The sequence below is a fragment of the Hydractinia symbiolongicarpus genome, chromosome 14 (assembly GCF_029227915.1).
Source record: "Hydractinia symbiolongicarpus strain clone_291-10 chromosome 14, HSymV2.1, whole genome shotgun sequence".
In the NCBI taxonomy this organism is placed as follows: Eukaryota; Metazoa; Cnidaria; class Hydrozoa; order Anthoathecata; family Hydractiniidae; genus Hydractinia; species Hydractinia symbiolongicarpus.
The window spans coordinates 2452084-2522520 of NC_079888.1; the positions used below are offsets into that span (position 1 = coordinate 2452084).

At 35.8% G+C, this 70437-nt stretch overlaps 3 protein-coding genes and 1 long non-coding RNA gene across 4 annotated transcripts; 2 read left to right on the forward strand and 2 right to left on the reverse strand.

Moving 5' to 3' along the window:
* The first annotated feature begins 25491 nt into the window (after positions 1-25491).
* On the forward strand, positions 25492-26919 carry LOC130625187 (ATP-dependent DNA helicase RecQ-like). The gene has a single exon (XM_057440252.1). It carries the CDS (start codon positions 25505-25507, stop codon positions 26021-26023), a length of 519 nt encoding a protein of 172 aa, XP_057296235.1. The 5' UTR covers positions 25492-25504; the 3' UTR covers positions 26024-26919.
* On the forward strand, positions 26125-27505 carry LOC130625055 (uncharacterized). The gene is made up of 3 exons (XM_057440138.1): positions 26125-26162; positions 26461-26728; positions 26885-27505. The coding sequence occupies exons 1-3, from the start codon at positions 26125-26127 to the stop codon at positions 27503-27505; spliced, it is 927 nt and encodes a 308-aa protein (XP_057296121.1).
* Positions 27506-34186: 6681 nt separating this feature from the next.
* LOC130625188 (uncharacterized) lies at positions 34187-39433 on the reverse strand. Its single transcript, XR_008981692.1, has 3 exons — positions 36135-39433; positions 35788-35976; positions 34187-35002 (listed from the first exon to the last, which is right to left on the reverse strand). It is a non-coding gene; the product is annotated as an uncharacterized LOC130625188 (long non-coding RNA).
* A 1031-nt stretch (positions 39434-40464) lies between these two features.
* On the reverse strand, positions 40465-41199 carry LOC130625056 (uncharacterized). The gene has a single exon (XM_057440139.1). It carries the CDS (start codon positions 41197-41199, stop codon positions 40465-40467), a length of 735 nt encoding a protein of 244 aa, XP_057296122.1.
* Between the last annotated feature and the right edge of the window lie 29238 nt (positions 41200-70437).

A 70437-nucleotide genomic window follows, 5' to 3' on the forward strand; every position in this document is an offset into this window, starting at 1 on the left:
CTTACTCTCTAACAGTTTTTTTGATGGTGTCTCTGATATCTTCACCTTGATATGTTTGTAGAAATTTAATATTTAAATGCTGTGTACAACGCTTTCAATTCTCCTTACGAAAATGTGCACATCATTTTTAACTTTTACTAACCCTCCACATTTGACCTCCTCAACCCATTTTTGCGTAAAGTATTAAAATGATTTAGACTCTAAGCCTTATTCACCTTTTATCTGCAGGCTACATAAAAGTTCTAAAGATGCTGACGTAACTACACTACATCTACTTGCTCTATCTATTCTTTGGAATTCTCATCTGATGAATTTCGCTCCATATATTTTCCAGCTTGTTTTGGTTTATTAAATCAATATTAAAAATATTAAAAATATTGCATAGAATCTAAGTCCGATGTAATACTGGTGTAACGCCCTTTCAGGCTGAAAGTCATTACTCACGACCCCTTTCGCCAATTCACGCAAAACAAGATGGACGCTTCGTAACTTTGTTTTTTTCTATTCTGAGTTTAAATCCATGAATGTCTCTACATTCATTCCGTGTTTGGTAAGAGATACTATTTCAATACTGTGCTTAGTTATGTTAGATACATATATCATTACTATTTACGATTTTGATGATGTTTAAACGTTTGTGTCATAGATTTGATCACGGCAATAGATAGATAGATAGATAGATAGATAGATAGATAGATAGATAGATAGATGTGCATATTTTACATGGCTAGCCTCACAAATATCGAGGGATATACCCTGTCTATTATTTCCAGGAGGGGCCATGGCGTAGATGGAGAGTCCTAGAGTATTTAATGCTCATTTTGAGCTACGCAGACCCAATTAGAGCCCGCGCTCTACTAGACAACTCCCAGCAACATCCAACGGCCCACACAGTGTGCCATCTTCCCAATTTCCCTTACATGGCTTGGGTTAACCCGGGGCTATGGTAACATTCACTCGCCCATGTTGAATCGCCGTCAAGAGGAATCGAACCCCGGTCTCCCGCACAGAGTACGAGAGCTATAACCACTAATCTACGGCGCCACAAGTAATCTACGGCGCCACTAATAGTACCACTTTACCAGCTAAAGAGCTGAATCCCGAGACTATATTCGGTGATTTGCCAGATAAAGACGAACAGCCCCCTCCTAAGAGAGCACTGTTTGCACTCGACTCAGAGGAACAAGATTCCTCTTGGAAACTTCCTTGTAACTTTATTGACTACATTTATAATACATGAATTGCCATGTATCTGAGAAAGATATTAAAGACAAAGTGTTGTCTGGAAATCCAGTGCCTTCGAATAACAAGAGGGCTCCAGAACTGGACTCGTACATAAAATCTAGTTGCAAAATAATGCTAAATACGCAACTTCGAAAAGTGAGAAGGTTCTAAAAGATCTTCCCGATAAGGTCTATACCGTGTTTGGTCTATTAACAAGAATATGGACCATCATGGATGCCGTCAAAGACTCTAACCACAATGACGAGGCTTTATCGGAAATGGCATGTTTGTTTGAACAGACCATCCTCCTGCTTTTCCAGACATGCAACTCTCTCGCATATCACATAAGGGAGACCATCCTATCAACGGTAATGGACTGTATCGCAAAGGCGAAAGACATAAAAAATCAGTCCAAAGACCTTGACGAGATCACTAACAGCCAACTATTTGGTGAATCTTTTGAAGGAAAACTTATTACTGATTCAAAGGATTTGAAAAAGTCTGAAGCAGTGTTTACTAGTTTAAAAACAACACAGTCAGCCTCGTCGAGAGCATCATAAGTACAGCTTGCAACCGGCCCTATCAAAAAGGCCCTCTGTTTCAGGGACGAGGCAAAGGGTACAGTTTTTCAAAAAGCAACTTCCCGTTCAATAATCAAGAAAGAGGTAAGAATACTTCATGTGTTTTTAGTGCCAGCAGTTCTTTCAAAGGTCTTAGTGTGTCCACCCCTTTCAAATGTACATCCTTCGTTAAGAAAATTGTTTCCGCAAAGCTTGATATCAAATCTGCCACAAACAGGAGACTGAAGTTTTACCTTCAAAATTGGAAGGTAAAACTTAAACAACTTTACAGTTTGTACAGGGGTAAGATTCCATTCCTGTCATCCCCCTTATCAATCGCATATTCCCTGTCAGCCAAAGTTGACTGGGTATGATGTGCAAAGGAGCAATAGAAAGTGTAGATTTGCCACTTCAGGGTCAGTTTTTAAGTTTAATATTTCATGTGCCCAAGAAAGCCGGGGAGGGGGGAAACAGACTTAAAACAGTCATAAATCTGAAAAGTCTGAACAAACCTATCCCATACCAAATGAATGAATGAATGAAAGTTTCAAAGTCCACGCACTATGATAAACTCGATCGGTTAAGTTTTAAAATTTTATCTAGAGGTTTTGCTCCTCTAAAGAATATGCTCATAACAGTCTTCAGCAGGAACTAGACATTTCTTTCAGCCGTAACTTTTTATCTGTTCTACTCTGTACTATCATCTTGTGTGACTAGGGTAAAAGTGGAGTCGTCACTCTACAAAAATAAGACCAGTGCAGTCAAACCCCCTTGCTGACATAATTTCTATTTTGTTTTTGGTTTTGATTCGACTGGGGTAATAAGTGGAATTGTCAGTCATCAAAGATAAGACCTGGTACATTGAAACACCCTTGCTGGGGTACTTTTTATTTTGTTTTTATTTTGACTAGGGGAGTAAGTGGAGTCGTCACTCTCCAAAGACAAGACTCCAAAAAAAAAAATTAAATAAATAAATAAATAAAAAAAAGTAAGAATAGTCAAAGCCCCTTGCTGACATAAACCGGAAGTTGTGGTGTTGACTGCAATTTACCTAAGCTCTTCAAGGAAAAGGATGTGAGATTGTACACGATTTAGCAAGCCTTTTTGGCAAGGGACCACTGTTCCGTCGTTGCAATGAAATCACTTACCATGCTTGTTTATAGGCAACAGTAGTGTAATGGCCATTGTCCAAATTTCCAGAGTGGTTGATTACAGCCCTAAGTTATAGTGCTTGCGACAAGAGACTTCAGTTTCTACAGTGATAGGTATAGAAAGGGTGCCAGGGTAAGATGTGACAGGAGAACAAACCGTAGATACAAGACCTTTGTCATAGGCAAAGCGCTTTAATTGTAGAATCAAAAGTGAACTGCACTCTGCTACCTCTTTTTCAACTGTTGCAGTTTGGTAACTGTTGCAGTTTGGTAACTGTTGTAGTAGTGACAGAAGTACGAGTTAACGCCTGACAATTGTTCGCTCTCCAAAAAGTTACCTACTGACGATTGTAAAGTTCATGTCAAGGGCAGTTGACGAAATGGACTTACTTGCTCAGAGGTGCTAATATTATTGTAAGTGTTGCAGGTAGTACAGAGATTCACACAAGTGTTGAAAAATGTACCAAAGAAAGGAAAGGATAAAGACAACTCTGGTATGGGATACTCAAGAATCTCTAGGGCATCTTGCTGAGTGAACGGCTTAAAAGCAGTGTCCTTTTCATTAGAAACATAGCCTTTAATGCATTTAGAAATGGAGAAGGGTTCACTGGAACCTTGGAGGTGGATAATTTGCGTAGAATGCTTATAAGACTTCTACCTATCGCCATATTAGAATCATTTGCAGAGATGGTTGTGTCAAGTGCGGATAAAACATAAAAACATTGCAAGAGGGAATTGATGTAACATGTGTTGCCCAAATTTAGCTGTTCAGTGACTCGTGTGCAGGCAAGGTAGTGGAGCTCTTTGTTGCGCCCTGGGCGTGTCCTTAAAGCTAGTGGTCGAAGTTGCTTGACTTTGTGACTTGGATGATTTCTTTGAAGCAGTTGGTGTCAATTAAGTGGTATGCTGTGGGTCCCTACCAGGATGAATCCAAGACAAAGAATCTCGAGATAGCCAGAAGCAAAACGACGAACGCATAGATGACTCAGACGGAACAAAGTGACGAGTATTTATCAACCTTAACTCCATGCCAAGTCTCCAAGTTCTCTTCGCTTGAGCAAGTTAATTCAAGGATAATTACAGTTTTGGTCAAGGCAGAAGTTAAAAGTATGTCGGAACGAAGTTGAGTTACTGCGAGAAAGGTGGTACTATTAAAGTTGAATCTAAGTCTGACAATACTCTCCAATCAGAGGCCAGGGAGAGTTTGTCACTTCTGAAAGAATTGATGAGAAAGGGGGAATTTTGTGCAAAATAGATCTGAAGGACGCACACTTTTAGTACCTCTTCACCACAACTCACAGAAGTTTGTAATGGAGGGAGAAGGTCTATCAGTTTCTATGTCTCTTCTTTTTACGAAGCTCAAGAACGATCCAATTGCCTTGCTGAAACACCTAAACATACGTCTCAAAATTTATTTGGACGATTGTATAATCTTAGCAGCGACAGCTCAAGAAGCAAAGCTGACTCGGAATTCTCTGTTTTTCATACTTCAGCACTTAGGATTTTCTATAAACTTCCAAAAATCAATTTTGAATCCAACCCATGCAATTCAGTTTCTAAGAGTGGAGGTCGACCCAATGACTTTAAAACTGAGTCTACCACAGGAAAAGTACGGCAAAAGAATTTCCCAGTGCAAGAGTCTATTAACTGTGCCAAAAGTCTTAGTGAGGAAGTTAATGAAACTGATAGGTCATCTTTCGTCAACAGCAATTGCAGTACTTCAAGCATTCCTTCGATGCAGAGCTATGCAAAGACAGAAAATTCAGGAACTATCTTTCAGCAAAAATTACGACTCTCTAATAATCTTAGCAAAGGAAGTGAGAAACGAAAATAAAAAAAATAAAAAAATATGTGATGCCTCAACCTGCAGTTGTCAAAAGGTCGGCAACGATAAGCAAAGAGATCTGGATCAGATCACGATTACTGTAGAGTATTTACCAGGAGTTCTCAATGTGGAAGCAGATGCAATGCCACGAAATGCGAGGGACTCGAGTGAATGGATGTTAGATCCAATGGCATTTCAAGCCTTGTGCAAGGCAAGAGGGGCTCCGTGCACAGTCCTATTTGATTCCAAATTGACTGATCGGGTACCACTGTATTATGCTTAGAAAGTAGACCCTTACAGCAAAGAACAGGATGCTTTTTAAGCATGCTGGACACTTCTACGAGAGTATGCTTTTCCTCCATTTTGACTGATCGGGAACACTCTTTGGAAAGTCCATTCAGATTGCACAACAATTGTAATAGTCACTCCAGCTTGGCAAACTCAGATTGATGTTGAGGTGACAAAACAGCAAGCTGCAATGATAATACTTGCCTAAGGACCGTTGGTTATGGCAATGTAGAGGTTGTACCCTCTAAAGATTCCGAATCAATCCAAAATCTTCCTTGTTGTAAGGATTTGGCGAAATATACATTGACCACTTTGACTAACATAAAAGTAACACAATACACAAGAACAAAAAAGAGCAAACTTCGAATACAAATACTTGTCCACGAAAGACATTGAACAAAACAATGATCAGTCAGAAACAATAAAAACAAGCGATTCAAATTGATTTAAGGAGTATATAAATAAAACTTATTATAAAGTGAATATCCTTGAACGGATCAATGTTGATGGATTTCATAACGAATTCTTAGGATAAAAAAAAGCAGGTAACGATCGCACCAGAACTTGTGACTCTGGCAGTAGCTTTACACGTGTTAATGGTCCCAACACTCAGGCCTACACAGATCATTGATGCAATGGACTAATCTAACGACAGGACCAGCATGTCGTAATTGAGATTTTATGCTGTCAAGGTCGAAAAAAGAGCACAAATGGAAAAAACTTATAACCCCATTTGGCTCTTTTAAAAGTAACTCGGGTCAGCAGGATCGTCAATCCTATAGGCCAAGTGAGCAAACTTGGTCTCCCTACTGAAGACAATATGTCAAGGCCCCTTGCTATGCTTCTTATATGGTCTCAAGAAAGAGAAGGGAGTGAGCAAACTTCACTTTCACGATGAGTTGACCAATCAATCAATGGTCAGCCGGGGTAAATTGCAACCACTAGGAAAGCTTCCTCCCCCGATAGTCTAACATTTACTAAAGAACAGTGTGTAAGCTGAGCGATTGTTAAGTTGCAATGAATCTACCGAAGTAATGGCACGGTCGTCACACTTAAGCTAGGTGTTATGCTTGTCTTTGATAAAGCCCAGTAATGGCCTGCCCTTAGAGTGCTGGAGTGGTTGATGGTCGCAACTTAATTGAATGTGTTATTAAAACATACATCCTCAGAAGGATGGGATGGTACTTTCAAGAAGCGATTTTTCTTTGGAAGGCACGAAACCAACCTGTTGTCTTTAAACGATGACCCATTTAGAGATGCATACCAAAGCAATTGGACAACTAGAACACTTCCACAACTTGATATTTTCGTCTTAACTGTTGCTTCCTAATGAGACAATCACTGCGGACAATACCATTTGTTGTCGCCTGAAAGTTGCTGGGGTTGGAAAAGATAATTAAAGGAGTCTGATATTGACATAAACGTTGGCAAGATTAGAATGGGCTTCTTTTCGGCTCTGGAAAATGAATAAAAACCGAAATTACAGGACGTTGTTGTGGTTGCAGAGAGAATCTCGTCCACCAATGATGAAGATCCGATCAACTCATCAATAAGAACTTGTAAAATTTCAGGGAAATCTTGTTGGTTATTGTAGTAAAATTCTGTCCTACCTAGAGCGTGCATTTCATTTTGCAAGGACCGCAAATAATATGATAGGTCATTTGTCGAACGTGAGCGACTTAAAAGGGACATATTAATGACTAAAGATTTCTCTAGTGGCAACAACAAACAAGTCTGTGATGACAACTGAGCCCAGAGTTTTGGGAAGACAGTTCATGCTTGAGGAATAGAGTTTGTATAGCAAGAGTTGCCCAGGGTAAATGTTAGGAACGGCATTTTTAGTTGGTGTTTGGTTAGGAAGCGTGGTTGGAGGTTGAACATTTTCATGTAGTTTTAAAGTTGAAGAATTTGCAACAGGGGAGTGATTATTTTGTGTTTGGGATAAAGAGGACCATTGTGTCGACTTCTGGGACCATTGTGTCGACTCTCTGGCAATTCAGATACAAAAGAAACATTTCGTGCTCAAATCATCAAGTTTGTTTGTAATTGAAAATGCAGCACGGCTGCTAAGACCAAGAGATTTTAGAGAGCAAGTTACAGACTTTCAGAGAGTAACATCTAGCACCTACCTCAATGGCAAATATATGTGGCAACCACCCGTTACCGCGTATTACCTCAACTAGCAGAGAATATTTATATAGCTTTAGGGAGTGCCAAGATTCCATATTTTCCTCATAAGGACAAGTAAGCTCAATTAGGATGACGTGCTTAGAACAGTTAGAACATATCACAATATCAGGTCTTAAAGAGGTGATGGCTATATGGCCTGGAAAAACAAACTCGTTGCGTAAGTCTGCTAAACAGACCCAGTCGCCGGCAAGGTGCAGGACCTGTTGGTTTTGATCTATTGTCAGATGTGTAGGCACCTGCCTTGACAAAAGGTATTTTGCGAACACGCTGTTTAGTAGATGGTATTACTTGGGAATGGAACTTTTGGAGATGGAGAAGAAGCTCGCGACAGGGCAACCTTACAGGCTCCTAAGACATATGTTGTTGTGCACATCTCCTTTCTGCATAGAAGGCAAGAAGATTCTTACAAAATTTTCCAGCGCTTTAAATTACTGGGAGAAAGGACGTCGTACGCAGAGGCAAGACAGAAAGGCAACAGATTTGGAGACATGGCTAGAATGGATTTCCATAACAGGTCTTTTTTGACAGAATTCTTTTATCTAGTCCACTGTCCCTGCACTTGTAACTGCATAGGTCTACTCATTTCAACTTCTTTATTGATGTTCTTTGCTGTTTTAGAAATTAAATTTCGATAAGCATAGCACTGCTTTGTACTTGGAATATTTAACTCTTTGTTCATGCCTAGTCCGGCTCTGCCATATTGAAGAGTTTCCATGACAAATTTAACTGCAGCCTCAGCCTTGGCGGTTTTAACTGAATCCTTAACCTTCCACAAACCTGTTTTCAAAGCGGGGGCATTGCCAGACACTAATGGATCCTTCGAATCTCTTAATAATAAGTGGCCGTTGATCTTAGAACACTTAAGCAAGGTGGTTAGACTCTTAATAGGCAAAGGGCAGGGCGAACAGTTACTTCACTTGTCAGTTCAAAAACCAACACTGTTACCTCAGAGGGTAGACCTGTTCTCAAACCCCTGGGAGAGTATCATCAACTTCTTCTAAATCAAAGTCTTTAGTTAGTGGCCTTGACTGTTTTAGGGAAAGACTCAAAACAGATGGAATTTCGCAAAAAGCTGTCAATAGCATTACAGCAGCAAGAAGGCCCAGCAGGTTGATTTTTGATATTCTTTGAATTTTATCCTTGAGTTTGTGTCAGACTCGTTTTACCAGGGCTTAGATTACAACACTATTGCTGGGTTTAGGCCTTCCAATTCAGCTTTTTAGGAACCAGTATATGGAATTGCTGAAAGAAAGCACCCTTTAGTCATTGTTGACAGGGATTCACAATAAAAGGTTTCATCAACCGAAATAAATTTTATACGGGATGTCATCAGTGGATACTCAAAATATTTTTGATAAGATGTTAACCCTGAAACTAACTATGTTACTAGCTTTAACATCTGCAGAAAGGGCACAGGAGTTCGCCTACTTAGATATCAAGTTTTTGGTTAAACATCATTCAGGGTATTCCTTTCATTTCGGCAAGCCTACAAAAACCGATACGTGAAGTAAAGCTCGTCCACCTAATAAATTGTCACACTCCAATGAAAATACTAATTTATATGTTTGCCATGACATAGACATTTATTTGGAAAGAAGTTCTTCATGGAGATCTGAAAGTTTTCAACTAATGTTAAGCTTTGTTAAACCGCATAAACCAGTTAACTCTTGCACAATTTCTAGTTGAATAATAGAAGTTCTTTCGTTATCTGGCATAGATACTAAAGGGCGCTACACCAGTATTAGATCGGGCGTAGATTTTATGCAATGAAATTGTGCAAGGGCGCGAAGCGCCCGCAGTGCAATCCCAATTTTATAAATAAAATCGAAGCCAACGATCTAATACTGCCCACCCACCAAGTAGGGGTGTCTGCCATATTTACTCATTTTTTTTACAATTTTTCAGGTAGAGAGAGGTTCCTTTCGTGGTGCATTTTGTGTTAACCGTGGTTGTGGGCGTGGTAGTGCATAGTTTTCTGTAGTTTGTTGTTCTCAAAAAAATATTGCTTGTTTTGATATGAGTTGTTATTTGTTAAATAAATGTATGATTTTACATTAGCGTTCAAAACTTAAGAGAAAGCGAAATATAAAATCGGAGCTCTTGTTCATAATGACTTACTTCCTCAAATCGTGAAAGGGCGTTACACCAGTTTGCTTTCTTTATAAAATCGGAACCAACATGGATTCACTTACTTTCTTAAAAATAACTGTTTCCTTCATCGGTAAAATGTCAATGCTTATGTTTCTAACCATGTAACAAGGTTTTACAATACTTCCAACTTTTAAATTGTTAATTGGATCTTTACAAATAGCATCAAGCGTTTTAACAACCATATCCATTGCTTTTTCTGTTACGTCAAGGACAGACAATTGTAAGTATCTTAAAAGGAAAAAAGGAACCAAGCAAAATACATTTTCCGCACAATCTTACCTGGGTATATCTACCTTGCTTTTTTCCGAAATTAACTATTTAATTAACCTCAGCATCATTAGTTTACCAGAAACATCTCAAAAAGAACATAATACTATGTTTACACAACTTACCCTGACATGTTTTTCATGCTTTTCAAACATTTTTTACCTGCTGTACTTTTTACCACCTGTAACGCAAACTAGACCATAAACGTCTTCGTCATCGCCCACCACAATAGCTTCAATGTGTTGTTCGTCAACAAAAGTAACACATGGAATGGAAGTCAACATCTGCATGAACTTTCATAATTATTATAGCGTTCTAAAAATATTTCGTCCACGGAGAAGTCTTTAGATAAACCAATTTATAATCCTAAAAGTTGTATTCTCCCACTTCAGCCATCTTCTCTTTTTCAGATTCAAACAAGAAACATATTTTACGGCATCTAATGAACCTTTGCAAGAATCAGTTTGATTGACAGTGGGTCTGAATTGGATAATCACAATTTGCGTTTAAACAATCAAACTAACTTGCCGCGGGCAAATTTAAGCTAAGTTCGTTTTTTTGATTGTAGCACCTGTTTTTGCATTACAGATGATTTCAATAGTTCTAAAGACGTTGTATCGCTTGTTCTTTCATACCTCCATGATATATATGGATTTTTTTATTTCTAAATTATTTAAATGGAATTTATATTTAAATATTAAATGTTTATTCAAGGTGCCTAGATGGAGTGTGAGGGCTATGTTACGCCATTTAGACCCCATAGGGACTGCTCTACGTTATTTAAGAACTTTGTCAGAAGAAAGTATAGCATTGCATGTCCAAACGCATTGTGGCATATAGACGGCAATCACAAATGATAAAGTGGTGATTCGTTATTTAGGCTGCTATCGATGGTTACCCCCGATTAATCCCTATTTATACTGTGCTGATAACATAGAATTAATCCAGAAAGGTGGTCGCGCCGTTCTAGATCAATTCCAAGTTGCTACTCGGTCATATGGACTGCCATCAACAGTTAGGAGCGACCGTGGGTTAGAAAACATAAAGGTTGCTGAGTTCATGATAAAGTATCGAGGATTGAACAGAGGAAGTATAATAACAAGTAGTTCTGTGCACAAACAAAGAGTTGAACGCTTGCAGTGCGACGTTACTAGTGGAACATTGCGTAGTTTCATAAATCTTTTTCAAGATATCGAAAGAGTAGGAGTGTTACATCACACAAACGAAGTGCATTTATTCGAATTACACACAGCTTATATGGCGCAGATAAAACAATCTCTCTCGAAATTCGTTTCTCAGTGGAATCACCATTCTCTTAGTACAGAAAATAGTTCAAGCCTGTTGCAATTCCCTAACTAGTGTATCACCATTCGAAGTTGTTGATCCTGATTTTTTTATTTCAATTAATGGGGCAGAGAATCTGTAGGCTGGAAGAAGTCGAAGAGCCGGAAGTAGCAGTTCTAAAGATAAGATTCCTATTCACAGAAGAGCAAAATACTGCACTTGCAGACCACTTAAACAACATGGAAAAAATCGATAGTTTATCTAAGGACGTGGAAACTTTGAGCTTCACAGAACTGTTTAAAAAATGAGTATATTACTAAATTACAAACTATGCGATGTAGAAAATATATACAAAAGATATATAGCTTTTTTCAACCTCAACTATTTATACTATTCATTTCTGCTGATGTTGAAGCCCCACCTCGTTTCAGTGAGAATTCATTCAGCAAAGTTCCCCACACCCAAAAAAAGGTTTTTGTGTAGCACAGTAATAGGCCGAACGGTTAAAACTAAAAAAGATAAAAATTAAAAGGACACTTTTAGAAGAGTTACTCAAATGACCTTTTTACCTCGATACTCTAATAGCCTTTCCTAGGCTATTAAAGTATCGAGGTAAAAGGTATTTATGATTGTGAGATAACTAGACAGCAAGCTACACCCTCTAAAAATCAAAATGCAGTGCAACATCTCCTATTTTGCAAGGACAGTCTGTAGATTCAAGGAAATTGAACCAAACAACACTCTCTACACAATATAATACGTACAACTAACGATCTTTACAAATAAACAGACAATATCGAAACAGCAGACAGACATTACGACAACAGTACAACAAAATAGCACACCATCCATCTCAGAATTAAATGTTGTTGAGCTTGCAGGATCCTCGTTGCTGATTGATTGATTTATTTAGTTATACAATAGTTTCTTAAAAAATAAAATTTTTGCAATAAACTAATCAAAACCGACCAAATATTTTTATATTTTTACAATTTAGATGAAAACTTAGTAAATAAATAATGATTAAATAATAAATAAAAAGATAAACATCTCCCTCTCCCATTTTTGTATTGATTACGCAAGTTATGGAATCAATTGCCGACACTTTGTGCATGAACAGTGAGAGCCATTCCATTTTTTAATCATTTGCTTAAATTTAACTAGATCTTCACAACTTTTCGTATGAAAAGGAAGTTTATTCCAAACTTTTGGGGCTAAACATAGCAAACTGTTTAGAACAAAGGTGCTTGTTTTTACAAAGATGGTTCTTAGGTTGTTCATGCTTTGATTTCTTACTGGCCTATCAGTTTCCTCAAAAAGGAAAATATCTTTGATGAAAAAAGGACTGATGTTTCTCAGAATTTTAAATATTTCTATACATAAATGTCTATGCCTTAGTAATTCCATATAATGTTTATTTGGGAGGGAATTAACTGGTCTTGGGTCATCATGAATAAAAGCCCTTTTGTGGAGTTTTTCAATTCTTAAAAGAGATTTTGAAAAAGAGAAATGCCAAACTAAGGGACAATAATTAAAATTTGCATCCACGATGCTTTGTGCTATATTAGATCTTGTTTACAAAGACAGTACATTTTTAAATCTAAATAATGCATTCAGCTGGTCTAACGCTTTTCGACAAAGATTACTAATGTGCAAGTTGATATTGGATTTATCATCAATTGTTACTCCTAAACGTTTTACGGACCTTTCTGATTGTATGGTTCTATAGCCAATGTTTATTTCAAGCTTCGAGTTGGCAAATTTGGCTCTTGATAAAATGATCAAATAAGATGTGTTTGAATTTGCTATCATTTTTTTATTATTTCACCAAGAAAGAGCTACTTCGGATTCCCTTTCTAAAGTCTTAATGAGATATTTAATAGTGTTTGAAAAACTGATATCGCATTTTCGTCTGCGTAATTATGTAGGTCACTATTTACGATAAAATAAAATAAATCATTCATAAATATAATAAAAATAATTGGGCCCAACCCAAAACCCTGAGGCACACATGGCAAAATTAATTCAAATATACTATACTCCGCATTTACACGTGTTGGATTGTTCTCTTTTTCTAAGATACGATAGAATATACTCAAGTGATTTTACATTAAAACCCTAAGCATGAAGTTTGGGTATAAGTAGATCGTGGGGGACACAGTCAAAAGCTTTAGATAAGTCCATTAATATTGAACCAACCACATAATTCAGATCCAGTTTTTTTTCCAATCCTCTAATAGCATATTAATACGCTGCAGTTTTTCCTGTAAGCAGATAAGTACACAGAAAGATTTTTTTTCCATGAAAGACATTATTTGCTCTTTGATGATCATTTCAGAAAACTTAGAGAAAAAATTTAATACACTAATAGGTCTAAAATTATTGAGACTGTACTTTTCCTTGCTTCCCTTGTCAATTGGTGTAACGGCATGCTTAGCTTTAATTGGTAAAAAACTGGCACGGATGCTACTATTTAAGGCATTTTTGAGAGGCAATATTAAGTGTTCACTAGCTAGTTTTGCAAGTTTTGGCGGTATCTTGGCTTTGCCAGCAGACGCTTTAGTGTTTATTTCTTTAAATACTTTTTTGATTTCTTCATCACCTATTTCCTTAAATTGAAAATTTTCAGACACATTTTCAGTATTTTCTTTGATCTTTAACATACTTGGATAAATTTTTTAGGTTTTTAAATTTTCTCAATCAAATTTTTATTATCTGTAAATGATTTAAAATCATAGAGGTAGGTTTAATACCACTACTACTTTCAACAATATTCAATGTTTTTGCCACTTCATTTGCATCTGTAATCAAATTATCGTTTTGGATTATCCCAATATTTGCATTACTAAGGTTTCATAACTTTCCAAAAAATTTTATTTTTGACTGCTCCGGCCTGGTTTATTTTTTTAAGTATTTCTTATTATTCGTAATTTGTGCTGCTACTGAGCATGCTGGATTTCTGTACCCTGTAATATCGCTTGAGCTTGGTGAGCTATGGAACTCAAAGTGTTCCGCATGTTTACTGTTTCATCCGCCAATATTACTTGTAGCGCATTGCAGTCACGTTGTTGCTTTAAGGCAAGCACCGTGATTATAACAAGCAGATCTCATATGGAGTCTCGTCAGGGGGCTAGAAACCCTGGGGCAGAATAATATGTCGAATCTCTTCTACGTGGAGGATATTATGCGCACAATGCATCATACCATACGAAATTCCTTTTTTCACCATACCAAATTGTTTTTCACCATACCAAATTGGCACATTTTTTAACATATTTAAAAAAACGTCATGTTTTAGTACTTTGGTACATGAAATAGATATTTTCTTAAGGTTATGAACAAAAGTTTATCATATTTCAGAACTTCATCATTTAAAAAATTAGATAAGCAACCAATTAATTTTTAATCGATACTGTCCACTATGACGCCCCATAACGTTTAACGTGAAAAGTTGTACTTATTTCCTGAATACAAAGATAAAAATGACTCTAATGGAACAGAACAGTAGCTTCAAAAAAATTAAAGAGCGCATTGAAAAATATAAAGCTGAACACACAAAATGAAGGTGAGAAGGATTTCTTACACATGTATGCGATTGTTTTACCATAGTTCTCTGGTTTAATGGTCATATCATATTTTTTAAGGTACGGAGTTACCAGAAACTTAGAGATGGGCGTTGGCGTATCAACCTGACGACCTTATGTTATGTAACACTAACAGCAATAAAAAAAATTTAGGCAAAGATATAAAATATGATGAGCTTAAAGGTCGCCGTTCTTGTACCATAAGTAATATTTGGAAAATAATTATAGAAAGTTTTTTGCCCAAACATTATGACAAATACATCAAGATGAAAGTCAAGTACACCTCGAGATACAAGAAATATCAAGTAAATATATGAGAATAGGAGTAACTACATCGCAATGCAGATATAACTAGCCTTTTAAGACAGAGATTTTAATGAAAAAAAAGGAGGTTTCTCTCCAAAAAATAAGAAGCCACTAGAAAACTTCTGAATTCTCCCCTTTACAGGGGGGATCGAGAAGCTAATGGATTTCGGCTGTACTGAAACAAACACCTATAAATGTGGAAACATGAGGATTGGTGAAATTCACTCATGCCTGGGATCTAGTGTGGGCCGTCCCTTGCCTCCTGCAAGACACCAGTTGCATTCCTTGACACTATCGAGCAAAACCAATAACTTTTGGTAAACCTTGGAAAAAGAAAAATCAACAACTACAAATCGTATCGTTGTTGCTTTTACCTGCTGACACACACACGCCCGGGACTAAGAGAGGTAGACTTGGAACCCAGACCTTAGAAAGGATGTGACAAAGAATGAAAAGCAGCAACCTGGAAACAGAAAAGCTATAACCTAAGACATAACCCCTTAAAAAGGTAGACTTGGAACCCAGCGTCCACAAAAAACCATTACATATCGTCTCGAACTTAAACAAGTAATTCACTTCACCACCCAGTCAACTTTTACGCTTCGAAATCTGCTACGTTCCATTCTTTGGAAGGAGTTATCAATCGTCTCGAGATTGAACACATATCCTAATCAACAAATAACACACACTCTTCAGTAACCAAAAGCAAATAGCCTTAACTATCTATGGTCTTTCCCACCGTCGATGATTTAATTGAATAAGTACACATGAGATAAATGCAACTTATCATAACGTGAATATTTTTAAACGGATAAATTTAAAATCCGTCTTAACGAACGTGTGTAAGTTAAACCAAACAACTATCTGTGCGCCAGGACTTGTGACCCTGGCTGTAGCTTTTCACATGTGTTACGGAGCTTAAACATTCAGCTTTACACAAATAATTGTTGCTGTTGACCTGCCCAATGACATTACCAGCCTGTCGTAACTGGGGTAATATGCGTGGGCGTAACACCACGAAGACCTGAACCCCTTTTGAAATTTTCTTCTAAAATGACTAAGGGCAGCAGGATCGTCAATCCTAAAAGCAAAGTGAGCAAACTCTGCCTTCCTACTGGACTGGGGTAGTAAGTGGGATGATCAAGCCCCCTTTCTGTGCTTCTGTAGAAAGAAAGGAGTGAGCAAACTCCGGTTTTACCGTACAATGACTAACATAAATCAGCTGGGGTAAATAAAACTGCTAGGGTCATAAATTCCCATTATTACTCTCTTGTGTAGTTCTATAACATCGCCACACACGCAAAGCCTTTGTATTTGTCTTAACAAAATATTTATATTTTTAGCAACAAACACCAAGAAGAAAAAGAAAGCAACGAGATTACGTTTGCCACAGCTATTCTTCATCCTGAACTGCCTCCAAAACCTTATCACGGTAGGCTGGACAATGCCATGCAAGATGAAATACTGAAGGGCAATCAATTGACATACGACACTATTATTTGGCTCAAGTCATCATGAAGCAGCAAAAGTGGCGTAAATGGCTTTAAAGACACCGGCTTATACTTCTTCTGCTATTCACGTTGTAAAAATAACTTCATTCAAATACCGTACGTAAAGCAACGTCGACACTGGACATCCGTCACCGTTTACGGAGATGATAGTAATTGGACAAAATATTGGGTGAGAAGTAAAACCGGCTCAGATATTAACCTTGTGAAATATGTAACATGAATAGTTACGGATGATGAATTAGATATTATAGAGGTTGTAACTGTCCGAAGATTCTGCATAATAACAAAACCATCCCATTTAACAAGGATTCTCTCAGAAAAAATACTATGACCATTAAACAGGATGCGTAAAACAGGGCGCGTAAAACAGTGGCAAAGCACAAAACACTAATAAAAAAATATAAAAAGACAACAAACAAACACTTTAATTAAAAGTTGCATTGATAAACATGCTCCACTCAGGAGAGTAAAGTTATCCAGACTACCTGTCCCGTGGATAAAGATCCGCAAACTACAGCAATCCGAAATTGAGAGACGATTTGAGAACTCAGGCTCAGATTCAACGCAGAGAAAATATTTGGTCGTGGTACAAAGCAGCAAATATACTAAATGGTATTTTTTTGAAAGGCTATCGTCAGAACAACCGAAAGTAGTATGGGATACAATCATCGTATTCTAAAACAAAACCATACTCGAATCCAACTGCATCCGTTAGAACCAAATTACCATTTATGCACGATTGCGTCAAAATTAACTGATAAAGAAACTTTCACGATATAACAAATTTAATCGATAGTTTTCCTTCTAACCATGGTAGCAGCTTTATGATAAAACATACAAAATTTGAGGATGTCATTTCAACCGGATTTAATAGTATTCCTGTTTAAATTTCCTAAACACAATGGCAGATAGCTTGGTATCATCATTATTTCCTGTGATAAATACATTTATAGACAAATCAACCTTTCCTATTTCCTGGAAAATTGCAAGAATCTGTCCAATACTAAATATTGACAAACCTAGCAAAACTTAGATTAGCGAAGAAGAAAAATTACAAAGTGCAGGTACAATGATTAGCTCGACGAGTTAAAAAAATCTAAAGGTCGTAGCTTGCAAAAAACAAGTGAGTGTTTTAAAAATAAGAATCTGGGTTCATCACCTAACAAATTATTAAAATTATATAAATAATAATACAAAATAAGTGTACTCCTTCAGAGTGCCTGTGTAGTGATAAGAGTTTATTTTAGTTATTATGGAATTTCTTTTTAAAGTTGGAGAAATTACCAATACTAAAAAACCACTAAACAGTGTGTATCCGAACAAGCTCTTACAAAAAGAGATACTAAATAAGCCTGTTTTCTTGTCTGTTTCGTAGAATGGCTGTGAACGAATCGCATCCCTAGATTAATACCGTCAATATTCAATCAACCGAAAAGAAGGTACCTGTAACAAAGTTTCCGCCAGAGGAGAGAGTGAAAAGAACTGTAAGCCACCCTCAAAAAGGGAAGGATTTAAGTTAGATGTTGTACAACGAAATAGTTGACAACTCGCTTAGTCAGCTAGGACTTACCTGACTATGCAAAAAAATAGATGAATATTTTTCAACTGAATTTGAATGAGAAAGAGGTTTATTTGATAACCCAGTTCCAGGAAATGTTCAGAACGAAATGTTGCTTGATGTAAAAGAGTTGACTTAAAAGAGCTTATTCTTGAACAAGATAACAAAATAAAATTGAACAAAATAACACTTAATCGCTAAAAATTAACGCTTAAGACCGCATGGTCACAAACATTCAACAGCGAAAAAGCTTTACTATGGGGCCACTGTGTCGCCTTTGGTCAGTCATGGAAAGAGAGGAGACTTTCGTATCCGACTCGTCAGATGTCGACCAGAATCAACTTTAAAGTATTAACACAAGGTATCAATTATGTGATCAAAATATCTTGCTTCTAGGGCACGCTCACACGTGAGAAGGTTCAATGAGCTGATGTTCTTCATGAGAGATAAAAAGAAAGTAGAGAGTTTATGAAAGGAAATGCCATCGAGTTTTCTCCCCCTCCCTAAGAAAACTGAACCAAGCTTTGTTTGGTCCTTAATATGGTCAAAATGTTTTTCATCAAAGAAAAAATCGAAAGTAAAGGGAGGTAACAAAATTATGGATCCAGCTTTGCAGTCTAGTTATAAGTTTAATATCTGTGGATATTACTGCGTATTGATTTTACTGTCTCGTTTTACAGGCCTCAAAAGTGATGATTTAGCTGAATCGAAAATTGAAAGCGGAGTTTTGTATGATAAAACATAAATTTACTGCAATATGACACTGTGTTGTGCGAAGAAAGAATCAAGTGAAGATATTTAGATATTATTAACATATTGTGCTATACCCAATCTTTCTTCTTTACTCTTGTCATGTAGCAAACTCATATATAATCCTCGTTTGTGGCAAACTAAGAATTCATGTTGATCAATAAAAGAAAAGAAAAAATGATGAACTCAACCTGTTAGGTCTTTGGAAATAAGCCAGAGGTTGTACACCACAAATGCCTCTAAAAGCACAATTCTCCCTTTTTTCAAGGAAGTAATTAAAAAAAAAGGACACAACACATTTGAAAAGATGAACAGAACTTTAACCAAGGGCAGGTAGGTTTCGACCCATATTTCTGAACCTAAGCACCCTGAATGTCTAGCTGGGTCACCTCGAAGAGGTCCGCAGAGGTCATTAGCAGAAACTAGACATCCTTATCTCCTTAAAGTAAACTTTGACCACTTTCTGTTCAACTTTGCTATTCTTTATTTTTAACTCAGGTAATAAGTGGAGTCGTATATAATAATAAAAACAAAAGGGTATAGAACATTATATTTCTGCTGGTACGAGCAATCCTACGTTGCAAAAAGATATTATCCATGGATAGGCATGTGATAAATAACAATGGAATTTTTAAACATTTTTGGCTGAAGTTTCTAGCTCTTAAATATATATCATCGCTATCATTCATTCAATCCTATTTATGGTCAAAAAAGGAACCAAGAACATCACTTGTGATTCATATGCAACTCATTGCTTTGCCGAAGTATTCCTGGGCCCCAGAGAAAATGGTAGCACTATAATTAGGACCATTAAAGATTGCTTTCAAGGTTTACATGTATATGTCTATCTATGTATTTATATATATCTTGTATTTTGTGTTTTATGTAATGAAACCACGAATCTTCAGTATGACTATATGACTGATCCATATCCATCTAGCAGCTAACATTTTATTTTTATAGAAACACATTATATCAGCTCAACGCAACATATGAACAAAGATTCTGAAGCAGATCAGATATCTGTAACAGAAAATTTAGAAGGTAGTTAAAATTAGAGTTTCACAAACCACTTGTGTGATGCAAACAAAAAGGTTTTCAACGGCATTTTTTGACATAGTACCACAAGCAGCTCATACAGAACACTTTTGTAATCCAATTTTTTATTCTAAAAAATTTGTCTTCCTTTGGTCTTCTCAAACTGTAAATTTAGAAATATATTGAAATATATGTAAATGAGGATGATGCGAACTTACTTTTAAAGGAGCTGCCTAACCAAAACAATGGTACTTCTTTCAGAAATTAGAATGTTCCTTAACACATTCTACATTTTATATTTTCAAGCATGAAGATTCTAAGCAAAGGGAAAACTTATATATTTAAAAATTATTTGTAGAAAGAAATGTCACACCTGATGTTGTGGAAGAGCGCGTATGGTGGAAACTTTGTGTATGGTGGAAACTTTGTGTATGGTGTTTTTTTTAGTTTAGTGTTACCAAAATCAGATAAACTATTGGGCATATATTGTCTGTATATGCTCAATCTGATGACAATGAAACGTTTTGGCTTCTAAATGTAGTGTCTTCAACTGGGTGTAAAATTGAAGGCATGTGGCTGAATAAGCTATCAGAATGTAGATATAGCATTGGTGGCCCATGTAAGGTTGTGTGGAACATCATTGTCAGAGTTTTGAAGGATGGTAAAACATGCTTTGTCTTGTATGATCTGTATGAGGCTGGTGCGCTCCATATGTAAGGAGAAGCTGAATTGTATACTTTCCTCTGTATACTTGTGCAATTGTTTAAGAATATGCTTTCACAAATTTGTACATGTTACAACAGATATTGTTACATTATCATACGTAAATCCAAATTGATAAATCCAAAAGAGAAACTGTTGATGTAAATTAAAAGGATGTATAATGAAATACAAATGATGTAAATATATATGTTTTTGATCTTTTATTTGTTCATTAGTGTTGATAAATTTTAAAAGGTAATGAGGTGACGAAACAGCAAGCTGTAATGATAATACTTGTCTAAAGAAATGTTAAAAAAGAAAGGCATGTAAAATTTGCTCACTGTTAACAAAAGAAAAATGTTACTTGAAACAGTTGGCTGTAATGATAATACTTGTCTAATGACAAACGGTATCGAAATGAGGGAAGTCCTGTATTTACTGTGAATAACATTACCCTAAAAGTACTATATGTGTTTTTATTATTTTATTATTTAGAACAGCCATTTATTCACAACATTCCTGCTGACAACAATCCAAGGTAGTTAAATAATCCACTCTAGTTGTTTTTTTGGTTTATTTTACATTGCCAAAATTTTAATTTATTTTAAATTAAATGTGCAAAAATTAACGCTAAAAAGTTTGTTTTTTACCTTGAAAATTTCAGGCTATAAACTTTGTACGTAGATGGTGCACTAAGATCCTAAGTGATCTACAGAATCATCTTCGTAGTACAGATCCTGTAAAGTTCATATAATGATGATGAGGCGACAAAACAGCTAGCTGTAATGATATTTCTTGTCTAATGACAGCTGGTTCTACTATAGTTAGAGGTTGCAACCCTCTAGAGATTTTTCAAAAAAGCAAAATCCCCCTTTTTGCAAGGATTTCCTAAAAACATTGACCGTAAAAGGCAGAAAAATACAACAGCGACAGAACACAACACTAAACAATAAATATTAAAGCAATTCAAAATGAATTGAATAGGTACAAATGAGATAAATAAAACTTATCATAACGTGAATATCCTTAAACGGATAAATTTAAAATTATTCTTTAGAGAATGTGTTTAAGAAGCAAACAACTATCTGCGCGCCAGGACTTGTGACCCTGGCTGTAGCTTTCCACATGTGTTATGGAGCCTTAACACTCAGCCTTACACAGATAATTGTTGCTGTAGACCTGCCTAATGACAGTACCAGCCTGTCATAACTGGGGTAATATGCGTGGGCGTAACACCACGAAGACCAGATAAGAAAATCTAACTCCATTGCAAAGCTTCTTCTAAAATGACTAAGGGCAGCAGGATTGTCAATCCTGAAAGCAAAGTGAGCAAACTCTGCCTCCCTACTGGACTGGGGTAATAAGTGGGATCGTTAAGCCCAAAGACAAGATATGATATCAAGCCCCCTTGCTGTGCTTCTTACAGTGTCTCTATACAAAGAGAGGAGTGAGCAAACTCCGGTTTCACGGTGCACTGACCAACATAAATCAGCTGGGGGTAAATAAAACCGCTAGGGTCATGGATTCCCTCCCCCATTTGTTGTGTGACATACAAATAAGCTAACTTCTGGAAAGGAAAAGTATGTATGACGAAGAATTATTCAAGTGGAATGTGTCTACTTGAGAAATACAGCGATCGTTGCATTTGAACCAGGTGTTTTGTTGGTCCTTAATGAAGGCCCAGTAATGACCTGCTTTTAATGTACCTGAGTGGTTAATGGTAGCAACCAAGTTATACTTGTTGTTGAAAGACACATCGTCAGTTGGGTGAGATGCTACCTTTAAGACATGATGTTTTTTAGGCAAGCAATTGACTAACTTGTTGTCTTTAAAAGAAGACCCATTTACTGATGTGTATCTTAACAAATGTACAACAAGGAAGTCGCCGCAATTAGAAATCTGAGTTTCAATTGTGGCCTTTTGATTAAGAAGTGGAGTCGTCACTCTCCAAAGATAAGACCAGTGCAGTCAAACCCCCATGCTGACACAATTATTATTTTGTTTTTTTGTTTATTTTTCCTTTTTGACTGGGGTAATAAGTGGAGTCGTCACTCTCCAAAGACCTGGTACAGTCAAACCCCCTTGCTGGTGTAATTTTTATTTGTTTTTCGCTTTTATTTTGCCAAAAAAAAAGAAAGAATAGTCAAACCCCCTTGCTGACATAAGCCGGAAATTGTGGTGCTGACTGCAATTTACCTAAGCTCTTCAAGAAAAAGGATGTAAGGTTGTACACCATTAAGCAATCTTTGTTTGCAAGGGACCACTGCTCTGTGGTTGCAATGAAACCACTTAGCATGCACTTGGTTATAAGCAAAAGTAGTGTAATGGCCACTGTTCAAATTTCCAGAGTGGTTAATTACAGCCCTTAAGTTGTAGTACTTGCGACAAGAGACTTCACTGTTTACAGTGATAGGTAAAAAAACGGTGCCCGGGTAAGATGTGACAGGAGAAAAAACATTAGACACAAGACCTTTTTCATAGGCAAAGCGCCTTAATTGCAGAACCAAAATCTTTTTCAACTGTTGCAATTTGGTAACTATTGCAGTAGTGACAGAAGTACGAGTTAACACCTGGAAATGCTTCGCTTTTCAAAAAATCTACTGAAGATTGTACAGTCGATGTCAAGGGCAGTTGAAGAAATGGACTTACTTGCTCAGAGGTGTAACATTATTGCAAGCGCTGCAAGTAGTGCAGATTTTCACACGAATGTTAAATAATCTACCAAAGAAAGGAAAGGCTAAGGACAACTCTGGTATGAGATACTCAAGAATCTCTAGGGCAACCTGCTAAGAGAACGGATTAAAGCAGCGCCCCTTGCATTAGAAACATGGCCATTTAGAAATGCAGAAGTGTTCGCTGGAACCTCGGAGGAACAAAACTTTTAACTATCGCCATATTGGAAACATTTGCAGAGATGGCTGTGGCGACTGCAGGTAACACATAAAAACATTGCAAGATGGAATTGATGTAACATGTGTTGCCTAAAATTAGCAAGCCGCTGTTGCTGCCTAGTGATTTCTTGTGCAGGCAAGGTAGTGGAGCTCTTTGTTACGCCCCGGGGATTCGTGTCCTTAAAGCTAGTGGTCGAAGTTGCTTGTGACTTGGATAATTTCTTTGAAACAGTTGGTCTCAATTGAGCAGTATGTTGTGGATCCCTACCAGGATGAATCCAAGACAAAGAATCTCGAAATTGCCAGATGTAAAACGATGATCGCATAGATGACTCAGTAAGAGATTTCAGAGTGGAACGCACAGACATGTTAGAAAAGCAGAGGCGACGGAGGCATATTCTAACTGTTTCGGAACAAAATCCCCTAGCTCCTACTTCAACAGCAAAGAAATGCACAGTCCAATTGTTTAATCTCATGACGGAACAAGTGACAAGTGCCCATGTTCTCTTCGCATGGGCAAGTTAATTCAAGGATAACTACAGTTTTGGTCATGGCAGAAGTTAAAAGTATGTCAGGACGAAGTTGAATTACAGCAAGATAAGGCGGTACTATTAAGGTTGAATCTAAGTCTGACAATAACCTGCAATCAGAGGCCAGGTGAAGGATTCCTTGAATTTTTAACGCTTTTTGGTGGGAAGTTTACCAGCTGGAACAAAGGATATTTTATGACATCTAGAGGGTTTTGCTGGCCCATAATCGGATAAGAACTTCTGAATGGCTGTCACTAACACACGTAGAACAGTATTGTGGCGGTACGTGAATCTACCTTGTGAAAGGTCTAATTTACAAGCGCCTAAAATGACATGTTACGAGAGGGTTTTTTACATAGGGTGCAACTTTTGTCATTTTGAATTCCCCACTTGACAAGATTTGTAGGAGAAGGAAGCGTGTCATAGGTTGCGCCGATGCAAAACGAAGATAAACTTTGCGGTACAGACAACAGGTTCTTCCAAGAAAGATCGCATTTAATAAACGAGCACCACTTAATCCAGTTACCTTGGACATGAAGCTGAACGGCTCGAGCATAATAGTTGTCTTCCTCATTGTGCTGCACAACATCTGATACAAGTTTGCGGTAAGAATGGGTACCAATTGGTGGGACGCTCTTATGGCTCACCAGTCCTAAACCTGCTCCACCAAACTGGTGGAAACCAAGTATTTTCTTGAACTCGACTTGACTCTCTCTCTGATTTTACTATCTGATCTACCTTCCAGTGTCCAGCCAGTCTGGTGGAGAGTCCGAGACTAGAGGATCAGCCGAATCTCGCAGGAGAAGATGACCGCTGATCTTAGCAGATTTTAGTACAGAGGATGGACTTTTTAAAGGTAACGGGCATGGCAATGAAACGGAATACAAACTTATGTTGAAAATAGAGTGATGGAGTCTCAGCCACTTTCTTATGAAGAAAGACAGCTTTTGTTCTAGTGAAACGAAACTAGATATCAGAACTTCGTAAATTAAAAATGGCCATCGTATTCGGGGAATTAGAAGATGATGCAAAAACCATACTTTGTGAATGCCTCTATGGGAAGACTTATCTATGAGTTTGACTTGCTCTACAACGTTAACAATAACCTGTTGGACAACAGCTGAATCTGACAATGCTGAACTTATTGTCCGGCCAAGAAACTTAACTGGGATTGCGTGAATAGATATGATTGGTTCTTGAAGGACACAAAAAGGACACTGATCTAAAGCTTGTCCATTAGCTATAACAATGCTTCGTGATTTTGAAGGTCTAAAGCCCATTCCAGCCCAATGAAGGGCTGTTACACAACGATCCAACAAGTTCTGAGTTTGAGGGACACTCGAAGACATTAAAAATATGTCATCCATAAAGGCCTGAAGCGGAGGATGGTCTGAATCGCCAGGCGGAACACAACTTCTTTAACTCTTCTTCGGCACACACATATTCAATGATAACATTTATATAATGTACATCCAATAAAAATACCATCCTCGTCCCCAGGGTCTTGTGGCCCCTGAGCCGTTATTTCGGAGTGGCCAACAATGACCCTGGAACAGGCTGGTCATGTGATACAAAAATGCCCAGATATACTGGGCATTTTTGAAATTCCAGAGATAATGAGATGCAAATTTGACGCTCGTCTCAAGCTTTAACAGAGACGCATTAATACAAGCGAGATAAGAGACAGCCAAAAGATGGATGTGTTGAAACGTTTGGATTTTGTATTTAATTTGCACGAAGGTTTTCCTTCTCACTGCCTTAAGCCTAAACAAGTTCAATGTTTTGAAGCTCTTTTAAAGGGCAGGGATGTTGTAGCTGTCCTTCCTACGGGTGATGGAAAGTCGTTAATTTTTCAACTTCTTCCTGACGTTATACCACAAAAAAGTACAAGGAATATCGTTATTGTGGTGTGTCCTTTATCTTCAATTATAGAAGACCAAGTGCAGTTTTTAAACAGTGTTGGTATTTCAGCAATGTCACTTCATTGCAATAATAGTTCCACAAGCTCTTATGAAAGTTTGTTTGCCGAAATGAAAACTCATAAAGAAATCAATATATCAAAAAAGGTGCAAGAAGGGGATATAAATCTACTCTTCGCTCATCCAGAGGCAATACTTTCCGAGCAAGGCAGAAATTTATTAAAGTCAACTGTGTATCAAGATAATGTTGTTGGAATTGTTATTGACGAGGCCCATCGTGTAGAATTTTTGTAAGTATATATATACTGTGTTTTTTCTTCTCATATATATATTTAAGAACAAGTTAGCTACATCTTAGAAACATTTTTGACTAACTTAAAGTAATTTACAATGTTATGACTAGCTATGTATACTGTATTGTGGAAAACCTAAAGTAGATAAGCTACCTGCAACTCTGCAGTTCGGGTGCCAGTCCTGATTGGGTTTTTGTACAATAGCTGGTCATGTCATTAAATTACCTCGAATAGCTAGCTATGCATATGAAGTCAAAAAAAACTATTCATTTCATTTTGATTTTACGTTTCGATTATTTCTTTGTCAGGTTGACAAAGAAAATAATTATTAAAAAATATATAACAAAATAAATTAATAAGATGCTGCTCTAAAAAGGACTATGTACTGTTATATATAAAAAAAAATTAACCAATAAAATATCTAAATATACATTTCAGGGGAGAAGAATTTAGAAAAGATTTTAAAGAACTTTCCACAGTGCGCACTTATTTTCCAAAAGCATCTATGTTAGCCCTTACTGCAACTGCCTCACCTCATCATATAACAAGTTTAGTGAAGTCATTGAATATGTCAACAGCAAAAGTTATCAGAGTAAATCCCAACCGCAAAAACATATTTCTTGACAAAAAGATCCGCAAAAGTAATGCTTCTGGATTCGAAAGCTATGAGAATATATTGTTACCTATAGCAAATTCATTAAATTCAGTAAGAGAACAATTTCCAATGACAATCATTTATATGAAATTATAATATTGTGGTCTTGCCTTTAATATATTTGAAAGAATTTTAAGCACATTTCAATACGTGGGATTTGAAAAAACACCATCTAGTCGTTTGTTTTGTCAATACCATGCACCGCAGACAAAAGCTATGAAACAAATTATCATAAAGGAAATTTCTAAGAACTCACGGATCAGAGTTATCTTTGCTACCACTGCGCTCGGAATGGGTGTTAATATTCCACATGTAGAAAATGTTTACCACATTACCCCACCCAGCAATCTTGAAGCTTATGTTCAAGAAATAGGACGAGCTGGCAGAAGTGAGCAACCTGCAACAGCTATTTTGTTTTACAATAATTCCGATGTTTCGGCAAATAAAACAAATGTGGATAAAAATATGAAATTGTACTGCCAGACATCAACTTGCCTAAGGGAGCATATTCAAAAACATTTTGGTTTCAAGCACGAACTTCAAGAAAAATGTTGTTCAATCTGTGAAAAAGTGGAATTGGTAGAAAAACCAACCACTGTAAGAACTCGTTTAACAGCAAAATTAAGAAATGAATTAAATAAGGAACTATGTATGGCCCTATCCAACATTAGTGAAGAAAATTCGATATTTTTGTTTATGACTCCCAAAGAGCTTGCCGCTGACATTTGTTACACAAGCTCACAATCAAACACAGGTACCCCTGATTTATCCATGTTAGATGAGAACATTGCTAAAGAAGTTCAAAATATTTTGTCAAAGTATTTTTGAGAAAATACATATACACTTTGTTTCATAAAAATACCAAAAGTCTTCCTACAGAGGTCAGTAAAGTATTATATTGTTTAAAGAAGAGTATGACCAGCCTTTTATATCTATTTTTTTTCTTGATACTAGTTTCACGCAACAAACTGTCCAAAAATTTGAAATAAAAACATATATATAGAGAGTAAAAGTTTAGTAAAATATATAAAGTAGAAAAAAACCCATCCAAAACCATCACAAATAACTTATATACTTCTAATTTTCTGGTAGTTCACTTAGATGTTTTTTAATCCATTTTTGAACTTCCATGACGTTGATATATCGAAGTGGAGATCGTCTTATATTCGGAAAACTAGAATGGTGGCGCAATGGTGCATGGTCAAAAGGCTTAATTGTCAGCAGATCAGCAATCATTTCCTTTTCGTCTTGACTTGAATCACGGGTTTGATGTTGTATTGACAGAGGATGGATCCCTGATGTGTTGTCATAATTTTCTGAGATTTCTCTGATACCACTTACAGCTTTACATACCTTGCTAATAGATTGAACAGTTTTATTAGGGCCCATTCTTTGAACAATGCTCTTGCTTAACTTGTTGCAAATTTCCTGAGCAAGATCTTCTTCCATATTATTTCCAGGACCACCTCTCCAATTAACAAAAAAGCCATATTTAAACTGTTCTGATAAACGTGGTGTCAACATACATTCAATTTGTGCAATGCTAACGAACATTTCAATAGAATACTTACTAAAACCTCCTAGTGATCTGAATACAGTTAACAAAAGCTTTTGATTAATAAGGTTACGTTTACCATCACGCTCTTTGGCTGTATCCTTTATTTGCAAAATTAAAATAGTAAGAAAAAATCGAACATAACCCATAGTTCTTGACATAATCATCCCCTCCTGTGACATTTGGATTTTTTAGGAACAAAAAATTTTAAACAAATGTACCTAACACATCATCAAAATACCTTCTTTGCTTTTCTTTGTCATGTGTAATGTTGACTGGAAACGGATAATTTGATGGTCTGTCTTCTAGAGAGCTCATACCCAGAAATTTCATTAATGCGACGATTATGTAGGCACGACCCGTACTTAAAAATAATTGTTCACTACCTTCATATGAATCTAATACTTTAGACGGTTTCGCATCCTTTCGGTTATACTTTTCCCTGAAATATTTAAGAGTTCCAATTTCTTTGACTGATTCAGGTGCATAAAGCAGGGAATAACTGTACTGCAATAGTGACGCTTTGCAATGCCACATCACAGGTTTAAATGGAGCACAGTGGTGTTTTGCACCAGCAAACCTAACTCTTGTGAGCTGGTCTCCAGAAAAAGGTATTTTCATTTCCCTCATGGGATCGTCTTCAGTAAAAACAACATGACCAATGGTCTGACCAGGATCTGCTTGATAGTCAACATCTACTGTATTTGGTAACCGCTGTGGGTCTGGTAACTTCTCTAACTGTCCCGCTTGATAGTAGATTTCTGCAATCCAATTTTCAAATGTTCTAAGAATTTCAACACAGTCTGAATATTTTGATTCGTTTGCGTTAATAATTGGCATGGAAATAATGGTTGATTTTTGTTTCATGCATTCATTATGTGGGTGAGGTAAATGCACTGGCAGCACGTTTTTTAAAAACTTAAATTGTGAAAGAAATTCCAACATTATTCTCCCAATTAAAATTTTCGAGGTGTCAGCATGATGTTGCCATTCTTGAACATTTGGCATAAACAAATTTGGTGATGCAGTACGTACACTTTTGATTAAAGGAATATCATTAGACAGATGTTGCAATGGTATTCGATTTTCAATTAGATTACTGGCCATCATGTGGAGGTCGTTATTGTCAACATTTTTCCTTGTAGCCACAAGCACCCTCATATCCCAGTTATCTGATGTACCACGCAAAGATCCACCATTTCTGATAATATTAACAGCCTTTTCCATAAAATGACCACCTGCTAATTTTAACAAAACATCGCGCATTGAATTCGATAAGCAAAATCCAACTTGATTTAATCTTCTTTGGAACTATATAAATTGTATATGTATGTAATATCAAATAAACGACTTGGAAGTATTTAATTTACCTCTAGTCTATCTAAGCCAATATAAAAATCTTTCTTTAAAGTTTTGATAAAGCTACTTTATAACACATTTTTTAGGTTTAGGTCATACTTTTTAGGTTTAGTTTGATACTTTTTTAGAACGGTTTAGAGCTGACCCGTCCTTTAAGCCTTTAAAATGCTTTTCCAAGCCAATTAATTTAATTTTTCAATTTTCATAATACTTTGTGAGTTAGCAGTTAAAATTACCTATATAATCTCAGCCTTTTGTTTCATAATAATTAAGTTTCTTATTAAAAATTTGTGTACATGTGGTAAAATTTATTGCTGTTGTTATGTTATGTTACTATAATTTTGATTTTTTGATTTTTTTGTAAAGTTTAATTTAATTGTATATAGACTTTTTTATTTTTGATATTTTGATTTGGATAAAAACTAAAGTATGTTGAAATAGAGTTGTATATATAATACCTGTCTACTGCAACCTCCTTCAATTGCAAGAATGGTGTTAATTCTCTGTAGTCGACTTAATTCATGCCATCTAATCTGCATTAACACTGAATAGACAAAACAAAGTTTAACTTTTAAACTATTACTCAAGGGTTGGTGTAATTTACCAGTGCTTGCTAGCAAAATTTTTAACAATAAAGAATGATTTGATTCTAACTCTTCCCACAAACTTTCGAAATCAAATGTCTGTAAGCCATTGTAGCTTGTATCATGTAAGTATGATGGCTTAGTTCTCCTACAAAGTTTTGCAGAATCACTTTCAACCTCCAGCAACATTTTACTTTCAAAGTCTACCATGGAATTTTCACAATTTTCTTTATTTCTTTGTATGTTTGTGACATCACAGAGAGCAGGTTTATTTTCAAAAAGCTTCTTTTTTGCCACAGATGTGGTTTTACTTGGTGAAGAAACTGCACAACGTTTAACTGAAACATTTTGTCTATGTAAACTTTGATTTTTTTGGCACTGACATCGGTATTCATGCATTTTTTGAATTAACGATATACATTTACGACATATAGCATCAGACATTCTATCATCTTGTGACACTCTTATTCCACATGTTTGCTCAATTTTAAATGTTAGGTAAATTTTTTCTCCACTTTTTGAAAAACATTTTGTCACATGGTTTTGAGCAGTGACAATACAGCATAACCGACAAAGCACTTCATTTTTAGGTAAAGTGGCATGTTTAGTATATATCTTTGTTGGTGTATTAACAACTTCAGCCATTTCAATGTGAAGATGACATTGACAAAAGTACTTCAAAACTGACTTGAAACATTTGCACTGTTATCACTACTAACTTAGCAATATGTAGCTAGCTAAACTAAAACAAAAAAACAATATAGTTACTATATTCCTTTGTACACTCAACATAAAGTAGTTTAAACATAGTAGGCTGTTTCATATACAGAAGGAAAAAAAAGGCTTATTACTTATTGCATTACTTTAGCGAAAAGGTAGCTAGCTACCTTTATGTCTAATCTGCTACAACGTCAACAGATCAGTAAAGCTAGTGATATTTGCATCTTTATGTCTGGTCTGCTACACAACAAATCAGTAAAGGTAGTTACATTTGCCTGTATTTTACATGCAACTAAAAACTTAAATTTCTATCTATTCCTGGTGTCTTATGTTACATATAATAATAACTAGCTATATATATAACCCTATTCGGTCCGGGGTTTTTCGAACATACTATGACCGGGGGGGGCGGATTCCGCCCCCCCTCAATAACTTTTCATAGGGTTGTTCAAATTGAATCAAACTTGGCACACTTATAGTATGTCAAAAAAGGAACAAAATGGCGCCAAAAAATATTTGCTTGCGTCAGCACATTTTCTGTGACGTCATCAAAAGCTTGAAAATTGTTAAAAATGCCACTATCTGCTTAAAATATAATTACTTTTGTTCTAGAGCGAAATTTTACATTCTGTTTGAAGTTTCTGAAAGCTAAATAAAAGTTATTTAACATATCTTCCGGTTTTTACATGGATCGGATGAAAAATTGCCAAAAATTGCCCGAAAATCCGGGTTTTTCCGATTTTCGGGTAAAATCCGACAAAATCGGGAAATCGGATTAGTCACGTGTATGAAGGATGGTTTGAAAGTCCTTGAAATTAAACTTTGAGGATAATATACGGAAGTGACGTTGGGAGTGTGATGATGAAAAGGGTTTCCAATTATACAAGCTGCACTAAAGTATCTTGTCTACAGGGACGGTGGGTGTAAATAAAATTGGGATTAGGCTCCAAGAAGAAGGTGTTGAATACACTTTCTTGCTTATTACAAGCACGAGTACTGTCCAACTTGGACCTAAAACTATTCTCTGAGAAAATCTTAAAGAGAAAAAACAATCCTTCAATCACAAACAATACGACACATGACAGAGCTAACAACATACACGGACTGGTTACAGAACAAACACAAATAGAAAAAAATGTATATCTCCAAAATATATAATATAAAAAAGAATTAAATAAAAACCCTCCTGTGCGCCAGAACTTGTGACTCTGGCTGTAGCTTTCAACATGTGTTACAGGGCCCCAACACTCAGCCTTACACAGGAGGTTGTCATGACGGGACCAGCCTGTACATATTCTGACTAAGGATAGCAGGGTTGTCAAGCCTGAAGACCAAGTTAGTAAACTTGGTCACCTTACTGAACTGGGGTAATAAGTGGGGTCGTTACACCCAAAGACAAGCTAAAAGCAAACCTCCTTGCTAAGCTTCTTTTAAGTTACCAGAGAAGAGTGAGCTGAACTCTTTACCCTCTGGGTATTGACGGTAAACTGGTTCTGGAATGAACTAAAGAAAGCTTTTTATGCATAACACAAAATTAGATTTTCCTATCAGCGTCTTTTTCAACTTACTGCCCTCGTGTTTTTCTAATTTTCTGACAGTAAAATATATCCCGAGTCTGAGACTAGTAAGATGAATCCTTTAGTACCATATTATTTATATACTAGTCGATTAGGCCCGTGGAAAAATCCACTTAGGCAGAAAAACAATTGAAAAGTTCTGTCATTTGAATTTTGATGACATCAGCAAATATTTCAGTATATTGAATATGCCTTTTACTAAAAAAAATAATCTGAAAATGCATAAAAAGAAAGTATTTAACAAAAAAGTTCTTAAAATCTAACACAAAATATCAAATGTCAAATTGCATGAAATCCTCCCAACAAAACTTCAGACAAAATATGAAAAACAATGGCATGCAAGGTGTAAAATCTAGTTAGTAGAAAGTTACAACATTGACAGTCACAACCCCCGCAAAAATATGCACAAATGTAAAAATTAACCGGTTAACAAAATAATTTTTTGTCTAATGATCCGTACTGACTTTACCAAACATTTTAACCTGAAATGTCGAAAAAGCAATGAGCAAGGAGTAAATTTCAAATCAACAAAAATCATTATTTTGAAAACATTGTATATATATATATGGTCCTTCCTCACATAAGTTTACAATAAATGTAGAACACAAAGGTTTATGAGGAGCAAATCAAAATATGAACAAAAATCAGTTCAATTGGCATGTTCTATATTGTCTTCAGCCATAAAATCTTCCACAAAATTGATATGAAACCCATCAAATTCAACTCAGAAAAAGCCGTCTTTTAAGTGCATACAAAAATACAACTTGTAGAATATCAAATTATTATTTTTAGTATATATAATTGCATATGGTCCTCCCTCACAACAGTTAAATTTTTGCACTAAATTTGCAACACAAAATACAAATTCTAAATAATTCCTATGGTTTTCCTCAAAAGTTTAATCAAAATATAAAAGATGAGAGGTAAACGACAAAATCAAAGTTTGCAGAATTTAATTATTTTGGTATATATATGTCTATTGATATATGCCCTTTATAACAATATTTCAATCCAAAATGTGAAAAAGAAAAACAGTTTGCAACAAAATCAGTTATTCTGATGATATTGCATACACTTTTTCTCCACAAAAGTGTAAAAAAAGAATGGTTGTAGGAAATACTTCTGATTCAACAAAAATCAGCATTTGCATCTTGTACTCATTAAATATTACCCAAAATGTCAAAAAACTGTGATTTGGAACGCATCAAATTTATAAATAGAGAGGGATCAGTCATTTCGGTATGTTGTACAGAGTCCTGCCCGGTAAGAATTTATACAAAATATAAAAAAAAACACAAGTTTTTTCGGTGTTGTACTCCCTCAAAAAAGTTGAAACTTTTCTTAAAGATAATTAACTCCTATATGTATCGAGCTCAAATCTTCGTCTAGGGGCTTGGAAATAGCAAAATACGATTTATTCGCCTAATAACGGAATACGCAGAGTGAACGATAATACCACTTTTTGAGACTTTATGTACAGGATGTTTAGGTCGCATTGACATAGAAAGCACCTGTTTCGCTTGGGTACATAACATTTTGTACCTAATAAATTAGAAACGCTGGAAGGTTCAAAAAAGGGACAACTTTGACGTGGTTTGACGTTGTTCTTGAACAGGGAGTTTAACCAAGGCTACCCTAGTCTGTATATATATATTTGAATAAAAACTTGCTATTATGTGGGATATACCAAACATGCAAGATAATGATGACCATGATGATATACCCATTGGTAATTTGTTTGCAAGAAGGATGTTATCCAGGCCCACAACAACAAGAAGGTAGCTATAGCTAAAACAGTATTTATAGGTAGCTAGATGTAGGTAGAGCCAATTTTAATACAATACATCACTAGTCAAATGTAATATAAAAAATATATATATTCCAAAAATAAATTCAGTTAGCTATGACATACATAAAACTAGTTACATAGCTAGGTAGTTAACATATTGGTAGCTTATATTTAGCTAAACAAAAATGATTATTTATAGTTTATTGTATAATTTATATATAGTTACAGAAATCCAAAGTCGTCAAACAACTCCGTAACTGACTATGCTGTTTAAGATTTGTCAAGTGAGATCAATGCCATGTTTACCTTGCTACCCATTTGGGTAAAAGTACGTATACACTTGAAGACTAAATTACAAAGCACTTACATTATATAGTGTAAAAATTATCAATGTGATTATGGTATGGCTTTGCTTTTAGGCTGCTGTAGTTAGTTCAAATTTAGTAGATGGGAATAGTTACAATGATACAACTAGTAATGGATCAACAGAACCAGAAGTCAGTATATACATTATAGCTTGCAATAAAAAACTTAAATTATAAGACTAATGTAGTAACATTTTCAATATATATATATAGGATGCAGTGGAAAATATTTCCTGTAAGTGCAAAGGTCGTTGTATCCGATGTCCTTGCAGAAATAATGGCAGCAATTGTGATAATCAGTTTTGTGCTTGTGACTTAACAAAATGTAAAAATAAAAACGAAATAGCAAGTACCAGCACATTTCTGTGTATAATACCTATAAAACAAAATATAAAAAAGTGTTAATAAGTATTTATATGTGTATATGGAATATGGTAGGTCACATCCAGTAGAAAACAAAAATATATTAGACCAGCTGATGTTGGTGATTTATTATCAAAAAGATCAGCAGACACAAAGGATGAATGTGTTGTATGTATTTTTTTTTAATTATATACTTTAACCTTATCCACATCCATTATTAGTATATATATTAAATTTATAATGGCATTAAATTTCAGAAGTATTGTGAAAGTCTTCAAAGCGAACAGTTAAGAGAAATATTAGCTGATATGGCAGAAAAATCACCGAGCACTTGGAAATTAGTGAAATCTGACATTGAGGGCCATGGTAATAGGAGGACAGAGGACACCCCAGGCTGGTGTGTATGTGGCCAATGTATAGAAATGGAAGAAGAAAGGGATCAAGTTTGCTGCCAAAATAATATAAAGAACCATGAAAATGCTGAATTCAGGCATCTTATTCTTGATGACAGGGTTCTAGACCTTGCAATGCATGGAAACAGTGATTGGCTTCAGTACCCATTCGATCCTGAAGAAAATGCTTGCTGGTGATACACTGCCTATCGGCAGTACATAATGTGGTTTTGGGGACACTTAGGTAGTGGTAATAGAAAAGTCATACCCTCTTGCATTTTACGAAAAATCAGAGAACGTTTTCCTTCTGTAGATGGAATTTACAGAGGTTTTATGGATAGGTATGAGGCTTTACGATAAATTATAAAATAATGAAAAATATAGGCAGAAAAACTACACTACATACCAACAGATAAGAGTTATTGGAGTTTCATTTCTTCTCTTGCTTGATGTTTTTCAAGTAATAATTCCATTGGAGGAGCAGCTGTTGCAGCAATATTTTGACGTAATGCTTTAGTACATTCTCGTCCAATCCCTACGCGATTAACATTTCCCTTGTCAACATGACGTCTCCATAGTATTTCTGCCATGAGTCCTATAATGCACATATATAGATATACATTTTTATTCCTTTTTTATATATACATATATTTTACCATATGTTTTAGTTTTACATAATTTTATTATTGTATATAACTATTGTAAAGATAACTATTGTAAAGATAATAAACGTTAGTTGAACTTAGAACATACTTCGTATATAGATATAGTCCTTTGGTTTAGGTACTGCTACTAAAAACCATTGCTTTGTCCTCTTTCCATATCTGCGGACATAAACAAGTGAACCATCTTTTTTTTGAAGCTGTCCTCGATTTAAATGACGGTTAAAGTCCAAATATGCTAATTGATATCATTTTTGTACCCAATGCGCTTTGGACAGTAGGCTAACACAAAACATTGGCAAAAGACTTGCACCTGCAAACAGTAAAGCTTTGAAATCACATATAGCTATATATATATATATATATATATATATCATGCTTTCCAGAAACAAATCAGCCAGCTACTCTTGTATATAATTTACAAATTTGCTGTATATACTTTAATATTTCCATCGATGGGAAATTTGAATCTTTTTTAGTACATTCAATCTCCATTTCAGTTTTAGCCTTTTTTGAGCTAACAATAACAACACGTGGTGTATCATTAGGACCAGTTATTGAAGACTTTGTGTTACTGCTGCTATCATATGTTGGCGAAAATAAGCATGAGAGAGGTGAAGTAAAAGAAATCGATGAATCTTTAGACGAGCTACTTGATGACTGTCTGTTCTTTTTTAGTACTACAACTTCACCTAAATAAATAAAATAAAATTTTATGTAACTTTCTATAGCTAGCTAGAAGCCATCATGTCAATAACTATTTTTATAAGATATCTGATGTTTCTTTTTACTTTTTATACCAACTAAACTTAGCTAGCTAGGCAGTCTGACAATCTGATTAAAGTTAGATCACAGTTTGCAATTATTTTCTTACTGCATGGAGTATGCACCATTCTCTTTGAAGAGTTTAGTAACATAATACTGTTTCTGGAATCTTTATTGTGGTGTGCCCTCAAAACTTCATGAACCCAAGTGAAGAAATATTGGTTGTATAAAAACTTTAACTCTTCTTTTAGACGTATTAAGTTCTCGTAGCACTCCTTTGCCTTCTCTCCAGTTCCAAGGTAAACTCTATACTTGCTTCCCCTAACAATCTTTGGTGCTTTTGAGGAGCTAGCCATGTTGAAACCCTAGCAGTTTGACATGAGCTATCGCACGCTTCAGTGCTGGCCAAAGCTATCAAAACTACACTTAGCCCTGGGTAATTTTAAAAAAAATGTGGTTTTGCCTTATGATTTTCAAATTTTTGCTGCTGATATCAGCATATTTTGGGCCTCGAGTGCCACACCTCCGTATATATAGGAGTAAATTATCTTTAATTGAGACAAAATGCCATAAACAAAAACATTTTAGTCAGAACATCTAGAACAACAAAAATCACTACACTTAAGGTACCAGAATTACTACATGTTAAATAAAAATTGTTTCGTCATATTGCATGTAACCGATGTATATAGCTAAGTTTAGTTACACAAAACGTGAAAAATACATTATTTGCATACACAAATTGTGAAAAATACATTATTTGCTTAAAAACAGTCCTTAAACTCTTCTTAAATATTATGTAATACTTTTTTAAAAGTTGTTGTGGCTTGTTAATTTAAGCTTAGAATGTCAATTAAAATAAGTTACAGTCACATTCTTAGCAAAGACCACTAAGATTAGCTTACATGTAAAAAGCAACATAAAACTGAAGCTAACATAAGGTAGCTAATAGCTGGTCACTTAAATATAAACTGGAGACTTAGCTAGGTATAAAGAACATGGCTACATATTTATAAATTCCTAGCTACCTAGCTAGTTGTTGTTGGTGTGGTTGATGCTAGCTAACAAACATGTCTCGCATCAATAATATCATCAAAACTTTAAAAAACATAAACAAACCTTACAGAAACCTTTCTATACTTCATTTATATACCATGCCCCTTTTTAAATGCTTTTGTAAAGATTTATTTTGAAGGCAAGAGAAGACAAATGCTTAAAAAGGACAGCCATCTTTTTTGCAAACACAATTTCCGTTACTTTGTGCTTGAACTTCATTTAACAAACCACACAAAACTCGCGGCTTTTCACGACAAAGAAGACATATTTTTTTCGGCAACATCAAAAATTTTTTTCGGCAACATCAAAGGAAAATGACGATATCAACTTTGCCTGTCACAGAGACACGGAACTGGCGTATTATTATATAGATGAGACATTTACATATGAGACCTTTAAATTATAGCCCCCTTCTCATAGATGATGATGTGACAAAACAGCTAGCTGTAATGATATTTTTTGTCTAATGACAGCTGGTTCTACTATAGTTAGAGGTTGCAACCTTCTAGAGATTTTTCAAAAAAGCAAAATCCCCCTTTTTGCAAGGATTTCCTAAAAACATTGACCGTAAAAGGCAGAAAAATACAACAGCGACAGAACACAACACTAAACAATAAATATTAAAGCAATTCAAAATGAATTGAATAGGTACAAATGAGATAAATAAAACTTATCATAACGTGAATATCCTTAAACGGATTAGTAGAAATGAAAATTGAACAATTTATTAGTAGAGCTGTCCTACATTAGAAAAGTAATGAGTTGTAGCATCATTGACGCAGAAGTAGGGCTAGGAAAATACAGTGCGCTTACAATACATTGCAAATAAATTACAAAGTAATTGGGCGAATGAAAAAGCTATTTTTGATTGTGAATTCTTTTCTCTCAAAGTTTCTTTATTTTATTCTCCGCACAATTCTGATAACTTAGCGCTCTTTTGGCTAATCATGGCAGTAAGAATGTACAAACACACGGGACAACAAGTCCTGAAAATTAGCGTAGACATTGATACTAAGTAAAAGTTACAGGAAAAAGTTTATCAAATTTTTTTTCTATTTTATACCCCCTTTTAACCTCATTCTAGGAATAATAGACACCCCTTTTAACCTCATTCTAGGAATAATAGACACCCTCTCAGAGGTCTCTTCAAGTAATGGAAGACGGCTGTGACTGTTTATATGAAATTAGTTATACTCCAAAAAAATTTCCTTGCAACTTGCGAAATGCTTTACAACTTGTTTTTTAATTTCTAGTTGGACATTTTCCATTTTTTTTATAAATTTTTTTGACTGTTGTTGCACATGCTTATATTTTTAAACGCTTTGTTTTAGTGGTTCTAAACATAGAATAATGCAAATTGTGAGCAACCTCAATCGCATTGCATTTTTTTATCTTTCTGCCATCCCGTTATAAAAGAGACAAAGAACCTTGGGTCGAGGTTGAAATGTGAGTTTTGAAAATTCAAATAACTGTGTTGTATGTTTTTGATTGGTATTCCTTACATCGGTTGAATGAGAGATTCGGTGGATGCTCCCACGGGCATTCAGCTAGTCTTGTAATACTTTTCCGAAGTACTTGAATGCCGCAGTGTTTCAAACGTTTTGCTACACGATTTTGTCTAAACAGTTATGAGTCGAAGTCCACACGTTATGCGATAGAAAGAAAACAACGACCCCTGCGGTCTGAAAGATTTTGAAATTTCAAGTAGACCTTGAAGACGGAGATTGATTGGGTGAACAAATCACAAATATCACAATTCCCAAATATTTTTGTAACTAACCCGCAATGATAAAATACAACTTAGTAAATAAAAAAGTATTCCAAAATAACAGTTAAAACTGTAACTAGATGAAAAAGGTTTACAATACAGCAAGCTGCACTGAAGTATCTTGTCTACAGGGACGGTGGATGTAAATAAAATTGGGATTAGGCTCCCAGAAGAAGGTGCTGAATACACTTTCTTGCTTATTACAAGCATGAGTACTGTCCAACTTGGACCTATAACTATTCACTGAGAAAATCTTAAAGAGAAAAAACAATCCTTCAATCACAAACAATACGACACAAGACAGATCTAACAACATAAACGGACTGGTTACAGAACAAACACAAATGGAAAAAATGTATATGTCAAAAATATATAATATAAAAAAAGAATTATATAAAACCCTCCTGTGCGCCAGAACTTGTGACTCTGGCTGTAGCTTTCCACATGTGTTACAGGGCCCCAACACTCAGCCTTACACAGGAGGTTGTCATGACAGGACCAGCCTGTACATATTTTGACTAAGGACAGCAGGGTTGTCAAGCCTGAAGACCAAGTTAGTAAACTTGGGCACCTTACTGAACTGGGGTAAAAAGTGGGGTCGTTACACCCAAAGACAAGCTGAAAGCAAACCCCCTTGCTAAGCTTCTTTTAAGTTACCAGAGAAGAGTGAGCTGAACTCTTTACCCTCTGGGTATTGACGGCAAACTGGTTCGAATGAACTAGCTGGGGTAATATAAAACCGCTCGGATTTACATTTTCCTCCCCCATGACCCTGGAAGTACAGGTTTTATAAACGTAATGATAAATGTATAAGAAAGAAAGAAAAAGCGGATCAACAGCGAACGTAACAAAGAATATAACATGAATTGTTGTTGAGAATAGGTGGAGAGCATTTGCAAACCGCTCTATCATTGCAGTGGTACCAAGAATTTGTGGCAGGATCCTTAACATAAGCCCAATAATGACCTGCGGTTAATGTACCGGAGTGATTAATTGTTGCTAACAATGAGTAGTTCTGATTAAACATTGTGTCCGTATCACTGACGAGAGGTAGTTGCAGGAGAGAGTCACGTAAAGAAACACATTCAACAACTCTGTTGTCTTTTACCAGATGTTCACCATGTTTTAAAAACCTTTTAAGATGCAGGAATACGATTTCACTACTCCTGCTGATTTGCGTTTCTCTAGTACTCTCTCTATGTGCAAAGCATTGCGGACAAAACCACTTGTTTCCATCAGTTAGAATTTCCGGTTCTAAAAATTTGCTGACACAAGATTGGATTTTAGATGTCATTGGCAGTGTTAAAATGTCCTGCATTTCGACATTTACCGAGGTGCACAGGCAGGTGTTACAGCTTACGGACATTGAGATTTCAGTTGAGATTTTATCTGCAGCAATCGGGGAAAATCCCTTAAGGGCGTCCAAAACCACAAACAAAATCTCTGCTACATCTTGCTGAGTATTAAATTGGAAGTCCAGTTTCCCATCAGAGTGCATTTGACGTTCAAGGGCCCAGAGAAAATTCGAAGGGTCAACAGGTGACAATGATTGCTTCAGCTTCGCCATGTTAAGCGAAATAGACCTCGCAATAGGTGATAAATGAAACGATTCTGACCCACTCTGGCACCAGAGTGTTGGAATGGTACTTAATACTTGCAAAATGGCGTTGGCGTAACAAGTTTGCCTTTGTTTAAAAAACCGATGTTTTTATAGACACTAATTGGTTGAGTGTCATTTTTATTTTGGCTAACCTTTTTAGATGGCCCCTTTCGGCGAGATGAAACACCCTTGGTCTCCACAATGGGCAAAGCCTGCTTGGATTTGGGTAATTGCATTAAGGAGTCAGTTGACCAAACATTGGATTCACGTGCCAGCCAGATACAAAAAGAAGACCTCATACTGATTTTACCGAGATCATTTGCAGTGGAATAAGCAAGTTTGTTGGTGAAACCCATTCTTTTTAAACAGGCAGTGGTGGTTCTTGCACAATATCCTCTTGCTCCTACTTCCACTGCGAAGAAATCAACTTGCCAGCCATTAACCATAATCACATTCATTAAACAGGAATATTTGGCAACTTTTGTGGAGTGCCAAGCATTCATGTTTTCCTCACATGGGCAAGTGAGTTCTACAATAATAACGCGCTTAAGGTCATTTGAATATAACACAAGGTCCGGTTTAAGCTCAGAAATGGCAATATGGCTAGGAAACACATAGTTCGAGTGTGTGTCAGCAACAATCTTCCAATCTTTGGTAAGGTGCAGTATACCTGACACTTTAGATTTTGTATGTGCCTTTGACCCGGCTCTCAGAAAGGTTATTTTTTGACAATTTTTAGGAGGTTCAGAAGGAAGCTCAAAAATGAACTTTTTCAAGGTTTCTACCAAATGGGTAAGTACAGAATCGTGTCTAAAGGTATATCTACCCTGGGAAAGAGCAGTTTTACAAGCACCAAGAATGTGAGCAGAAGTGCAAATTTCTTTGTGACATAGGAAACATGATGGTTCTGTATTTATTTTCCACCTCCTTAGGTTACTTGGTGATGGCAGAACATCGTAAGTGGATTGCAGGCAGAAAGATAAGAGATTAGGAGGAGTTGCTAGGATGTTCTTCCATGAAAGATCAAACTTTACGTAGTTCTCCCATCTTGTCCATTGGCCCTGCACCTGAAGTTGCAGTGCCTTAGATAGATAGCTTTCCTCGTCAATCTCAGCCGATGTTTTTGCGATTAACTTTCTGTACTTGTGAGTGGTTTTTGGTGGTATTACTTCCACTTTACAAATGCCAAGACCGGTTCGTCCACGCTGTACAGGACCCCTTATGGTCTTGTACTTTAATTCACCCTCAGCTATGTTAACTGCATCGCTCACCTTCCAAGAACCTGCCTTTAAAGATGGATCGAGTGTTGACAGAATCGGATCTTTGGAGTGACGCAAAAGTAGGTGGCCGCTAATCTTTGCGGATTTTAAAATAGAAGTGAGGCTCTTAATGGGCAGAGGGCAAGGAGAGGAGTCAGCATATAGGGAAATGTTTGTGATGGAACTGTGTAAGTTCAGCCATTTTCGTATGAACACTGAAACCTTTTGCTCTAGGCGCCCAGCAACAGACATCGAGACCTCGTATATTAACAGTGGCCACTGAATTCGCGGGATCAAAAGATGTTGCAAGATCCAAAGTTTTTGCGCTCCAGTGTATAAGGACTTATTAATGACACCAAGCCCTTCTATCAGCTTTTCCTCCAATTCGTTGATGGACTTCCTGTCTGAGATAGAACAATCAATAATCCGGCCTAAAAATCGCACTGGCGAGGCATGAATAGATGGGATATACTGTGAGAAATCAATGTCGTTTTCAGGGCTACTTACACTAAAAGGGGTGCTATTGATAGATCTTCCCTTGATGATCACAAAACTACGGGATTTTTCAGCGCGAAATGTCATATTGGCCCAACTTAGAGCTGTGGTGCACCTGTTAAGGAGTACTTGTGTTCCAGCAACAGAAGAAGACATGATGTTTATGTCGTCCATAAAAGCCCTTATTAAAGGTAAGGATACTCTGTTAGAGGTGATGTAGCATGACACAGATGTTGCCAGCGTATACTCCAAAATAACATTTATGCCTGATAAAAACAAGACGATAGACAGGGTGCAGCCAGCGAAGATGCCCCTGAAGTGCTGGTGCCAATTGCTTGGAGCAGATTTAGAGAATGATTTGCTGTACAGCCCAGAATAGTAACCCTTTACAATGGCAATCCAACTAGGAGATATACCATACCTTTCCAAAGCAAAAAAGATTAATCTGTGCGGTATTGAGGGATACGCACTTGCGATATCCAACCAAATGGTGGCAAGATCAGTTCTTGCAGAGCGTGCATCTTTTAAAGCTGCCCAGATTGACGACATGTGTTCCCAACAGTCAGGAACATTCGCCATGCACCCCTTTTGAACAGACGTGTTAATAAACTTATTGTTATGGATGACATGTGTTTCTAGTCGCCTTGAAAAAATACTAAAAAATAATTTTCCTTCGACATTTAGGAGGGCTATAGGTCGAAAATCTTTTAGGTTAGATGGTACAGGAGTTTTGGATTTGGGAATGTAAATTTCTTTGGCATGACGCCATTGAAGAGGCACAACACAATTTTTTAAACAACACTTAAATACATTAAACAAGAAGGATGAAATTTTCGTACATTTTTTGTACACTTTGTAAGATATGCCATTTAGCCCAGGAGCTGAGGCGTTCCTACGCGTATATAAAACACTTGCGAAATCAGAAAATTTGAAAGATGTGGCTGAGAAAGCTTTCTTGATCTGCGGAGGTGGTGGAAGACCTGGAAGAAGGGGAAGAGAAGAGTCGTGAAAATTATCAGATAAGCTAGATAATTTATGGTTGTCCAGAACAGACTGTTCAACACAAAGACGAATATCTGATTTAGGGTTAAGCAGGTCCTTTCCTGCTTTGTAGGGATCATTCCTAAAAACCTTTTGGGCGTTCTTAAAGCTCCACTTTCTTCTTCTTCGTTTCTCACCTCGACGCATCACCCTTATTTTTATTCGAACTTGTTGCAACAGTTCTTGCAAGGCAGTTAGTTCCTCCTAATTCTGGAATCCCAGAATACAAATCTTGTTTTGTAGAAACTTGACGATTCGAATATAATAACTTCTGAATAAGCTCAATTTGAATAATGAGGTAGTTCATTGTTAATTAATTCAGCAATTGGAGGGTCGCTATAGAAGTTCATATCCCTTAAAACAAGCCTCCGTCAGAAGTTTATATCCCTAAAAACAAGCCTCCAACTCCTTCATCCATTTAAGACTTTCGGCCAATAGCTCTCCTCAATGTGGAAGGAAAACTTTTTTTTCAATCTTTTGTCAAAGCGCCTAGAAAACCACATCATTCAGAAAAACCACTTTATTAACAAATCCATTCAAAAATGTGTATGGGAAAAGTCTCTGGATGCTGGGAGCATATGTCAAACTCATAGTTAATTCTTCCCATAGAGGCATTTACAAAGTGTGGTTTTTGCATCATCTTCTAATTAACCAAATCCAATGCCCTTTTTTAATTTACGAAGTTCCAATTTATCGTATTGTTTCACTAGAACAATAGTTCCATCACTCTATTTCTAACATAAGTTTGTATTCTGCATCATCGCCATGCCCTGTACCTCTGTACTACCTCTGTACTAAAGTCTGCTTAGATCAGTGATCATCTTCTGTGAGATTCGGCTAATCCTCTAGTCAAAAACCTTTCTGAGAGTCGGGTCAAAGGCACATACAAAATCTAAAGTGTCAGGTATACTGCACCTGACCAAAGATTGGAAGATCGCTGTTGACACACACTCGAACTATGTGTTTCCTAGCCATATTGCTATATTCTGAGCTTAAACCAGACCTTGTGCTATATTCAAATGACCTTAAAGCTTACCTCCCACTTCAAAAAAAGTTCATCCTATTCTGTTTATACTATGTTGAGAATTTGTAATTTAATGTTTATTAAGTAAAATTCAAAATAATAAAGCAAATATAAAGCAACATTTACTTGTGTTTACAGCATGCTTCCTCTTCAAAAGCCGCCATTATGTGTTAAAGTTTTTTTCGGATTAAACTCGGTTTGGACGTCATCTCCCGGACGGCAAAACAGACCCCCTGTAACTGTTGCTGAAATGCGCTTTAGAACAATCATCATTAAACGGTAACTTGGAAAAAAGAAGAGTAAATTATTTTAACGTAGTATAATTATATTAATAATTTAAAAATGTCTTCTTGTGCTATATCTTTTTGCTACAACAACGATAGAAGCAGCGCTGGAAAGCATTCCTTTTTCAGTCTTCCAAAAGACAAGAAACAAAGAGCTGCGCGGATCAAACTCATTAACAGAGCCGATACTCTTCCAAAACGCGTTTTAATATGCGATGAACACTTTTCACCAGAATGTTTTGATCAACGCTTTGAATTAAAAAGAAAACTTTTGAAGCCAGGTTTGTGCCTTTTATGAAAACGAGTTTATACTTTAAAGCTTTAGATCATTTATACTACGTTATTCATGGTAGGGGAGAAAAGGATGATTCAACGCAAGTTGTTACCCGGGGCTTTGCCTTCCATATTCCCGTATAAATCACCTGCCAATGTGGAAAGACCAGGAGCCGTAAAGCGTTATCGTCTTAGGGTAATTTCGTATTATTCTAGTCCTTTTTAATTGCTTTATCATATATTCAACCCCTACCCCAATACAGGTAGTTGTAAAATAATTAATATACAAGAACATAAACCATCAGTTCGACCCTTGGCATATTGCAAAGAGCATATTGAAAAAATTGGTTCAATGTTCAAAGAAAAAAGGTTGGTATCTTTTAAATAAACGTATTACTAATAAAAGATACAGTTATATAAAAATTCACGCACATATTTCAGGTTATGAACAGCTAGGTAGTAAATTTTTATTGTATTTTTAGTCAAAATCTTCTTCATTCAAGCCCCAAGTCATCACTACTTCGTTTACAGCTTCGCCTTCCTTATACCCTATATAAATTCTGTCTTTTCTGAATTTTATTGACTACGCAACTTGGAATTACATGGCGTACACCTTTTTCAGTGCGGTGGTGAACCCACCACGTAAATTGTCAATAGCTTGCTTATCTGTATGATCTAATAATTAAATAATTTGTCATATCATTTGTAAATTTTTATTTTTAGTTGTTTTTACTTTTGTAATTAGTTACCTATTTGGAACATTCGCCCTAGGCGGAAGATAACTAGCGTGTGTATCATGCATACCAACTAGCGCTGTCCAAAGTACTTCTTTGAACAACATAATACCTCTGAAATGTTCGTGGTTTGTTATGCATCTAAAATCTTCCGCAAGTCACACAAAATCTTGTAAAATCAAAAAACCCGAAAAACTTGCTACAAGGTCTTTCAAAACAACAGTCGCATTGCCATCTAACCCTGATTTTAGGAATAGCAGTCTAAAAAACTTGGGAAACACATGTTATACAAACTCAATCTTACAATGTTTTTATAACCTTCCAAAAGTTAAAGAAGCCATTTCTGTCAGCAAAACAACCTCAAAGTTAGGCGAAGCATTTCTGTCAGCAAAACAACCTCAAAGTTAGGCGAAGCATTTGTAGGTGTTCTTCAAAGTTTGGCTATTTTTAGAAGTCCAGTTGATCCCTCCCATTTTTTGTGTGCTATGAAACATATCTGAGCTGCGAAGGGAAATGCATTTAATATCTTTGCTCAGCACGACGTCCCCGAGATTCTTGAATATCTCCTACCTGGTTTGTCATTAGACTTTCCATTTCTTGGAAGTCTTTTTAGTCCTGGCATCAAGACATCAACCACTTGCAATTCATGTCATATTACCAGCTCCTCAGAAGTTATAGCACCATGCATCCAACTTTCTCTGCACCCTACGTTACAATCTTCCTTAGCTAATTTCTTTGAAAGCGAGGAGTTGTCAGGTAACAATGCCTACTTCTGCCATGTTTGCAACGCTCATCAACCTGCTATAGTTGAAAAAGAGGTAGTGTCGTGCGGTTCCCATCTCATTCTACAGCTAAAACGTTTTGCCAGTGCCAACGGCCTTGTGTCAAAAATTGCCTCTCGTATTACTGCTTACCCTCGTACCCTTTCCATACCTTTTACCGTAGATGGAGAAGTGAAATTTCGTAAAAATTTTAAATTAAGGGCTATTATCAACCATTGTGGAAACTTAAATAATGGTTACTACACAACCATAGCCTTCGACCAAATGGTACACAGGTGGATACATCGCAACGATAGAGCAGTAATTTTCTGTGATGACCGCCTTATTAACAGTCACGAATCATATGTTTTCTTTTTAGAGGAGCTGAGATAAGAATATTTTAACCGGAATGAGTCAGCAAGAGGGCTTGACTACACTCAGTCTTGTGTTTGGAGAGTGACGACTCCACTTATTATCCCAGTCAAAAATAAAACAAAATCAAATAAAAATTAAGTTAGCAAGGGGGTTTGATCATACTAGGTCTTGTCTTTGGAGAGTGACGACTCCACTTATTACCCCAGTTAAAAAAAAAAGTATTAGCAGGGGGGTTTAATCATACTAGGTCTTGTCTTTGGAGAGTAACGACTCCACGTATTACCTGAGTTAAAAACAAGGAATAGCACAGTTAAACAGAAAATGGTCAAAGTTTACTTTAGGAAGATAGGGATGTCTAGTTTCTGCTGATGACTGTCCGCGTACCTCTTCGAGGTGACCCAGCTAGACATCTAGGGTACTTAGGTTCAGAAATATGGGTCAAAACCTACCTGCCCTTGGTTAAAGTTCTGTTCATCTTTTCAAATGTGTTGTGTCCTTTTTATTTTTTTATATATTTTTTTAATTAATTCCTTGTAAAAAGGGAGAATTGTGCTTTTAGAGGCATTTTCTCTAGAGGAGTACAACCTCTAGCTTATTTCCAAAGACCTAACAGGTTGAGTTCATCATTGCGGTGGCTTGCCACCTCTTTGTAAATTATTTTCTCTTACCTCAGCTCTTCTAAAAAGAAAACATATGACTCTTGACTGTTAATAAGGCGGTCATCACAGAAAATTACCGCTCTCCTGTATAATGAATGTGATTATGGTTAATGGCTGGCAAGTTGATTTCTTCGCAGTGGAAGTAGGAGCAAGAGGGTATTGTGCAAAAACCAGCACTGCCTTTTTAAAAAGAATGGGTCTCACCAACAAACTTATTTATTCCACTGCAAATGATCTCGATAAAATCAGTATGAGGTCTTCTTTTTGTATCTGGCTGGCACGTGAATCCAATGTTTGGTCAACTGACTCCTTAATGCAATTACCTAAATCCAAGCAGGCTTTGCCCAATGTGGAGACCAAGGGTGTTTTATCTCGTCAAAAGGGGCCTTCTAAAAAGGTTAACCAAAATAAAAATGCCACTCAACCAATTACTGTCTATAAAAACATTGGTATTTTTAACAAAGGCAACACTTGTTACGCCAGCGCCATTTTGCAAGTATTAAGTACCATTCCAACAGTCTGGTGGCAAAGGGGGTCAGAATCGTTTCATTTGTCACCTATTGCGAGGTCTATTTCGCTTAACATGGCGAAGCTGAAGCAATCATTGTCACCTGTTTACCCTTCGAATTTTCTCTGGGCCCTTGAACGTCAAATGCACTCTCATGGAAAATGTACTTCCAATTTAATAATCAGCAAGATGTGGCGGAGATTTTGTTTGCGGTTTTGGACGCACTTATGGGATTTTCCTTGATTGCTGCATGTAAAACCTCAACTGAAATATCAATGTCTGTAAGCTGTAACACCTGCCTATATGATACGATTTCTATAGCTAGCTAAATAGCTACCACAAAATAACTTAAATATTAACTATAGCTATACCTATAACTATACTCTATATAACTACTTAGTCACAGCTACCTATCCAGTACACACATATACTAATCTTTTAAAGCTGTAGCTAGCTATCAGAAAATACACTAAATATTGCTTGTTCATAGTGTCCAATAGCAGAGCTAATGTTTTTACTCCATAATAGTCTATATAGATGAATTCCTGTGTGATTTTGTGTTGTTTATATTCCCAGACCTTGGATTTACATTTAGAACATATGTCACTAAAATGATGCTACTAGGCACTGTGCAAGTTTTTAACCATAATGACTTTCCTTACTTAAATTCTGCATTTTATTTCCTGTCAATTTTTCCAATTGCCTGTCAATATTTTATGAACTATTTCGTTTCGTTAAACGAAAGCCACACAAAGTGCTTCGTTTCAAATTTTAACCGATGTACTAAGCGAAACCAATCATTGACACCAAAATAATACGTTATGTTACATATGTTTTACTTCAAGTGGAAATCCGGCATTTACCACCTCGGGTTTTCCTTTTTAAGAACAACAAAAATTAAGTGTCAAAAGTTATTTACAAATTAAACTGTGATTTTAATTGTGTACTTATTGACAATTTTTTTTACATTTTCGTTATAAACCATTTGATCTTCTTCGTTTTTAGACACAATGTCAATCCCCTTTTGTGATTGCAGCAGTTTCATTTCAGTCTCCTTAAGTTGTTTTTTAATATTGTTTCTTGCTACCACTAACTTTACTTCTATTTGGGCTGATAATTGACATAATTGTTGTCTGCACATGTTGGGGTGGGTTTTGAAACACTTTCTAATGTTGTCGTATTTACTGACTAACTTGCTATCTCCTAATATCTTTACAAGCAAATTTGCTCTCTTACTCATTTCTGTTGTATCCACTTTTTTTAAGGAGATATTACGATTTGATGGCAACTCTCTTGGTATTGTTGGTGCTGCTTTTGGAGTGCTTGTCAGAGGAGTCATTGGTGTTGCAGAATGATGGCTTGAAAAGTCCAGTATTGAGGTGTTCATTGGTGACGATGCTGATACTGCATTAATGCTAGTGGCTGGTTCTGTAAAGTGTTGTTTCTTCTCTCATAGTGAAAGCAAAGCTTATTGTGTCCAGAAACTTAATTAATGTGGCATCACTCTTGTTTTCAATTTTTATTTTGAAGGCTGGTATATTTTCTGGATGACTTAACCATTTTTCCCAGCACAACTTTAAAAATTCCTTTTCTGTTTCTATTGTATGTTGCCGAAAGTGATGAGTTTTTTTGGTTGTGTTTAGTGCCTCGTTGGTGTCGAAAAATTCAATGCCACTGTCTGCTTTTTCCAAAATTAAGATGTTACCAACTAATCAGCAATGCGCTCGAGGTGAGATGGTACGTCCATGGATGTTTTTCATTTACACGGTAAGGTATAATTGTATTGCTTCTTCTACTTGAAATTCCACTGCTGTGTTTACTTATTTTGCTTTCAATACCAGATAAGATGGTATGATTCGAGTTTTCCTCCTTAACTTGCAGTCTCAAAAATGCATTTAGGATCACATTTGCAGGGTGGTGATTAGAGGAAGGGAACACATGCTACGCAAACTCCATTTTGCAAGCAATAACGGTTCTTCCAAGACTTTGGTCTTAATTACCATCAGAGTCCTCTTTGTCATCTCCTCTAGTAAAGTCTATAGTCCTAAATATGTCACTACTGAATTGTTCTCGTTCACCAATTGATCCTTCCAATTTCTTACGAGCACTGCAAAACAGAATGCATGCTCTTAACAATAACGCGTTTTACTTCACCCTTTTCCATGGCTTTTATAATATCATCGCGTATTTTCAGCAGTAAGGTGGTAGTCGAGTGATGCTTTCTAAATCCGGACATGGTGTCTTTGAGTACATTCTCAGATGAGATGTATTCACATATTTGGTTTGCGATACACCTTTCGTACACTTTAGACAAGGTCGGCAAAACTGAAACAGGTAGATACTGATCTGGAGAAGTAGCATTGTCACATTTTGGAATTGGAGAAACCTTTCCGATTTTCCATTGCGTATGAAATTTTTGCTCATCAATACCAGAATTAATAACATGTGTTAAAGGTGAAATGAGATATTCTAATACAGGTTTTATAAGAGCAACTGGTATATTATCGAATCCAGCGGAACAATCCATGCAAAGCGATTTCAGTTCTGTTTCAACTTCCGCATAGGTCACATGTCTAAAATACAACTCTGAACGGTCATTGCGTAGTTGGAAATTGTTAATATGATTCAATAAGTCATCTTGTGTAGTTGGAACAGCGTTCAAAATTCTATTCGCAGTTGATATATTGTGATCATTCAGCGTGGTTGGATCCAGGCAAATTTTATCTTTCTTCGGATTTAGAATACGGTGAATAAACTTCCACACATCTGCAGGTCTTTTTGAGCTTAGAGCTTTCTTGAAAAACGTTTTCGTAGTGTGCTTGATCGTACGTTTCAGGTTATTTCGAATATCTCTGAAATTATCCCAGTCACTATCAGATTGTGTCAGGTGAGCTTTGTGACGCAATTCTCTACATTTGCTTTGCATATCATTAATGCGGAGATCTTCTAGCCATGGTGCTGGATGTCTGGTAACTTTGATTCGTTTCAATGGTGCATGTCGTTCTATACATGAAGATATTAATTCATTGAGAATATCTAGTTTATCATCTGCAGATTCTGAAGAATAAACAACACTCAATGGTAATTGCGAAAAGTCAGTGACATAATCATTTAAAATGTAATTCTTGTAATCACGTATATATTTAAAACGAGGCTAAAATCTTGTAACTCTTGTGTTGATACAGGCATATATAGCATCATGATCACTTATTTCTGGTGTTGGAGTAACATCACAAAGTTTTACTTTACATTGAGCGTTTGTTATAAAATGGTCAATTAGCGTAGTCCCTCTTCTGGTTGGCTTCGTAACATGTTGTACTAAGTTATGAGAGTCAAGAATGTCGTTGTACACTGTTGTGATCTGTGAATTCTCCAACAAGTTGATGTTCATATCACCGGTAATAACAATGTGACCTCTCCACTGAGACACGACTTTATCTAATATAATATCCACTTTACTGAGCCATTCAGCTTTGCTTGCATCGTCAAAGTTCGGTTGATAAAAAACACCCAACAGAATTTTGCTATGTCTATTGTAACCATTTATCTCTATCCATATGTGTTCAAGTTCGTTATGTAAAGTTGTGAAGTCATTTCGTAATTTAAAGTCAATATCATCTTTAACATACGCTGCCACACCACTTCCTCGCCTTTCTTCCCGGTTTTTATAGACTAGCTTGAAACCTGGTAATTCAACATATTCGATAATGTGTTTATTATTTTTCAACCAAGTTTCAGACATTGTCATTATATCGAAGTTATATGTATGGGCAAATACTTGAAATTCTGCGAAAGAAGATATCAAGGATTGAGTGTTCAAATGAGATATTTTTAACAAATGTTTGTTTTTGTTCAGCGCTTCAAGATGGTAGTCAGTCATTAATACGTCGTTCTCACTTTCTACATAGGATGTATTAAGTGAAACATTGAGAAACGGGAGAACAGTATGAAGACATCGATCACACATTGTTTCGTACGGTACTCGAGAATTCGTAGCCAAGTGTTGTTTATTTTGGCATACTGCATGTGAAACATCGAGGCATTGACTACATAATAGACGTTTTTGGTTACATCTCACTACTTTAGAACAAGTACTGCATTTAGGAGCGACGAAACCAGGTCCTGGATTAACTTCAATATCACCATCAAGAATAAGATTAAACGTGGCACTGCAATTTGAATAATACAATACCCGTGATTTCCCTCTTTTAAGATGTCTCGCTTGGGTATTCTTTGGTAACGACGGTAATGAAGTTTCATAATGTACTTGTTGATCACTGGAACTAATTACGAATGTTGTTAAAATTAATGTGTAAAATAGAATTTTTCTCATATCACCTGGTTTCTATTAGATGGAATGTAAGAAGCCGGTGTAGAAAATTCTCCCGCAATCAATTTTCAGAGCAACGACTTATTTTGTAAATTCCTTCCAAATTATTAGTCAATTCACAAAATGTCTTCTTGGTTATCATATATCAATAACAAAATAAATCGGTGTTAAAATCTGTAACAAATATAAGTAAAATCTTGGTTTATCATAACTTTATCAATAACTTTTATCAACAATCAACAAACACGTCCGTTCTCAACGGATGGGATCGAGAAACTATTTTTCTATTAACAAGCGTGTGTTATTGCGTCACCACTCAACAATTGTAGACGCGAATACCGACATGCTAACAAAGGAAGTAGATAGAAGTAAACACAACAGCATATGTGACGGTTTTGGGGAAAACGGTAACAACCTATAATATCGGTAATTATTTTATCGGTAGTATTGATAATAAAACAAAAGAAATAACGATAGTATTGGTAATCAAAAATTACAAGTATCGTTACATTTTTAGCAAGTATCGGTAGTGCTAATAATATTATCGATACTTCTCTTATGATTGTATTGGTATTATCAATACCAATCTATTATCGATACCAAAGGTATCGGTAATTATTTCCAATATTACCGATACCAATTTATTAGCAATACTAGTGCTCATGATAGTGGCCGTAGACTGAATATGGCTACCTGACAATCAAAAAGATTACTGATGCATGTGCGTTTATGAATGAAATAAGCAGGACCGTTTAAGACGACTTGCCTCATAATAAAATTTATGAAGTTTTAAAAAAGATACCATGCAAAGAACCCTAAAATGCTTCTGTAACCACGCTTTTCTTTTTGTGAATAAATAGTGTAACCAACTTTAGCAAACACTTTATGGTTTAGCTTTTAGTATTTTATTAAGGTGGTCTGTTGTTTAATAAATTCGTAACACACGGCACACGGTAAGTCATCCCTCTGCGAAAAAAACTACGATGTTTCGATAATAAAACTGTAGCTTTTTACTTTTGCCAAAGTTCCTGCTATTTTTTTTCTATTTTTTTGCGAGGAGGAGGGGTTGGGGATAAAATTTCATAGTTTTTGTCAATAGCATAGCAAACAAAAAAAGAAAGGGGATTAAAATCTCTGTGCTGTCGGTCGGTTTTAAATTCTGGTTCTGTAAATTAGATATTCTCACTGTGTGTTTTTCATGTGGAAGCGTGGGAATTTTCTCTCTTTTCTGAATTGCCATTGAGTCAGGCGGTTGTGCAGGGAAACGGAAAGCGAAATAGGTAGCTAGCTAACTAAATGTATTTATTTTTTAACATTTTATTTATATATACACTAAAAACTAACAAGCAATAGTTCTCTGTTTACAAAAAAATATAGTTTCAGATTTCAAAACAAAATAGACCTCTTTACCAGTTTAGCTAAGCTTTTCGTTTATTTTCAAACTTATATAATATGTAAATCAGAAGTTATCCATCTACACTCAGTAAAATTGAAAGCTTCAAACATGTTTCCGTAGAAAGAAATAGACTGAAAAAGACCATTCCTGCGTCTTTCTGTCATGCAGTTCTTAGAGCTGAAAAGGGACTACTGTGGAAAATTAATATTCAGTCTGTTGAAGTATGCATATTCTTATTTTTAATTAAAAAGCTGTATCAATTTGTGAGGTGAGCAGTCTTATTTGCTTTAGTAGACCCTGACATGGATTTTTAACTGTATCTACAGGATACGAGGATAGGTGGTAAAACCTCTTAAAAAAGCCTCTTCTTTTTAGCACTTTATGTTTAGCTACCAAGAATGGATGATTCGAAGTCAAACTTGAGAAGACAAGTCAATGCAAAACCAAAAACAAAAGTTACTTGAATCCGTAGAAGCGTCCAAACCAGAGTTAAATGTATATTTCAATTTAGGTATTAGTACTTAGATCATTATCTTTTTTGCACTGTTTTAATGTAAATATGTACTGTATAAATTTATAATTATGATTTTTTAGCTAATTGAATTTTACGGAAGTTTCTGAGTTTCAAGTTTATGCCATCGACCACCCGTTTCCATTCCTGCTCTCCCACACCAAATTTTGCATCCACATGAGCCCTAACCCATTCCACTTTTCCCTTTTCTAACATCAGTTTTCCTCTTTTACCTGACAGGGAAGATGTTATCAACTCCTCTGTTGAGAAGATTCCCTTCATTAGTTGGAATGCACAGTCGACTGCATCCGATGAATTGGCCAACACAGCTGTAACTCCAAGGACATTTATCGAACACAGTTACTGTGCAAACTGTCCAGGTAAAGTGTCATGCGAAGAAAACTGACTCGAGTTCTGGGCATCTGAAGGAGCAGCAATTGTGGGATGATTGTTTGTATTTGGATGAGGCTCATCCACCATTGCAGAAGGTTCGTTGAATTCGGGAAGTTCTTGTAGTGGCGACAGTGCTGGCATTTCGTAATCTGGAACAGGAATTCCTGTCCTTCAACACATTCTGCAGCTTACCTGTTTATAAATAAATTTATTGATGCAGTTACCAAGTCTTTTAGATCTTGAAACTCCTGCTGCAAATTCTTTTGATTTTGCACCACAGCATCCAATTGCTCACAGCATTTGCTAAGCGTTTGCGTGGCTCTTTCTTGGGTTTTTAGGACGGGTGTATCTGCCCTTGTAATCAAAAAATCCTCATAGGTTGTAATACTTGTAATTGTCTAAAAATTAAAAGTAAGATTTTTGTAAAAAAATAAATAAATTCTCTTTGTTCGTTTAAGTTGTTTTACTCGCTTTTAATGTTTGGATGTGTGGTGCAATTTCCTCCAGCATTGTAGAATTCTAGAAGGTTATGTTTGTATTTTAAAATGCAGATTATTTATGCAGGGTTTGTAAATATTTTAGTATATTTGTAAATTTACCGTGTTCGGGGCAAATGTCTCGCTTTTGTCCTGGTCTTGCGAGCTTTCCAGCACCACATCATTACCATCGTCCGTCTAAACAATAAAAATTTGCATCCTTAATCTTTGTGATCCTAAGTTACATCTTCACTAATTTAAATTCTAAAAACATACTTCTGTTTTTGTTTTACAGCTTAATTTCTAACTATCCCTAAATAAAAATTAGGGAAAGCCCTCAGAAATATTTTAAAAAGCGAACAATTGTTCTCACCTCATTTTTATTTGCTTCTTTGTTTGCAGTATTCTAAAGAAGATAGTTAATAATAAAACCCATTTACCCATTTGAACCCCATGAGAAACAGTTTCCCCGAGGCTTAAAATAGGTTTCTCGTTTATATATGCCCAGATTTTATAGCCCAAGACATCAGGGATAAAGAAACGAGGGTTAAAATTGTTTGTCTTGTTTATCTACAGCCATGGTATTCCTAAAAACCTAAGAACCTGGTTTTTCAAAACAATAGGGCCGTAATCGGTTGCCTCGTTTATCTATATGCTGGACCTAAGAAACTTGTTTATAAGAACATTCGGTTAAAATAGGTTGTCTCGCGTATCCATGGTCTAGTTAACTCCTTCCAGCCTAAGAACCTTTGTTTATAACAGCATTTATGCGTCACATTAGGTTGCCTCGTTTATTTATGTTAAAATTAGTTGTCACATTTTTGTCTATTCAGTTTGCTCCTACAAACCTAGGAAACTAGTACATAAAAACTTTAAAAATCGCAACAGGAACATATTTATGAGCTACGATATTACCTTGTGTTTTGTATCAGAAGGTTCCCAATTTTCGTTCTCCTGCCAATTTTCCTCCCACTCATCTAATTGCTTTTTGTTATCTGCGCAAAAAAAATTACCTTGAAAGTTTAAAATTTAAACTTTGTTAACCTCGTCCCCAGGACTTGCTAGGATTTTCATAGTTACGCCGTTCAAATATACAAAACCTAACAACGCCTCGGGACAAGGTTGGAATTTTTAATTCCTCTCCTTTGTTAACTTACCCTTCATCGCTAAAACTTTAACCGTGTAGATCTGGCTTCGGTGCCTATATCTGCAACGTTTTCCTTCCGCGATGTCACTCTCCAACTTTTTCAACAAAACCGTTTTAAAAATTGCTGTTGAGTTGTCACACTCAAAAAAAACAAGACTATATTTTTTGTGCACACTGTTTTGATTTGTTTTATCTGGACAAAATTCCGCCATTTTCGTGTCTTGTTGCGCAAATACAAAAGTTGGCAGTTGGGTAACTAGGGGTAAAATGGAATACTGCAACATTATTTCGATTGCTTTGACCAGTGGCTGAACGGTCCTCAGAAGGTGCAGTTAAGAAAAGCCGGACTTTTGTCTTAGAGAGTTAAAACATGTTGCGTATGTCACATGGTTAAGCCTATAAATTACGATGTGCGCTTGAAGTTTGTCGCTTGCAAATTTGTAACTGATATGGCTGTTTCATTAAAAAGACCAGCTACTACTTATGAGAAATATGAAGATATCGATGCCGCAGAGTTAAGTACAGTAAGTGAATTTTAACGAAGGGGTGCGGGTGTAACCTGGGAAACGCGAGTTCCAATTGTATTAAGCTTTTCACTAGAGAAGAGGTAGATTTTTCTAGAAATTCTGTAGCTGAGTTGTCAGGGGAAGAAAAAGACATGTTTGTACTAAGTTTTTTACAAATTTCTAGGCTGCCAAAATTTTTATCTACAAGTTCAGGACATATAAATTTTTTTATGTATGGGCGTAAAATTTGCAGAAAGACATTCCTTTTCTTACTAGATATATATCCTTGCAAACTTTTGCTCGTTTATGCAAACATTTTGACGAGGAGGGTGCAAAACCAAGAAAACATGGTAATAACAAAAGGCTCCCATCAAATGCTCATACATACAAAACTAATTGCCATGTAAAAAGGTTTATTGAAAATTACGCAGAAGAGCATGCTGTTCTATTGCCTGGTCGGATACCAGGTTACAGGGATGAATCAATTTCATTAATTCCATCATCAGATACCAAAAAAAATATATGGCACTACTACAGAGAAAGTTGTATAAAATCTGTTATTCCATATGTAAGCTACAGTCAGTTTACAGTGTTGTGGAATGAGGTCATGCAATGGGTAGTAGTTGCCAAACCACTAACAGATATATGTGCGACTTGTCAATGAAATAATAATGTCATTTTTCGCAGCATTAATAAATCCGAGCAGGAAAAATCAAATCTTCTTAGGGAGCAAATTGTCCACCTGAAAAAAGCACAAGAAGAGCTTGATTATTATAAGCAGCAATGTAGGCAGACAGTGGAAGATTTAATTTTTATTTTTTATTTTCATTTTTAGGCCAGAACAAGAATAATTACTTTTTATGGTACTTTGTTTGGAGAACACTGACAGGTTTGCATCACGAAATTGAATACTCGTTTATGTTAGTGGGTCACACCAAATGCAGTTGCGAGGACTTTATATGATGTTGCTAAATGCTGTGACGATTCCGCATCCTGCAACAGTGCTAAACTGGTTGGAAAACATGATGGCACTGTTCTGGTACCAACATTTGACTGGGTGGCTATGCTGTCCAAATATTTCATTAAAATTTCTAACATCACTAGCTATCATCATTTTCGAGTTAACCACACTGAACCAGGCATTGTCTATTGTTACGTAGGTTTAACTTCAGACCCTGTAAAAGTAAATATACTGAAAAAGAATACAACTTTCCAAAAAGAAATGCCCACAATAATCACCCCAGTCGGCTTAACAGCAGCTAGGCGAAAATATTTGTATGATGAAATAAGACCTTTTTGCGCAGAAGGCACTGAAGATGCTGTTGCACCAATACCTACATAATACTTTGCGATAACTGAAATTAGAAAGTTTTTGTAGATAAACAAAATGTTTTCAGAAGTTAGCATTTTTTGTGTGAAAAGCACTATATATTTTTTATTACTACAGTAGACTCCCGGGTATTCAAACCTGCAGTTATTCGAAATTCTCGGTTATTCGAAGCGATTTTCATTCCCCTTGAATTTTCTAACTCGTTTTAGAGTAAATCTCTCTCAGTTATTCAAACTTCAGTTATTCGAAAATTCGTTTATTCGAAGTGGTTTTCTAACCCCCTTGGCTCAATATTCTCTCAGTTATTCAAAATCCTTGACAATAGCTGGAGTAAAAGTGAGAATTTTCAACTTCCAACACTTTTTATAAAAGAAAAATAGTCTTTATTCCTAAAAATAAAACTATGTACAAAGCAATTTTTTTAAAAGTTGAATGCTTTCACCATTTCCAGAAAATTTTTATTTATTTGTTTTAAGTAAACATTATATTTGTATATTTTAACGTTTGAAACACTCGTTGCGTTTAAAACTGTAGAGTAGAAACTTGATATGACTACTTTTTTTATTCAAATCCCTCCAATCCGTCAGAGTGAAAATTGGACCAAAATAAGAAAATTTTCAGTTATTCGAAATTTCGGTTATTCGAAGTAAATTCCTATCCCCCGTGGAGCTTCGAATAACCGGGAGTGTACTGTATATTATATATTACTGCATACTATTGTATGTTATAGCTAGCTATACATTTTGCACCTGTTTTGAAAGAAACCTGTTTTTCTTTTTCATCTTAGTTGTAAATGACTTTTTTGAATTGACCATTTTTGTATATTTTAATAAGAGAGATAAATTTAAACTGCTCTTCCAAATATAATATAAAAGACAAAAAAATAACCTTACGTATTAAACAAATTACTTGCCACGCTGTCACATGTAACCATCTTGTCTCGAACGTTCCTGCTCCGTCAACGTGAGTCATGTGGACGAAGTATTACGGAGGCCGATTTAAAATAATCAACCTCGTTTCCAGCGCATATTTGTTAACAAAATTGATTTGTAACAATCACCAAGAATAAAAGGATAAGATTATCATACTCCACGTGAAATAAACTATTACTTTAATACCACTTCTCCTCGTTCTCAGAGATTCTTGCCTTTCCTCGAATTTATCGCTTGAATATTTAAATAGCGGGAATAAGGTAGCCAGGAGACCCAGCGTAATTTTTCTTACCACCGGGAAATCGGAGTAGTTAAGGTGAGAAAAATTACGCTGGGTCTCAAACGATTTTTCTGCGGCCAAAATCTGGCCGCGCTTTTTGATTGGCTAATTCTATTGTTCTTTGCTCACGTGGTCCATGTCGGGGAAAGCCCTTTTCATCCGAATATTCCAGCGAGTGGTTTCACTCACCCTAACAAACATTAGTAAACTATAAAGTTTTTACCACAGTAAGATGTGGCCAAGCTTGGTAAACAACTCACAGATAAATTAAAATGGCCTCCGAAGCGATTAGTCACATTGTCCAATTTAAACTCGGGGTTTCCGCTGAGTCATTCGTTCGCGTCCAAGCTTTAGTTTGAGAGAAACTCATTTAATCAACTCGAAGAAGAAAGCTTAGTTAACTAGGCTAGGAATAAGGTTGATACATGCGCAAACAAAATACCGAGCGTGAAACAGCCATGAATGATTCAAACATGTTTGTTATAATGTAATGTTTTAACACCAAAATGAGAGCAAAAATTATGCACCAGAAAACTTAATGTAATAAATTTCATTGGAATTTCACATATAATAAACAAGCTAACTTTTAAAATCATATATCAAAATGACAATTCATTTTTTTTAAATTAAAAGTTTTTTTAATTTTCCATCGTATTCGGACTTAATGTCATCACCAATAATTGACATTGATCTGTTTTGTGCCAACTGTTCCATCTCATTTTATTTTTTTATTTCTTCCTTGAGATTGTCTCTAGCTGTTTCTAGTTTTATCTGTAACTGTGCTGAAATTCGCTTTAGGCCCATTTCATACATGTGAGGAGAACGTTTATAAGTTTCCTTTGGTGATTATATTGTATAATCACGTCACATGGACCCAAGACCTTTTCAAGGAGACGTACTGTATTCTCTTGATCAGTAGCAGGTAACTGCTTTTTACGATGTGATAATGTTGTTGCTGTTTTTTCTAGACGAACCAGTTGGTGTTCCATGTATTGTTACAGCTTTTTCTGCAATGGGAGTGCTTGTCATGAAATTTGAAACCTTGGCTGGAATTGGTGTATCTGGAATTGATATGACAGGTACTTCATATGTTGACGAGGATGGTGATTCATATTCAGCTGTCAAATCAATATCCATGTCTGCATCATTTTCTTGTTCATTGATCAGCTTGGCAAAACTGAGGGTACTCTATTGGCCAATTTTAGTACTGCCATTTGTGGCTTCAACTTTCAGTTTTAATGCAGGTATGCAGGTTTGTTGTTCCAGACATTTTTTCCAACACTGCTTCAGATATTCTTTTTCAGTCTGCATTGTGTTATTCCTGAAGTGATGTTTACGTTTTTTATTATTCATCACATTTTCTGTGTCTGCAAATTCTGCTCCGAAATATGCTTCCTTCCAAAATCCTGGTATTAAGAGGTAATGTGTAATATGCTCTAAGTGTGCTTGGTATATCCATGGTTTTTTTCAATAACTGTGTATGAAATAACTGTGTTACCCCGCTTCTCCAGTTCTTTACTATGTTTTGTGATTTTGCTTTCTATGTCCGATTTTATGTGATGCTCCTGAACATTGTCAAAAACTTGTAGTCAGATGAAAGCATTGAATAAGACATTTTCAGGGTGATGGTTTGATGTATGTGTGGATATTGTTTTCAAAAAGTTGAATGTTCTCTCCTCTTCTTCAGTGTTAGTTGTTGGTCCAGAAAAAAGACGGTACTGCTCTGGTGCATGGACAGTTAAAGCGTGGTAGTACGAGCCAAACATTTTCTGCATTGTCAAGGAGATGGTGTTTTTAATAACCTCATTCAGTATTATTGCATGCTGGAATGACTGGTTCTAAAGACGTAAAATCGAAATGGGTGTTCTATTTTGTCCGGATTTATAAAGAATACCCAGCATTTCACAGGTTTGTTGTAGAACTTTGTAGACATTAGCATCTGTTTTGTCCTTTCAAAACCTCGTGCAATCTATTAAACTCAGCCGATAATCTGCTGCACGTTTCGCCTCTTTTCCGGAAAATCACATAGTAACAGTTACATTCTCTCGGGTTTCTCTCGGGTTGCTCAACAGTAGTTTGAACATCTATTTTCAGTCCTAAAATATAAATATTTTTATTGCACGTCTTTTTTTATAAGAAACATGCTTTTTGAGTTCGGCTTGGATGTTTTATTTTTAAACCAGAGTCTCTGAAAATGTGTAAGAGCCAGACCCCTGCTTTATACTTTTAAAATGCTTATCAGCACTCGTTCCCAGAGTTTTGCCTTCTCTTAACAATAAATATTTTTGATTCTTTTTAAAAAAATATCAAGAAAATATGCCAAAATGACCATAAAGGGGGACACCGTATCCTTAACTCATTCGTACAAATTTTGAAGGAAGCTCATCCCCAAATAAAGTCAGTCACAAAATTTTTGCCTTAGATGAATTTGGTAGCGTCTCCGTAATAACGGTTCAGACCCAAGGTGCAGTGAGGAAGAGGATGGTACGAACCTTATCGGGAAAAAGGGGTTAAGGTTAATAATTTAGTCACAAGTGCATAATTTTCACCAGGTCAAAAAATGCCTTTCGCGAAAATAAGAGCCTTGTTTCCAGGACTTGTATCAAGACGGATTATTTCTGCGGCTTTTTTATTTCTTGACAATACTTTTTATTAATAGAAAACACGATATTATTAAAACTACGCAGTTATTTTCCCGATAAGGTAGTAGGTAGGTAGGTAGTAGATAAAGCTCTGAAAAATGGGTTAAAGATGGTAAAACCGCGTAAATTGGTCAAATGAACACCTAAGCGGACACGTGTGGTTCTAGTTTTGCATCCCAATTACCTCAAGGGAAGAAAATTTCGCGGACGAGAAGGTAAAATGGGCGAATTTCGCGGAATTTAGGGTCTATAAAATAGTTGGTTTACAACCTCGTTTCCATGTATCGCGTCATCTCCGCGGCTTTTCTATTTTCCGAACAAGGCTTATTAAATTTGTATTCTATATTGTGATCTTGGAGCAGGAGGTATAATTAATAGAAAACACGATAGAATTAAAACTACGGAGTTTTTATTTTTCACGAAGAAATACACCAAGTTTACGGAGCAAAAATTATGTGGGTAGCGTATCGTACCTATTTTTTCAAAATACTCTTGATCTGTGTAGTATATCGCCTGGTCATACATGCAGAAACACATAATCAACAGATGCGAATGATTGGAAATACAACATATATCATGCCAATTGCCAAGGTGGCGCTGCCGTTGCAACTCTTTTAACGCAGCAACGGATTCATCAAAACCGTTAAAACATTGAGCCTGTTCCATTCCACCAAGCCTGTTCCATTCGAACTTTAAAGTTTCAGCATCCATGTTTGAATAAAACGAATCTGGTTGTAGTCGTAAAAACGGTTCGTGCTTCTTGACAAAACTTTTTTGCAACATTTCGACTGGATTTTTTTTCCTGGGTGAGCAAAGGACGGATATGAAAACAATCATTTTTTCGTGAACATTTCGTAAATGTGATAGTAGTACTATTTATTAATTCGATGCTTTTCTTACCTTAAACTGTAATCTTGTTGGTCTCAATTTTACCATCATTCAAGGTTAAACTTTCAAACTCCTGTGGAACTAAGCATTCTCCCATTGAATAAATACCCTGTTTAAAATATAAATATATATACACTTTTTTTAAGAAACTCCTATATTTCGCGAGTTACGGTACCTATAATCTTAGCTTCGTATTTCTTAAAAACGTGTTTCTTATAAAAAATGTGTACCAATTTAATGAATTCAAAAAATATCTTATTTTTAAATTTCATCAAGCAGCCATACTGATGAATAACCAACATTTCTTTTGGAAATTTCTACTAAAATTGTGACAAAATTCTTAAAACTTGCATATCCAATAACAAATATAGAACCTAGAAACAAGTTTAACAACATAAAAATCTACTTCGAAAAAGTACCTTGTGAATAAGATCTTTTAATCTACTTGTCACCTCTGTATCCTGCTCTTCTGTTGGCATTGTAACATCTGTTCCATTAAGTCTTAAAATATGAAAACATTTTTACTAAAACCTCTATTCAATAAATGCTTCGTTTACACTCGAGCACTTATACGGAGTTATAAGTATTCGGATTCAAACGAAAATGTAATAGTTCGAAAACAGACATATTTTATTCGTTTACACTCCGTTATTGTATGCGTTATTGTATATATAGGTTTAAATTAGAAATTTATACGGATTCAAGCAATTATTACGGATTCAAACGAATCTGGGGAAAAAAATTCTGAAACTTTTCAGTTGTTATTTTTTATCGTTTTTATGCTGAATCCGTATAAATTTGCAAAATTTAGTGTAACCGCAATCCGTATAAATTTCTATTTTTAGTAACTTACTCATAAATCCAGATAAATTTGCACAAGTGTAAACGCAGTAAAAATTTGCATATTTATTTTTTCATGTAAATAAAAAATTCGATTCCTCCTACATTTCTCTACTAGAAAATGATGGGTTTAAAGCATCGTATAATATATATACCTCCTTTTGATTTTTCTACTTCTTGGCTTTGACGAGAATGTAGCAAATTGGTTCAAGTCACAACCACTGTTATTTAAAAATTTCTTAACAATTTGTCCAGCATTTTTAGGAGTTTCACTTTTTGAGTTGAGTAAGTTAAAATCCTTAGCCAACTGAGTGAAATTAACCTCATCACCATCTGGCAAATTGGCATCTTTAGTGAGACAGCCAGCAAAGGTTGCCAACATGGTCATGATGTCTCTTTAATCCAGCAGCAATAACTTCTTTTTCATTCAATGTGCGTTGGAGGGCACTTTCACGACTTTCAAACGATTTAGTCATTCTTTGTTCACTGTATTGCCTATTTGAAAATTCAAATGTTACACTGTGTTGCTCCTGAAACTTCTGGTCTAATGATTTGATGGTAGATTTGGTGATGTGTAACAAAACCTTTTTTGCTGGTTTATAGAGTCCAGCCTCTATCGCTTCTTTTTTTCAGATAGCTTACTTTTACTGGAAAATAGGATAGTGGTATCCCATATTTTTCATTTGTTAAACATGCTTTACAATCCAAAAGACAATGTTTTTGTTTATCTCCAGAGGTTAGCTTATTCCAAGTTTTCGATGAAAACGACTCTAAAACATGTTTTCTCTTTTCAGCAGATGTTTTCACGAGTGCAAATACATGATCTTTTATTTAGATGGTTTTTTGTATGGCTCATAAGTTATCTCAAAACTTGTTTCTTCGGCAAACTGGGAAATAAAACTTAAATGGTGATTGCCACCTCGTCTGTTCTAAAGTTCGTCCCATCTATCACTATCCTTCATCAACAACTCATAGATATACACTTTTGCAAATCCACAGGTGAGTGGATCTAACAAAGGCATGCTGATCAGACCTCTGATCTTGACGGGCGAGTGTAGCGCGTGTAAGTCATAATGAAGAAGAACTACTTTGTTCATCACTAACATACTGCCTGACAGTGAGCGGGATTCGATCCGCGTCCCCAGAACTGGGAGCCGCAGAGGAAACTACTACACTACGTGCGGCAATATGTTAGTGATGAACTCAGATAGTTTATTGGGATGGTGTGTATACATAGGTGAATATTTATCATAGCATGACTTACACGCATTACACTCGCCCGTCATGATCAGAGGTCTGATCGGCGTGAAGCATTCTCTGTTGAGAATGAAATGCGGATTTGCTATGATAAATATTCACCTATGTATACACACCATCCGGATAAACTATCTGAGTTCATCACTAACATATTGCTGCACGTAGTGTAGTGGTTTCGTCGGCGGCTCCCAATTCTGGGGACCGCGGATCGAATTCAGCTCACTGCCAGGCAGTATGTTAGTGATAAACAAAGTAGTTCTTCTTCATTATAAAGACATGCTGTTTGAATCTAAAATAAAATATAAAATACATGAAATTAATAGATTTGGCTCGTAACTATTTACACTTTTTTCTGTAAGAACAATGAGGCTAAAAATTTTAAAAAAAACAAACAAAATAAGAACAATGGCAAGGCGGAGATTCTCTTTTTCTCTAAAAAACACAACAAACATGGAACAAACATATCTGTCAAGTTATATATAGAATAAAATATAAATATTTGATTGTTTTGTTTTTACAAGGAGTGCACAAGAAAAATCGAGCTGAATAAAGTTTTTAAATGAAAATTTAACTAGAAATTGCTACAGTGTTTCATGCTTTTTGCAATTAATTTTGACAAAATGATTTATGATGTCCGCATAAAACGTGATCAGATCCAGGCAGGAGTTGAACCTGCTCACTTTTTTGGTGTTTTTCCAAAGAGACATCTAGAACTTAATAAAGGTACTCTTTTTTTAAAAAAAAATTGAAGTAGTGTGCATTCAGATGACAGCGTTATTTCACCAAAACTATCACGAACAAGTTAATTTAGGAAATTAAAGTAACAATTCCCATCTTCTATGCTGTTGTTGATGAAAGGAATCCACTCATCCCAGAGTGTCAAAGCAATTGAACCAGTATTGTTAAAAATGACACCGTTGTTTAATACCCTGACGTTTATTTGACTGCAAAAGAGTGACTTTTCCTTTGATACATACCAAGGTCTCAACAGCAGGGTTTTCATCTAACGAGATGTTTATTTTGTTATGTTCACTTTTTTCAAATGCAACACTGTTTTGGTCGAGATTCGATGACGAGGAATTAATGATATAATCAGCATAGTGACTAACCTTGTTATCTTCAGTTTGATTTATTATTTTTTGGAATTTAACCGCTTCCCCCGACAACCTGGCACGGAAAATCTGATTATGTTTTGTTGGATGATAACATATGGCTTTAACAACTGTTTTAGATGTCTGTAGCCGTACACTGAAACATTTCTTTTCTTTTTTGTGGTGATAAATTTAGTAATACACTTACCTGCTTGTAATTTTTTAGTACGATTCTCTTAACATAAATATCAAGAAGAGGAAAACCATAAAGGTCAAAACGTTAGAACGTGTTAAGAACATTCAAGGTTTTTAATACCAAAAAGTCCTGAAATGCTCCTTTAAAATCGAAGTGACAAAATAAGGGGAAAATTAAGAATAGTTTAAGAACATTTTGAGGCTTTTATGTTAAAAACATTTTTAGGCTTTCTTCGGGTTTACTGCTTCAATAAAAAATGACATTGTATCATACACCACTTTTCCATCAGTACCATTAACTAGGTTGGAAATATTTGAAAAAAAATAAAATAAAAGTCCACAATATAATATGATACAATCGACCAAATTTGGCAAGGTTCAAACATAAAATAAATTAAAACCTACAGAAAAAGAAAATATTTTTCGTTTTACACTTTACCTTAACTAATCGATTAGGCCCATGGAAGAATCCACTCACTGACATAAATATTAAAAAAAGTCTGTGCACGAAGCTGTGAATAAAACTAAATGTTGCAGCATGATATAGAATTACTATATTTGACTATAATTAGCCCTCCCACATGGCCTTTTTTTATTTTCTAGTTAGCGACTGCAACTAATGTCATCTACATTTGAGAGAGTACATTTTAAAATATTCATTGAAAGTGAAACAAACAAACTTTTTATAAACAAAGTGATTTATATAAAAAAAATTTATTTATTTATTTTAAAAACAAAATAATTCACTGAAAAATTAAAGTGAAACGATTTAAAACAAAAATATAAGAACAATTTCAGGGTAAGGGCATCTCAGGATGAAGCCAAATTTCAAACAAACAAAAAGTGTATACACGAAGAGATAACAAAAAAACAGATACTATATAAAAATCCTTAGTGTTTTTCATCACTTTCGGAAAAGCAAACCGACATAATTTTTACACAAAAATTTTTTGGATGAAGAAAAACTTCTGTTTTTTCCGTCAACTATGATATTATGGGAACACAGGAATGCAACCAAACTTTTTTCTTTCTCCAAAGAAATATCAAAAAAAAAAAAATATTCACATGTAGTAAAATATACACTCACAATAGTAGCAATTTTTATAGGTACAGCTAAACCGCTCAAACCAACACTAAAAAAAAGAGATCTGATGCGAAAAAACAAATTATACAATTATTCGTTAAAGGCGACTGTCTTTTGTTTAGACAGCCATTGTTTTTGACAATGGAAACTCGGAAGAGGACCAATACAAATCGAGAGCCCTCCATAACTCGAAACGTCAAAAGTTCGAGTTGACAATCTCATCCCCAGAGTTTCCTTTTCTTTCCTTTCTTCATTCTTTCTTTCGCGTAGAAACAGCCGTGTACATTATTTAGTGCGGAAATCTTCAAGCCTTTAGGCTTCTTGTTCATATTGAAATTACTGTGGTATACACTTAATTATGTCTACCATCAGTAAACGACTTACTTAAAATAAGTTGGCTAAAAAGTAGAGATACTTTCGAATCTTTGATGTGTAAAGACACCGAACATCATTGTTTCACGTGCTTTTTTATACTCTTGCGCCTTATGAATCCAAAACAAGGTGGACAAGGAACGCCATCAGCATTTTGTCGCTGTGTAAAATGTCCAATAACTATTACATCCGTTCAATGATTTTTTAAGGCTGAAGTGATAGTCTCATAATCACCCTTCCTTATCGTCTTTCAACACACTTAGGAGCGTGCTTTAGAAAGGTCTTGACTTCTACTTTATCCTTAGGTTGTCGTTCTGGATGACGGGGGAATTTTCACCTAAATTATTTACAAAATAAACAACTGCTGCTTGTGGCCACTGCTACAAAGAAAAGCATATACGGAGAAATATTATATGGAATGTCAATAAAGTAAGATATAATAATTCCAAATATACCTTTTAACAGCGTCGACTATTGTTGCATTATTACATACATACACTAGATGCTATGAGAATTGAGTTTAACACAAAAAATGGCAAGCCTTTTATATTTTGTATTTTAATGGTTGCTATTATTTTTATTAATGTAACAGAAGTGCAGTCGCTTTCTAGATGTGCTTTCTCGCGCGACAGAAGTAGCTCTGGTACTTGCTGGTTGAAGTTTAAATTTCATTGGCTCTTCAAAATAATCGAAGTCATAGAAAAATTGCTGAGAGTAAAACCTTTAAAAGTGAGTGAATTTCATAAATGGCTTGATGATCATAAATATGAAATAGGTATGTATCAGTAAAGTGTTCTTACACACAATTTGTTACATTATTAGAATGTGAATATCCAAAAACATAAACTTTTTATTGCAAGCTGGACTTTAAAAAATATTGCTGATATTGGATGTCCAAAATATCTTTTCAGCTAAATGTTGTTTGACCCCATGTACAAAAATCTTATTTGAGTATAAATTTGTTGCATAATCAAAATAGCCATCTAGAGTATATACACAATCTGCTTCAAAAGAATTCCAATGGTGCAACCTTACTAATAAAAAAATGTTTTCAACAATATAAAATAACAAATAAAAACTATATTATTTATATAGTTTTAGATTCAAACATTTTCTGATGACATCAAAAACTTTTGTCAAATACATTTTATTTTCCCAAACATCAAAATTATGCAATAAATGACGTTCACAAGTTATTACTGTAAAGCTTCTATTAAGCGCCCACTCTTCGAATACGCGCCCACCCCTCGATCTTCAGAAACGGGCGCATATTCAAATTTTCGACAAAAATGAACTGTCATCCTTATCAGGTATGAATTAATTTTAGAAAATGTAGGTTTTTGGGAAATTCCTGCTAGGCTGTAACGAATATTTTATATTTTTAGAAGAGTCCACAGATGACGCCATTTTGGATGAAGAAAATGTAATCAAATATTATTACCACTGTGGTTTTGAGTATGCAGAACTCGTTCTCTTACTTGAGAGGAAACACAAGGGAATATTCGAATTCTGTCCCATATTTCGCCTGGCACATTGACGGATATGATAAACTGAAGCCATACGGTTTCCCCATTCACGGTGCCATCGATAGTTTTAGCAGACAAGTATTGTGGTTAAACGTAACGTGGTCTAACAATTCGCCAGATAATATAGCATGGATGTTCGTTGATTGCGTTATTGAAAATAAAGGATGCCCAGTTGAAATGGTTACCGATTTGGGGACAGAGAACTGTATTGCAGCCGCAATTCAAGCATTTTTCCGTGACAATCCGGATTCCAATAGGTACCTGCTGTCGCCAAGAAATCAACGCATTGAATCTTGGTGGTCTCATGTCAGCAAAACACGATCAATCAATCAAGCACGAAGAATTTTTTTGCTGACATGGAGGCCAATGGAGACCTGGATTTAAGTGACGAGCTTTCTAAAGAATGTTTATGGTATTCGTTTTCTGCATTATTGCAAAAAGAACTCGAGTATTCCACATACTCATAGAATTAGAAAATCTCGACATGACACTGTATCTGGCCGTCCTGATTCAATCTATTATCTTCCAGAGCAATTTGAAAGCACGGAGATGAAATTAGCAGTATCGAATAATCAAATCTCAAATGTACTAGGAGA

Excerpts from the sequence above, each read along its gene's own strand:
- LOC130625187 (XM_057440252.1), top strand. The coding sequence starts at position 25,505 with ATGGATGTGTTGAAACGTTTGGATTTTGTATTTAATTTGCACGAAGGT.
- LOC130625055 (XM_057440138.1), top strand. The coding sequence starts at position 26,125 with ATGACTAGCTATGTATACTGTATTGTGGAAAACCTAAA. Across the intron at positions 26,163-26,460 it reads TGTATTGTGGAAAACCTAAA|GGGAGAAGAATTTAGAAAAG; the intron begins GTAGATAAGCTA and ends TATACATTTCAG. Across the intron at positions 26,729-26,884 it reads TAGCAAATTCATTAAATTCA|ACAAAAGCTATGAAACAAAT; the intron begins GTAAGAGAACAA and ends CATGCACCGCAG.
- LOC130625056 (XM_057440139.1), bottom strand. The coding sequence starts at position 41,199 with ATGGCGAAGCTGAAGCAATCATTGTCACCTGTTGACCCTTCGAATTTT.